The 72,089-nt window shown below is 45.6% G+C and overlaps 2 protein-coding genes across 2 annotated transcripts in view; both read left to right on the forward strand.

Moving 5' to 3' along the window:
- The first annotated feature begins 12,564 nt into the window (after positions 1–12,564).
- LOC144108412 (neprilysin-1-like) lies at positions 12,565–43,735 on the forward strand. The gene is made up of 10 exons (XM_077641654.1): positions 12,565–12,969; positions 15,816–15,953; positions 18,275–18,454; positions 20,971–21,142; positions 24,102–24,200; positions 27,371–27,655; positions 31,198–31,395; positions 35,607–35,842; positions 39,210–39,332; positions 43,313–43,735. Exons 1-10 carry the CDS (start codon positions 12,565–12,567, stop codon positions 43,652–43,654), a joined length of 2,178 nt encoding a protein of 725 aa, XP_077497780.1. The 3' UTR covers positions 43,655–43,735.
- An 8,725-nt stretch (positions 43,736–52,460) lies between these two features.
- LOC144108414 (neprilysin-1-like) overlaps positions 52,461–72,089 on the forward strand; it is a 19,890-nt gene continuing 261 nt past the window's right edge. Inside the window, exons 1-10 of the mRNA XM_077641655.1 lie at positions 52,461–52,535; positions 54,682–54,819; positions 59,068–59,247; positions 60,098–60,269; positions 61,649–61,747; positions 63,622–63,906; positions 66,681–66,878; positions 68,087–68,322; positions 69,615–69,737; positions 72,006–72,089. The exon at positions 72,006–72,089 is cut by the window's right edge and continues 261 nt beyond it. Coding sequence (XP_077497781.1) covers positions 52,461–52,535; positions 54,682–54,819; positions 59,068–59,247; positions 60,098–60,269; positions 61,649–61,747; positions 63,622–63,906; positions 66,681–66,878; positions 68,087–68,322; positions 69,615–69,737; positions 72,006–72,089 — 1,590 coding nt within the window. The remainder of the gene's footprint in view (positions 52,536–54,681; positions 54,820–59,067; positions 59,248–60,097; positions 60,270–61,648; positions 61,748–63,621; positions 63,907–66,680; positions 66,879–68,086; positions 68,323–69,614; positions 69,738–72,005) is intronic.

Raw genomic sequence — 72,089 nt, forward strand, 5'->3', positions numbered from 1 at the left:
GTGTAAACCTCGGCATAATGTCTGTTATTCTATTTGTTGAGTGCTTTGAAAATAAGCCGTCTAATTTCATTGCTATCCACTGTAAGGTAACTTGGGGTGTACTCTGTGTTTTTATGATCGTAACTGTATTTTCACTGCTTTATGGTTTGTCTAAAGTCAAGCTGCCTAGAGAAGTTTTTTGCCTTGAAGCCCTCAAGCCTGCTCTGAAAGTAAAATTGATTGATTGATTGATCGATCGATCGATCGATCTTCGTGTAGCGCATTAATCTGCATCAAATACAAAGTGGCAGGTGCCCCTCAAGGGAGGCCCTCCAGATAAAAACATTGACCGCTTGTCATGACGTCGTCGTTAATCCTCTTGGTGACGCTAACGTGAAATCACAAAACATCTGAAGAATGCCGGAGGAAACTGGACGATAACAGGTGACCAGCTAGTGTATTTAAATACTTATGCAGAAAGAGCGTTGACTCGCAATGGCGGAAAAGGACTAGGAAACTAATCAGTAAGTATGCAGGACACAAGAACGAAGAAAAGAACATTAAAGCGACACTGAGGAGAAATTGAAGTTGGCTTGTATAGATAGAATACCAGCTCCTGATCACAAAAACGCCGCTCTTACTGAAAACAAAGCTCTTGTAAGGTAGAAAATAGCAAGAACCAAAATACACGTATCGCCACCACAGGCCAATCTCGCAAGTACAAGCGTGGTGACGCCATAGGACAAGAGACGCCACATTGGAGGAATTTTCCATCCTTCTTAGTTTCGCGAATTTCTGAGGCTGACAAAGGTAGGTTGCGCAGATCAATATTGAAGTAAGTTTTGTTTTAAAACCAATAGTGCACTTTTATCACACAAGGAAGGCAGGCAAAAGACAACCTGAATGTTGGAAACAAAGAAAACGGATGCTTGGCGGCGCCACAGGCGGCCAGGAGAGTTTCGATTTGTTATGGCGCTTCGCGTCTGTGAGCTTTGCGAGCCCCGTGGTTTTGTTTTTGACGCGCTTCGATTTACAAGTGCCGAACAGCAGAGGAACTCCAAGTGCCGCTTCAAATGCTAGTTAACCTTTGAAGGAGCCTGTTAAGGCTTGTCAGATGATCGCCACGGTCGATGAAAAGCTATGATGGCACGATGGTCGGTGATCGTACAAGGCAGCACTTGTGTATTCGCACGCTTGCCCGGCGAAACATTCCCGGCTGTGCCAGTCAACTTCAAACTACTTAACGGAAATCGTTTATTAGGGACGGGAGACCAGGTACAAGGCAGTTCAGAAAAATTGCTGATGGCTTAGCTCTATTAGGCCAGGATATATCTAGCGAAAGCGCGGAGATTTCTGCATCAGAAGAGTGCATTCACTAGATGCGCCTTTATTGACGGCTGTAACTTGAGCTGTAGTGGCGGAGCGGCAGCGTTTCCGCCTCAAACGCCGAAGGCCCTGGTTCGATTCCGAACCTCGGCACCGGACTTCTTTTCTTCCATTTAGTGAGTGGGCGAGGGGATTCAGTGGCTCCCATTGATGCCGCCGCTGAATACGTTGGTTAGCGGTTAAGCGCAGGCTCTGTTAAGGCGCGTTTATGCTGCGGCGAGGCGCGCGCGCGCGCGCCCTGCACGGCGATGTTACGTCGGTCAAAGCGAGACCCTCTATACTCCAACTGCGCTTGACCGCCGACGCGTTCGGCGGCTTCGGCGCACTCTGACCGCATTGGCGGGGAGATTGAAGCATGTATCTATTTCGCACCGAGTGCGCCTGGCCCCGCCGGCCCGGCCAGACTGTTTTGGCTCCGCGGCGAGGTGCGCGTTATATTCAATAGCTGCGGCAGTTCGGCGGAGCTGTTCTTTTCGAGCTCGGCTATTTTAATCTATTCACACTACATATCTGAAGGTAAATGCAAGTTGGCGAGAGACAGATCCAGTGGACCCGTTGGATCTAGCGGAAGCCGTTGAAGCGTCGTGCGCTGGCTTTGGCTTCAAGCCGCCGACTTTAAACGCGACCGCCCTCGAGAACCCATTTGTTTTTTGTGGAAAAAATAAATAAATAACTTCGCCCTTGCAACCGTGGGAGACCTCGACGCTGCCTGCTGCGCCGTGGAAGCGCTCCGTTCATGGGATCACAATCCGTTGGCCCCAAAGCCCCGGCCGGCATCCGATAGGCGCAACGCACCCCTCGCGACTCCCCGCACTGGGGTTATGATATTTAGTTTGCAAGGGCTGCTCTCTGAGGAAGGGAGAAACCACCCGCCGGCGCCTAACCTAACCGTGCTCCCTCAAATGCAGCGCACGCTCTGTGGGGCTGAGATCCCTGAAATGCAGGCCAGAGTTTTTGCGAGAACTACGTCGTCGGGTTCGGGAACAGGATCCATCGTAACGCTGGCAAGACGCCGGTGCAAACGTAAACGAAGCGACGGTGGCGACCCCCGATAGATGCCTTCAACGTGCGGCGGCGGTAGCTTTCATTTCGGCAGCTGCTAGACCGCACCGCTAACGGCCAGAAATCACGGAGTCTCCGTTTACGTCACGTTTCACGTCACTCCCTTCTGTGTCGTCATAAGAGTTCTCCGTGTCGTCATGAGAGTTCTCGAGTTTGAATCGGAGCGGCGGGAAAACATTTTTCAACTTCGAATCCAAATTTCTTTGAAATAAATGCATCTTTCGCTCCCGGACAAGCGTCAACAAAGCCATGAAATGCCGAACTATCAGATATTGCTAACAAACAAATTTTGATAGGGTTCTCCTCAGTGTCCTTTTAAGCAAAAGCGCGGATGTTAAAAACTGGATTCATTCGTTGAAAGCCATATTGATTGTGGCGGTGAAAAACATTAGTGACCATTAAATGATGGCAGAGAGGTGATTGTATTGGGGCCCTATTGGCTTCTTCCCTTCACAATACTAGTCGGAGACCCAATTTCGGGGCCCCATTGGCAAGCAACGCCGCCCGCGTCCGTTCAACCAAGGCCCTTTGGGTCTTCAGGTCTTGACAGCCCAGCAGGACCGCCTCCCAGTCCTCTCTGGTGGGGACAGACGGGTTAGACTGGCACACCTAAACTATGTGCAAGGTGTCAGCAGCCTTCCCACAGAATTGGCGCGCGCCATCAAAGGATGGGTTAAAATGCTTGAGCACTGCCAGGCACAGTACAGTGTTGGTGAGAATTTTAGTGAGGAGGCACTCGTCAGCACGATCCACTGCCTTACACGGGGCCTCGCTCAGGGAGGAATCGTTCTATGATATCTCAAGAGGCAGTGCCCTGCTCTTTAGGACAAGATCAGGGTGTGTTAGAACGCGCAGTTACACACAGACATTTAGCGAAGATGACACGTGTGGGGTAAATGTGTAGAAATAAGTGAACACCTCAAACTCGATGGTTAATGTATTCACCCGGATGTCGATGCTGGCGCAACCACACTTCCTGAGGCCCTAGGGTTTAGAGACAACAATGGTAATGTGAATAAATCAGTGGTGGAAGTTAGCAAAAACGATTTCAAGATATGCGGCTCAAATGCAGAGAGGCGACATAAGGTTAGAAGTGCAGGGCTGAAAACGGTTTTAAATGAAATGGCTAATTTTAACACCAATTTATAACACAGTTAAATTAAAATAAATGAAAAAACGAGCATGACAGCAACTACATCCACCCAGTTTCAAAGGGGATGCTCCTATCTTCCATTCGTCCATCCGTGCAGTTTGTTTTGGTCTCATCTTCTAGCCTCTGCCATCGCTCTCTTTTTATGATATTGCAGTTACCGTGTTGTACCCATTGAGCTGTTTCTACACTAAGAATTAAAGTGCGTTGCGTGTTATCGTGGACGTGCATCTGTGGTTCACACGTCGTGACCAGAGTAAACAAAAGACTCTGGAGACTTTCGTCGACAAAAACGGCGTCAAATATTTTAGCCGCGCCTCGATAATCTTAAAATAAAATCAAAGAAGAATCAAAGAGCCTTGTCTCCCTCCCACAAGAAGTTGATAACGGGACGCAAACGAGAACAATATGAGAGAAAAGAAATTACGAGCGTGTTCCTGTCATAAATGTTGATTGCAATCATTTTGTTTCTTTCTCATGTTCCGAGTACCGTGATCAAGTGAGTGAGCCAAGCTGCTAATGTCACAATCCCTGCATCCACACTCACTTCCTCTCCTGTGTACATCCAGCATCTTTTTTTTTTTTTACCTGGAGCAACAAACCGAGGTGATGTCCCCAGTCTGAGGTTTCTTTAACGCGGCTGCTTTGAGAGATTGCAGAAGATTTGTAGACGTCTTTGTATCGCAGCAAGCATATATGTACTTCGACAATTTCTTGATCGCACTTCTACCACTAATCAACTAGGCCGTAACAGAATGATGTGTGGATCTGTTGGTTCAAAGTTTCGTCCCTTTAATTTTTGATCACGAAATTATTGAATGAATCCTCGCCTGGTTTTCAAGTGGTAGAAGAAGAGGCAGGCTGCAAACGCAGCGCAGTTCACGAGGTGAGGAAGTAGAAGTCCGCAGCGAGCACGGGCCTAGTAGAAAGAGCTCAAGGGTTCATCGCTGCATACGACATCGACGTCGTCGCAAGTGCCTCGCGGTTCTAGGAACAGAGAACACCAGTCCAGAGTGAGTGAGACGTGTTCATGACGCTCCTCGTGCTACCGTATTGTAGCAGGCTTTTCCCTTAGAGTTTTCACAACGCACTTGTTTTGTCTGTTTCGTGGGTGAAAATAATTTAGAACACGCGCCGATCAAAGAGTGAAGGAAAGGGCTGGTTGTTTGGGGCGCTTGGCGGAAGTAGCGGTGGCCAAGTGGTAGAGCGCGCGTGTGTGAGACTTGTGTGAACTCCGCCGTGGCCATTATGGCAACGCACTCAGAAACAGACACTGGGCGTACTAATCTGGAAAAAACGTTCTTTTGAGGTCATGTAATATCTTGTACCGCCCGTGGCCGCCGTCGTTGGCATGAAACACGCTTAGACACCAATCCTACAAAATTTATTTTATGAAAGTGCTAAGCAGCACAAACGAATTAAAGTGTTTTGAATGCTCGTTGACGCAGTGAGTTGCTAATACTGCACGATTTTTTGAGAGCTTGTTTTCCAGTACATTCAAAAGCACCGGAGGATAAAAGGACAACCTCTTCTTCATTCTTCGTTCTCTTACCGCGAGTGTGGTACACGAAATCGCGCTGGCGGGCAAGGAATGTGTAATGCTAAATATGGATTAGCACGTTTTTCTGAGCCTAGCTGAGAGTACTCATGTAAATCATGTTTTGATAGGACAAAGGTTGTGGGAAAAAGCAAATCCCAAATATGAGGTGAATTAATAAGACTAGCTTCGTGAAAATGCCAGGCAGTAACTCTATACGTGACACTTTGAGACGGCTGTAAGTGGAGAACGCGCACTTGTTTGGTGGGTGACTTCATTTATAATCCCGTTTCGCGCTTCTGAATAGAGAAGTGGGATTTGCCCCTTTCATGTTTCGGGACTGACTTGTCGCTGAAATGCAATTGTTAGCTTTTGTTTTGATACTTGTTTTCTGGCATTTATACAGCTTCAGCCTAGTGTCTTTCGGCATTTAGAAATTGTTACCTGTTATTATACGTGTAATTCGGAATACTGCCCATTTAGTAGCAGTCCTTTTGGGGCATTATTCGGCATCCTCTGCTGTTAGCTGCAGATTGTGCTCGGAGCTCGTTACTTCTTTTTGCATTGCGCTGCGAATATCGGCCGCGAAATGTATAACTTTCCCAACGGCCGTAATTCTCTATGCGATGCACTTCATTTTGAACGCAGTGGCGCAACAGCGTCTAGCGAATACATCCTCACATCCATTTAGTTCACTGACAGTGTCAGTGCTTCAGAAGGGAGAGTTGGTGGGCGTAGGGCTCTGTTTTCATTGCATGTTACACCGCTATGCGAACCGTTTCGCAGTGTTCGGCAAAACTATTGTGATCTTGTATTCCGTGTACCCTGCGCCCTTGTTATCCAATAATTTCCCAACTTTTCCAGGGGCCGAATGAAGTCACCTGAAAGAGGAGCGAAAATGGAGTCTACTACAGAGCTTTTGGCGGTGGATTATAAGGTAAGAATAAAGACATGCAATCTCCTTCAGAAACTGCCCGGTAACGAAAGTTACCAGAATAAGTCAGAGATCAAACGATAACTAAATTTCCGCCATGCTAGGAATTTTTTATGCATGTGCAATATGCGAGGTAAAATTGTGGTGAACGACTTGAGCTGTTTTAAAACAGCAACAAATTATTCTTCAAACATGACTATACTTATAATTTTAAATAACATTTTAACTCTCCGCACTCGCATATATTTCAGCTAATAGTTTCAATGTTCGAAAGCGCCACTATTGTGAAAATATTAGCTCCTTTGGTTTCACATTTCTCTAATAAAACGCATCGCTTGTGTCACGACGCAGCTAACGTACGCGTGGTAAAGCGTGAGGAGGGCCGCCGAAGGGGAGCAGGGGAACGGCCCGAAAAAAAGAGAGGCTCTCAAAACAGCGTCGCGCGCGAGTTTCGGCTGCCTCGGCCTAAGCGAGCGAGGAATGGCTTGTTTTGGGAAGTCGGTCAGTCTGAAACACGAGTCGACGACAGGAAGGCTAGGGTGGACTAGCACTGTGCGTTTTCTTTTTCTTAACCTTCTTGCTGGCTGGCCAGAGTGGCTAGCAGCGACGCGTGTGTTGTAAATTGTGCGTCTCTCCTGTCGTTGTAGCATTTTCTAGTTAGCCACGGCAGCTTGCATCAAGGCGTGTGTTTTATATTGTGTGCTTCTCTTTTGAGTTGTGATATCTTGCGTCTGAAAGGTGGCGGGAAAGTGGTCTATTGGCTGACGATGTAGTTTTGGCGGCAATGGAAGGAGATGAGTGCGCGCGAAGGAGAGCGCGGGAGGTTGGTGGGTGGCAGCCGGACAGATCGGTCGTGTGTAGCCGGTGGTGGTCGCGGGGCCGCGGAGTTGGAGACGCGAGTTCCTTGAGCGGTGGCCGCAAAGGTTGGCCGTGTGGTGGCCGACGCTGGTCTGGGGTCACGGGAGTTTGAAGCTTTGTTTTTTTAGTTAAAGCGGAGAGGACGAAATCTTTCGGCATATGCAAATCAGTTTTGTAAATATTGTAATTAATGACTCTTTGAGGAAAGCCTTTCCAAGTGCCAACGTCAGAAGACCTGCACGCCTGTCTCAAAATCACCAGTCGCGAGGTACGTCCCCCGGCTCACTCACGAGACCCGCCCTCTACCACTTCACGTCAACCTCTGGATTCAACAACATTGACAGAGAGAGGGAAAAATTCGCTCCTGCTTGATTGATTTCATGAAAGATGTTGTATTGCTGCCGATGGCTAGAGGCTCTCCATATAGTAAAATTTAGCACGTCAGTTTATATAAAGATGCCACTCTATATCGTTGTGACTTTATGTAAAATGTTAATGCGCGCTGGAACATCAGTTTCGGCTTCGAATTGCGGTATAGCGCAGTCGAACCTAAGATAGGCGGCCCTCTGCTGTACCGAAATATCGGTTTACCCTGACGACCCATCAGTCAAGCTTTTCTGCACAAAGGAATAACGTGTTTCTTTTCCTCTACGGTCCATAAGCGTAAATTTTCTGGCTTATATGACTGACCACCAGAGCCTGATGTTTTGTAAGCTTCGGACGAGTTTCTTGCGCCGGGCAGTATGTCAAGCGGTTGCCACGAGGAATATTCAAAAAGCTACCCCTCATTTTATGAAGCTTTTATTACTGAATAAAAAAATGCTACATTCCAGTTAAAGTTCATAAATTAGCTTTTAGATGCAATGCGTCACATTTCGCTAAATTTGCGAGCATTTCTTTAATGCTTGTCTGCTGCAAGTTTACTGGTGCCTGTACTGGAATAAATTGAGCAGCATGTTATGGAGACAAGAGCACATAGGGTTCTGACCTGCAATCTGAAATGCAAGCTGAGCGTCAAGATATTTTCGTTCCTGTTTCGAAACAAACCTGGTGGCGAAGTATAAAGTTTAAGGTAAAAACATCTCTCCAATCCTCATCCGACAACTCCTATGATGCCTCCGGTGGCTGAACAGCGGTACTGTAATTATTAAGTGTAAGGAACAAAAAAAATCAACTCCTGAGAAAAGGAATATTGCACTTGCATGTGCATGTAATCTTTACGAATAACTTGTAAAAAACTCGAAAGTTTACGCAAAAATCCTCAATAATTCTTTGCAATTTGTGATCTGACGTGAACCTGGCATCTGCGAGCAGTGGGCATGCAATCCACATGAACCAGTTAGCTGAACCACAGTGTTTATCAAACCTACCTTGGCACAAAATAGCCGCCACCATGCATGCGTGTTCCTGCTAGAGCACAATTCATCCACAGCGGCAATGGTGGGAAGTGATAACTGCAATTCTGGCTTCGCTAGTAAAGGGTCGAAAACCTGGATCCCTTTGCTGAATCATAGATGGGCTGCGATGCTGTCTGCTCAGTGCAGAATACATTTTTTGAAAGGGCTTTCTTTACGTTTCAAGTTATTACGCATAAGTGAATCTTTTTCCGTCCGACCCTCATGAAAATAAGCAAAACATTTTTTAGTAGTGGCTTGTAAACAGCCGTATAGTTACGATTTTATAGGTTTATAGGCGTTTAACGTCCCAAAGCGATTCAGGCTATGAGGGATGCCGTAGTGATGGGCTCCGGAAATTTCGACCACCTGGGGTTCTTTAACGGGCGCTGACATCGCACAGTACACGGGCCTCTAGAATTTCAACTCCATCGAAATTCGACCGCCGCGGCCGGAATTGAACCCGCATCTTTCGGGCCAGCAGCCGAGCGCCGTAGCCACTCAGCCACCGCGGCGGCGATAGTTACGATCGATTAACTTTTTCGGCTCACCAGTCGCTAAGCCATCTACCAAGGTTCCACTATCCGTAATCCCGCTGTGGATGAGCAGCCACGTCAACGTATGTCCCTATAGGTCAGTGTATTAAAACATGATTTGAAAAAACTGGCTGTGGATGAGCAGCCACGTCAAGGTATGTCCCTATAGGTCAGTGTATTAAATCATGATTTGAAAAAACTGGCTATCAAATACTTCAGCACACTGCCTCTTGACCGCGGATTCTTAAATAATGACGGGAGAGCATATCCATCTGGCAACCATTTGTTCTCAAGCGAAAAGCTTCACTACGCTAAGTAAAGGAGTCTTCGGGTAGGCGGCATAACGACCTTGAACAACCTTCAGCTAAAACAAGTTTACCCGTGCATGACGGTATGTGGTACAGTTAAGGTCTTGAACCCTTGACTCCTTATTTGGCTCCTCACCTCTCACATTTGACATTAGCTTACCTTTGAGTTGACCTTTGACCTTCAGAACATTCGATGGGGTGATGTTAAGCCACGTGATGAATAACCATGTGTGCAGAAGCGTTTCGCTGAATTCCAGGGTTAATTAAGTTAAACCACTGCCAATTTTTAATGCCATGGCACAGAAACTTCTGCAGCCAACTCCACAAGGCTTCCATTTGGTCATATACACAGTGCCATTTAATCGGCAGTTTACGTCCGACAAGGGCGCGCTGCATTAGGGTGCAAGGTAGGACACCATGGTCACAAGGCCAGCAGCAATGGCCGTACATCACCGCCTTTAGTCTCCTTTGTTTTTTAATGAAACCGCCGAGTCAGTTGCTTTCTGGCAATCCAGCTTTATGCACGCGTTGGTTGGTTTGATAATTGTACACTCAACGAAGAAAAATTGATTCTGAACATGTAGAGCTCACGTCTGTACTTCATCACATATACTAAAACCCCAAGTCCAAAACGCATTATGTAGTGGTACTTCGCGAATAACAAGGCAAGCGATAACCAGCAGATTTTGTAACAGGACACGTGACCATGCAGCCAGCAGCACATATGCACATTCTGGACTTTGCCTCTTAATTATCCGTCATGCGTTATGTTGGTATTAACAGTCGTCTGAACAGATGTCCATGATCACCGTTCCGCCAAGGGTAGTGAGCCCAAAAAACTTCCCACAGGGCAGCTTATATTTCTAAACAGAATAAAATATTGAAGTCAGCATTTTTTTTTTTCAGGAGGAGTGTACTCTGCCAAGCCAAGCAGCCAACGAATGGTCTACGGGCAAAGGTCAACGAAACGATCAGAAGAAGGTCTTCGGTCGCTTCATGATGTACGTCCTACTCTTCGGAGTAATCGCCATCGTCCTCGTAAGCTCCTCGGTCGCCCTCCTCATGTGGTCCGTTCTAAAGGTAAGCTCGTCCCGCTGTCACACCGGCGTAGAACGGGTACCAATGTCGCGTCAAACCGCAGTTGTGGGCAGGATTGCACGATTGCGTCGATATCAGGTAGCAAAAAAAAAAGGGCCAAGTGGTCATTGACTAGGCACTATAAAAACAGGTTCGAATACAAGGCCAGTATAACATGTCTAGGCGATTTCGAATACGGTCAGTTTTTTTCTTCCTTGCTCTTTATGACAAGCTCATGTGGCGTCACGTCCCACGTTCTGTCTTCACCAATAGCTGCAATGTAGCTATATCGTGAATCAGACGGATAGACAGTAACATAGGCCCTAGGAAGTGGGCTTAACTGCTTTTCTGCATTGAAATCTTGTATGTAGGTGTTACGGTATACTTAGTCCTACCGACATCTTCGAGGTCAACAGTACGTTACAAAAGAGCAACCCGCAGGCAGCCCTTAGTATCGGAAATAACAGCTTACCGCTGAAAATAATTTTTCCCCTTAGGTCGAGGCAAAGTGAGCAGTGCGAAAAGCCTACAGATCTAGTTCCACATATTTCGCATGAAATATTTGCCTGGTATCCGTAATCTCATTCTTGAGAACATGGTGGTACCTGCATTCGGTAACCGGCACGTGTTCTTCGGCGAAGGGGTTCTTGATAAGGTCGAAAAAAACGACAGCCGATTTGCGTAATTAGGCCAAATGCGAATTAGGGGCGCTAAACTTCGATTTTCACTTCTGTTCCGGTGTTTGGATCCACTGTTGGTGTTCGGATCCACTGTACCAATGACTTGTTACTGGCCTTGCCAACTAAAGTGTTCAACATGCTGGAAAGGGGTGCGCGTGAGACTATCAACAACCATGTGCGCTTGCTTATCACACGTTAAGCACGTTATCGTTTTTTTCCGACTTTTTATATTTATCTCACGCTGTAAAGACGACGCGCTATAGCAGTAATGCCGAGAATACAGCTTGGCTCTTACCGTTCTCAGCAACAAGAATTCCTTTTAATTGCGACAGCTACACACGTGACACGGAATTTCTCTGCTGCGGACCTTTTGCTTCTTTTCTGCTGGCGTGGTAGAAGTTACGGAAGCCATGCACACGCAGAACGTTCATATTCACCCCTTCAACATATCATATGTTTCCTGTTCCCGGCGTAATAATTCCCCTGTCTTTTAGTTTTGTACCATGAGATAGCCTACCTGTCTGCATTTCAGCTGGTGAAAAAAAAATGCGCCACTTTTGTGACATTTTGCACTAGCACGGCGTGCCAACGAGCAATTAAATACAGTGAAAGCTCAAATGCACTTTCTGCCTTATAGAAATGATGTTGATGATGATGATTGTTTATTATTTGGGCGACGAGTGCCATAAATAATGTGTTTGTTATACACGAAGGGGAGCGATTCGTGGTATCCTTCCAAATGAGTTGTCGGTAAACGACACATAATAAGGTCGCTTTACACCCACCGAAGTTCATGAAGAGCTCTCGGTGGCCGACTCCCTGTACCATGGTGTGCGCCTTGTTTCTTTCTATTTATACCGCACCTTCTGGGACCAAGCAGGAGCCTTGCTAGCGTCTATTCTTTTCCGAGGCTATGCAAGTTGATTGTACCGAGCCGTAAAGGACGTTCATATTCCGGCACACACTTGTCTAACCTCAGGGTGCGCTATGGTCAATTTCTCAACAAGCAACTTTTTAGGGATTCTCTTTTTTCTTCTCTTTCATTGGGGCGCCAGAAAAAACAACGAAAAGAACATGTGCTATGCCACTTCGAGATGAGGTCGCGAAGCCAGTAGTGGTCGCCTCTCATAGCCGATAGGATTGATCTAAGAATTCATGCCATTTGCGGTGTGTTTAGGCGCCTGGGCAACGCTTTTTGTCCTGTGAAAGAGTAAGAATTCAGCATGTTAATAAAGCATGGCTCGTTCTATACGCTGAGATGCAGCTCCTATTTTCAGTTCCTCTCTCGACATGGAAAGAACGAAGTTCAAGTTTTTGTTTTAAGTAAATTTGAGAAGGGCACTATAATGCGGCATTAAACAGCGGTTTTTAAAACAAGCGCAGGAGAAGTGCTCGCAACAATGGTTGAGGCTAGCAGTCTTTAGGAATTTATTAAAGTATAGTTTAAGAGAGCATGCTGCCGGCCTCATTAGTGCTGCATGATGTGAAAAAGAAAGCGCGAAGTGTTTTGTGTCTTTTTCTTTCGGTTTCTCTTTTAGTTTTCGCGCGCACTCCTTCCCAACCTATTAAATTACAGGCTTGCCCATTGAGAGGACCGCGACAGGGCTGGCCTAAATGTTTCCCAAAGCTTATTTCTGTTCTGAATGTTTTTTCTGCGCAGGTCATGTCAACAAACAGCGACTTCGGCCTTCGGAGTAAAGGCGGTGTCGGTGGCTTTGGCGAGCTTAGGCACTTCGCGGATCCCCACAGTGTCGGTGGCTTGAAGGTCCCGCTTCCACTTGCTCGTCAGGAGCTGACCACAGAGTTCCCGAAGTATGCTGCATCGTTAGCAGGTCCATCCACGACAAACCAGACAGAGAGGAGGATGCCGCCGAGGGCCAGGCGGTTGAAGCGCTCAAGAGTCGGGGTAGCCTCCGCCCAGATCCTCAACCCATGTGCAACAGCCAGCTGTCAAAACCAGAGCGATTATTTGGTGAACCAGCTGAACTCCTCCGCTAATCCGTGTCATGACCTTTACGACTATGTCTGCGGCAAATACCAGGGTCACCCGGACGGCCGTTACGTTCAGGTGATTTTATAATTACTTGTCCTGAAGCAATTAACTTTATGTCCAGGGGAACAGTGCATGCTATACCTGTTTGTCATTGCTATTTTTTTCCTTTCTCAATGCCTGCTCTTGTTTTCGATGGCGTTTTGTTAGGCTTTGTTGGTTACCTTTGCATCTATTATCTGTTCACCGTGCTGCTTAGTGTTCTTGCTTTAGCCATTATAGCAGCCAAATAAGATTTCTTAATGTGTGAAACTTAGCCCCTCGTTTGGAAAGCAACAGTCGCCTAGACGCAGGTCGCACTTCATGCACACTGTTCGCAATTACTCAGAGATTCACCTAAAAAGCTGTCGCTACACCAGAACTTGGCGCGCATTTTGTGGACCAGTTGCTCCGCTAATTAAAGCAATACTGCAGCTTCAGCTAATTCTCAATTCGCTGCCCAGTTTTTCCTAGTAATAACGCACCACTGTGGCATATAGAGCAATAGAAATCCCCCTTCGCGGCAATGTTCGATGATAAATTAGGATAACGGCACGTCTACACGTGGGCATTCGGTTTCAAGCGAGATCGAAATCCGCCTCTGCGGGTCAGATTCCGGCTGAAAACCAGGAAGAACGCGGCTCTCTACGGCCTCAGAATCGTTCCAGATAAAACGTTGCACATCTGCATGCATGCACTTCCTTCGAAGAAAGCGAAAACGTCAACTAAACGAGTGAGGCCTTTAGAATCTAGTATGGCTACACTTCCGAGAGAAGGCAAGCGTAACGGGGAGCGGCAAAAAGCTAGGTGGGCGGATGAGATTAAAAAGTTTGCGGGGGATAAGGTTGCCGCAGCTGGCACAGGACAGGGTTAATTGGAGAGACATGGGAGAGGCATTAGCCCTTCAGGGGGCGTAGTTAGGCTGGTAGTGATAATGGCTACACTGCAGACTACTGGCTGCAAAATGAAAGTATGTGAAAGGCCTCTGTCATATTTCAGACATACTAAATGCGGTGTCATTGGTTAACGGCGGTCTCATATTTAGCACATTAAGACTGGATGGGGGACGGTTAGGGGAGCAATTGTAATTTCACATATTTTTCAACCCAAAAGCCGCTACCTTCCGTCACGGCTGGGCCCCAGAGCGCGCAGTACTCGTCAACGCATGTCCGCAATTTCTCCGCACTGCTTAAAATTGAGTCAGGTTTAACAGTCAACTCAGTGCACTTCCAAGGTGTGTTGAGATACAGGAGGATTACTGCTGGACTACAAAGAGTTACTCACCTACAGGCAAAAACTACACGTGAACCAGAAGGAGCTTACGCAGTTTACTAAAAACACTTATTCTGGCGTACATCATTTCCGGGTTTACAATGCTTACCCAACAGACTGCATTACAGTTCGTCAACTATGGGTCGAAGACCAACGGACCAGGGTTCCTTTTCTGGCCACAAAAATAATTTCGTCGACATATTTCCGATCGATCCCCAATTTAATTGGTTGAACTGCTTGATACATACGTAGATTGGTGTTGGTGCTTTGAAAGGGAAATGTGTTGGCTAGTCTAGTTGGTAAAATCAGTGTTATCTGTAGGATACGTGCGCCAGGCGCAAAGGGAACGGCGCCGCTTGCCTGGGTGACCGAGTCACTTCTTCTGGGCCTTTCGCCATTCAGAAATCGTACACTTAAAATCTTCTGAACCGAATTTATTTTCAACCGTGAAGTGCTTTTAGCCCTCATTTTCCTGATATTGAGGCCAAAGTGTTCATAAAAGCTTGCCGAAACAGAAACCGAACGTAAAGCTGTCATTATCCAAGCACTTCCAAGCTTATCATAGAGATTGCTACGATCGATTTAAAATCGGGGCTTGAACCAATCTAGCGCAAACATTGCTGCTTCATATTTCCGATGCCTTACAGCAGTCTGCAGTTTAGCGCTCTGCATTCTATTCTCACTCGAAGCCTCTCGCGCTATTTGTTGCAAACTGTCTTCCTCGTCATCCTCCATCCGTTCGTTCCGCGCTTTCAAATGCTCGGGGCTATAATCGTTCCCAGCATGGCCGTGTAATTGAGTCGGTTTATCCAAAGGATAGACTCGACTGTGTCGACAATCACCGCTTTACAGAGCCGCACATGAAAGTGAGAAGGCGGCCAAACACGCCGGTAAAGCCAAAGAAGACGAGGTGAGTACTGAGGCACGCAAAACCGGGAAAGCAGCGAGGGACGCTGAGCGCACTGTCCATAACAAAACGCTGACGCTGCTGTACGCGGCGACACCTAATACCCCAGAAGTTGCAGAGGAAACCGAGCACACTATCTGCTAAGAGAGACGGCTGATGGCGGGGCCTCTTCAAACCGCAAGAGAAGTGAGAGAGAATTGACGCTTCGAAGCTCAAAGAACAGACGGAGGCCCTGCTCAGCAGTTGAAAGCCCCTGTCACTCTGGCATACACGGGTGTGGCTGCCACCAACTATGAGCTCTCCTAGAATGTGCAAAACCTTTCCGGCCATGCATTTCAAGCTTACGCCTGCTCTCAACCACAAGATAGATTGCTTTTTTTAGGAGGTTCCCCACCATCCTCGTTATTTTGTGTTGACCCTCACAAGGAGCTTACATACTCCTACGATACATGATTCATGTATGACTTTTGCATAAGAAAACTTCCGACACATTCAGCACGTAAACGCGTATACGTCCTTCAAAGACAACACTCTACGTACGTCACTAACGTCCTCATTTTTAGGAAAAAGGATCTTTAAAAGGTTATTCATTGCTGACAGTCTCCTTATTTTGCCATCTTGGTACTTAGCTTGTAAACCTGCACATCTAAAAGATTTCAAAATGGAGCTCACTTGAAAGTTTCACTTTTGTTATCCATGTACGCAGGCCGAGAATGACCTACGAAGCGCCACAATGGCTGCCCTCGCCGCTGAAGTTGTGCCGGCCAACGGCCAAACTGCCTGGCACAAAGCTGCGGGACTCTTCCAGGTCTGCCTTTTGATGGCTGAGTCATCCAGCGATAAGGTTAGTCGCGGAAAATATAAGAAGGTCGCAGACCTTGGCGGATATATTCGGCGTCTCGCAATGGGCGGTAATGAGCAGGGGTATTTAGGCGAGGCGCTTCTTCATAGAACAAAGTAAAAGATAATCCGGTTTTTCCTTGGAGGACCTCTTTCCCAGAAAAGACTGCCGGCAACTTCAGACCACTCGCCTGTTCTGCTCTTTTCAGCCGTCCAATCGACCACCTGGGGTTCTTTAACGCGCACTGACATCAGCATCACAAAGGAAGCTTTGCGTTTCGCTTCCATAGAAGATGGATTAAATGCCAAAAATGCGGGGATGTAGCACTCGACTAAGAGGCGGGAATTTGGATGCTGATGAAAAAAACTAGAAACCGCGGGACGCTGAAGCTTCGCCTTTAAGAGCAGACCGCGGGAATGCGCCACTGCTCCAGCAGGTGGCTGCGAGAGAGACTTTATAAACAGGAGAGGTCTACCTGGTTGTTGGCCTGACATGCTACTCTAAGCCACCACTGGGGCTAGTGCGATCCAGGTTGCTCTGCCCGCGCTCTGGTAAGGCTCCCTTTCGGTCGGTCTGTGGTGGCAACCTGCCATCTGCCGACCTGGCAGGCGGCACCTGGAATTTGGCACTATTCTTCGTAGGTTTGTCGCTCCCTGCCAATGACGTGGGTTCGAACCCGATCGTGCAGGTCGCCTATAAATGGACGCGAAACGCAAAAGGCGCCCGTGTGATGTGCAATGTTAGTGCTTGTTAAAAATTCCTAGGTGGTCTAAATCATTCCGGAGTCCTTCACTACGGCACCTTTCTTCCGTTCTTCTTTCAGTCTCTCCTTTTTCAGTTTTGCAACCATTTTTTATTCTTGTCTGTGGTGGTCGGAACATTTGTTCTCTGTCGTTACGAAAATTTCGCTGGGGTTTTTGAAAGAAAGAATCATAAATTTGATTTTTAAATCCCTTGACTGAGAAAAATACAAAGTTGGCAGCACTACTCAAGGTGTGCATGCAAACGAGAAACCCGTATCCTAACACCACGAGTCTGTTCAGATCTGATGGCTCCGATCCAAGGCTACAAAACATCAATGAGCTCATGGTAGAGCGTGAAGATAGTTTTTTCCTCACGTATGTGGCTTAAATTGAGTATATAACGATCTAAAAATCAATTATTCCCTTTGTAAAAAGAACCATGTGTAAAACTGGCCGCAAGCCGCTTTCACTATCTCTTTCCACTTGTGCTCGAATCAGTACAGACTCACTTCGATGCAGTCGGACATTCAGCAACGGCTATGCTGGAAGCAACACGCATGATGCACAATAGTGTAGGCGCGAAGGCTGGTCCTCCAAGAGCCACGTTCGGTGCTGCAATACAGAATTTTCTTCAGTCTGTTATCATAGAATGACTCTTTTTTATCTATTTCTCAAGTAATGAGCAAAAGAACAATTCTCTGAAGCATACATATATTCTGACATCTATACGTTTATTCATGTCTAACGATCATTTATAAACGGCAAGAAAATGTTTCAGTGTTTACGTTAATGTAGCAGCTTTGAGGAGCTCTGTCCTGAAATGTGGACACTAAAAATGTCCTACATGGCTTCGCTTCCGCTTGATTTAATGGTTGCGATTTAAGCAAAAAGAAATGTTTCCTCTGGGCTGATCTTTCTGGCTCCTGGAAGAGTTTTAAAAAGAATTTGAATACAAATATAATTGAATTTGATTAAGATTTGAGCAGAATTAGAATTTAATTGAAATATATTTCGCATTGGTTGAACGTATTTTCTTTAAGCGCCTCCACTAATACTTAAATTATCCGCTTATTTGTAAAATACAAAGTATGAACCTTTGAGGGCTAACACTGCGGCAAATTTTCTTCCCACTACTGACGTGCTGCCTGCCGCTGCTGTCATTGCCGCTCTTTTAAGACACATCTGCAGGCATCGGATAACTACAGGATCAGGGCTGATCTAAGCACATACATTTAGCATAGCATGTAGCACACCCCTATCGCTAACAACATGTGTAAGCGCGCAGTCAGTACTCATGCATAAATGCCCTGAAAGCGCCAGATGCCGCCAGAAGCCGGCCATTTGCGGACACAGCTGTCACGCTGGGACATTCTGCGCATGCGCTGTGGGAGCGCGCCACGAGGTAGCGGTGCCGCTGCGTTCTATGCTAAACGTGTGTAGTAAGGCGAACTATCAGCAGGAGCAATTAGCAATGTACAACACGAGGCTCTTAGGTATACTGTGAGTGGTCAGTGCTTCCAAGTATTTACTGTCAAGCTGCTGACTTCCGGGCTAACCATCACACATTCCGAACGTTCGCAGCTTGAAGATTTGAAGTCGTGGATGGTTTCGCTGAACCTGGACCTGCTCAATTTGGATACCGTTCCGTTGGTCGACCCTGTGGACATGATGGTGCGCCTGGCGATCGACATCGGCGTTGCCCCAGTCTTTGACTTCTGGTTCTTCGACGGCACCTTCCACGAAAGAAAACGGGCCATGAAGGTGGGCTTGTAGCCATGGTCTTCATTCAGTCCTATGCGCCTGCCTGTGGAGCACCCCGCCAAGTGCCGTGCAGACAAAGAAGAGCAGTCTACTGGAGCGTCTTTCGGGTCCACTCTGCTTAGATCGCTCAGTTCCCACTGCGAGAGTTTCTTAACAAATTTCCGCACATCAAGGAGAGCAGACGCATGCAATCGTCTGCGACGAATACTTGAACTGGTGTACAGTAAAGTTCTGATCGAACTGCATGAATTTATTATGATGCAAATGTGTATATTAATGACGCAGTCGAACAGAGAGGTAGTACTTCACTCCGCTTGAGGCGCAGTTGCACCGCTCGTCGCTTTCCCTTTCCTCTTCACTTACACGCTACGCATCTCACGCTTGTAAAGCCAATCTGCTCGCATGAGTCGACTAGCGCACCGGCGCACTAGTAGCTCACTCCTCTTTCCGGCCGCTGCGGTCCTCGTAATCTTCTCTCTCTCTCTCTCAGATCTCTGTTGGGTGCTATAGCCCTCCCTTAAAAGGGAGAGCGTTAGAGTCCCCTGTCAAAAAAAATTGTGTGGTGTCGGCTTTGGCGACCGTTTAGACTTCGCGGCCAAATACGGAAATTATTATATTAACGCTATCGCGTCATACACTTAAGGCGGGGCCTAAATTTTCCCTGTATTTTTTATTCTTCCCCTCCCTCCTTAGCTGTAGCCTGAACTTCATCGCGGGAGCAACTGTTTTGGCAATATGAGACTACTACAGCTATCGTAGTAACTCATGATGATATAGTAGAGTGGAGAGCTGGGCGAGTCGGTATATGATTGAACAAGGAAACCAGCGCAAATATATGATATGAACTCACGCGGTTGTACGTGATGCTGCTATTTACCTTGTCTTGTTAATCTGTCATGTGTGCGCAAGCTTGCTTGATAACTGAAGGGTATAAATGTGATCGTTTCTCAAATAAATACAGTCGATAGTCCAGCGGTGTCCTGTGTTCCTTGTTCCTGTGTCTTCGTCTTTGCGCTGGTTTCCTTGTTCAATCATGATGGTATGCTGATGTCTGCTTGTAGACCTGACTCTAATACTGTTTCTTCCGTCAAGGATGTCTAAATATGCCTCGAAGTTAACATTTTTATTTTATTCAGAAGCACCAATGAAAATGCAGTGCCTGTGAAAGCCTTAGTACCTTTCACAGCTTCATGTGCGCTCATGGGTCATTGTACTTGCTGAAATGACCAAAGTGCCCAGAAGAACAGGAATGGAAGCAGTTTCGGCTTGCATATCCCCATCCTGAGCGAATGAAAAAAGAAATAGTTTAGTAACAGCGTTAACTTCAAAGACGACAGGGGAGTGCATATTGCAACCACGCAAAACGACGAGGGACGCAGAGAAGAATGCACAAGATACAACGAGACAGCAAATCAACCGGGTCACATTTTACACGGTGCTCCAGCAATCTGATCGCATGAGCGGCTGCCATCTTGAAATCTCGGACGGACAATAAGCGTTCGACTGCGAGTAGTAAGAGCTAACACTCTTAACAAAAATTCTAATCGGAACTCGATTACCGTTATCAGAACACACCCGTATTTCACAATCATAAACAAAAGGGAAGACGGTAAAACCTCTGAGGCATCCACGATCTGACACTGTTCCGCACCGCACGCGAGCTGTCTGTCGCCGTGCCGGGGGTTTCACATAAGATGCTCTCCAATTTTAGAGCGCTGCTCTTAAGCGCACTTTCCCAGCTCCAGTGGCGTGCCTCGCTGTCACTGACGTAACCGAGAGTGGACCGCAGTGGAGAGCGAGGAGCAAACTCAACGAGGTGGTCGCGTGAAGGCATGTTGCGCGGCGGCGACCCGGCATACCTCATGTTGCGTGAACTACAATTTTATACGACCATATATCGAGCTGCTGTAGCTGAAAATATAAGCAGGATAATTTGTAATTCCCGTACTAATTAACAGATCCTATTCATTTTATAACGTATGCGTCCACCATTGCCACAAAAGCTACGCAACGATCATCTTATTTCAACTGGCCTGTTTTTTTTTTAATATTCTTCTTGTGTTCCCGCAGACAGCCTGTATGTGTACGTACGACAACGTACTCTGCATACAATGACCAAGAACGAATACGACATAGATTCTTCGAATGCAGCTACCTAAGATCCCTTTCAAATATTTCTTTTGACAATCTATAGACTTTCGGTTCACTTCTGTCTATAAAGTTTATTGAGTGTCTATGCATAAATGGTACATAATAGTCTAAGTATGCAATACAAATCCTATAGACAATATAAAGACAATCTATGGAATTATGGCCATACACTTTCAGTGGATGTTTGCCCATAGGCAGTCTATAGAATATGACTACACAAAAATAAATATCTATAGGAATACAGTCTATAATAATTATACTGGCTGTACTTTTTTTAATGGATATAGCTTTAGATCTCTGGTGGATAAGGCGAAGGAACAAGTAGCCAGAGTTTTTTTTTATTCTGCTTCTTATCCTGAGTGTAGTTCAAGATCAGCGACTTCCAGGAAGCGTGGCACAAGAAAAGGGAAGAATTGAAGAAACAGTCGCCCGACAAACTGAGTGAATACTTCTCCGACCAGCTGCGCCTGTACCCTGGCTACGACGCGCAGAACCGTGCCGACTTCGCTACGAAATTACGCACTTTCGACGATGCACGTAAGCGTACATTCCCACTTTCCTTTCCACTGAACGTCCCGCTTCCCGACATGTCATACAGCATCCGAGTTTCGTGGAGGAGCGATTGCAGAACGCATCTTTCACGATAAATTATAATAATTGTAATAATAATAATAATGCATTTATTTTTCATTACAGGGAGGAGGGAGGCAGAGAAAAAAAGCTAGGATGGTAGCTTGACGGAGTTTGTTCAGTAAGCCGCTAGAAAAAACTAAACACACAAAGAACCGAACACAGAGCACAGCTTTGAAATCACAAGTAAATTTTTATTGGATAAATTCAGACGATGCATGAATGCGGAGGGTACCACGTTAAAACAATTGCCGGAACAGCCAGGATCTTAATATTACCAAGCTAACAAAACCATGCTTAGGCGTTAAAAGCGGTAAACAGTTATATGAGACTTGTGATCTCTAATACTTACTAATCAAGTGCAAAAGTTACTTTTTCCTCTGGGTCATGGTTATGACTAGGTCATGGTAATGACCTAGTGAAAGCCCACCGACTACGGCTGTCATCTTTCCTACTGCAAAACTGAAGAAAATAAAGCGGTGCAGTGCCGAATGCTGTCCTCTTGACTGCGATGCAAATGAAACATGAAATTATGTCGTCGTCTGAAACGCTTTTTCAGCATTTCATAAGAACCACGGCGATGTTTCCTTTTGTGACTCAGTGAACATAACTGATACCTCCGATTGCGGTGACTCCAACCTCGATAATACCCCTTTGGCATGCTACCAAGCAAAGAAACGAAGTTAGTTTCACAATCGAATATGCATTTAGTCGTGCAAGAGCGAGTAAAGAAAACAATATTTCAGAATATTTCACACTCCAGAATGAATTTAGTTGTACAAGAGCAAGTAAAGAAAAGAGTATTTTATATTTTGCAGCTGTTAGTCACCTAAGCAGTGGCTTTCTGGTATTCGTTGGCTGCACTGTTTTTTGCTGTATACAGTTTTGACATTGCATCCGGCCTCAGTTCATCATTTCATTTATTTTATTTATTTATTTATTACCTCAAAGACCCGGATATGGAGCATTGCATGAGGGATGGGCATGACAGACAACAAGATGATGGCCTCAGTCTTTTTCTTGAATTTGGTGGGGTGGGTAAGGTGTATGGCATCCGGCGGCAGATCGTTGCAGTCCCTAGATGATTTGACAAAAAAAGATAGAAAATGAGATGCAGTTCTTGCAGGGGGAGGGCACACAGTCTTGCTGTGGTGAATGCGGTTGGACAGACGATGTGCTGCTGATATGATCGATGCTCCTAAAGATGACTGATAAAACTTGCACGTGTTTAGTGATATTTGCCTCGTGTACAAGATTCTAAATAATGTGATGGATCCTTCTGGCATGTAGAATGGCCTGGACACCATTGCAGCTTGGTGTAATAAGCGGAAAATGTCGATGAACGCAACAAGTCAGTACATGTTAGGCATACTCAGAGGCATGTGTACAGAGAGCAAACATTGGTCGATTAAACACCGTTCATGCAATATTTTGATGTTTTAAGGCCTAAGCCTTACTGACCCTTTGAGCGAAAACCCGTGCGTGTGTGTGTGTGCGCGCCTGTCTTTTTCCTTTGTTAAGCAAACTGCCTTTCTCTGTCGCAAACTCTTTGATGGGTGTTGGCTAAAACCGACAGGAAATCAAGTGCAAGACGTGTGGAAGAATTTCTTGCGCCAAAAATTAAACATGCTTTGGAATTTCGTAGATAGATAAAAAATCTCTAAAACCTGCGTGCTTCTTATTCACTGTTATCAAAATATTCGCGGTAAACTGTCTTACACCCCTGTAACATTGCACTCCTCCACAGAAGCATTTCTATCAATGACTCTGATGTGAGGTTCCATAGCGCACAACAAAGAAGGAACACTACACGCTTGTGTTGTGTCCGCCGATATAGAGACAGATACTGCGCCATATGCTTTCCTAAAAAAAAAGACTCCTGTTTTCATCAAAGGAGCAAACGTCAAGAAACAGAAACAGCCCAAAGGGGAAACTGTCGTTAAGCTTTATCACTCGCTGCTGTGCATAAGGTATTTTCAATGAGAGTTTTAAAGTTAAAGTATAGAATTTTATTTATTAGTGCAGCTTGAAAATTTACTTCGTCTTACTTCCTCCGTAAATGAACTTCCAACAAATTCTCTAATCACCTCTACCTGGTTTTGTTTATTGCTAAGCCACCATGGGCACTCGGACTTGCTGGTGCATTTTTACACTCTGGAGATGTCAGCATAAATTATAAACCCTCCTCAAAAAAGGAAAATCGAACACAATTTTTGTATTCATAAGGGTGTTTCAAGCATTGTTAGCTGCTTGGATATTCGCTCCTTTTCGTTTAGTTTCCTGGTCTGAATGGCGCTGCGATCACAGGTTCACGCATGGCCGCTCCTCTGGGCTTAAAACGTATCGCACAGACGCCTTTGCCTCCAAGACCGTTAGCAGCCAAGGCACAACCCTCGCAACCCTTATGAGCTGCGCAACAAGTTCCTTTGAACATAAGGATCTGATTCCCCAAATCCTTTGCGCTGCCCGTGTGACGGGTATTAAAGTTCTAATGACCGCAATGGTATATTTCTCATCCAATCTTCCGTCCGCTCTACGACACATTTCACCACCGATGCGAAAAGCTTGCCGGGAGTTCTCTGTTTTTCTAATAATGCGCGCAGCCAGCAAAGCGTCGTGCATCATGATATATTCACACTAAAATTTCTTGCATGTATTTAATTATCAGGGCAGACATTCTTGAAGACAGCGAGGTGGTAGTTCAAACAACCGCAGTACTTTGAAAGGGTAGGGTTTTATTGCATTCGATAAGTAAGAAAATCCGGCGCGAAAGCCAGAAGTCTTTCAAAGTACCGCGGTAGTCATTCTTAAGGATTTTAGTGCGTGGTTAAATGTATAACTGATTTTGCCTCTTTGGTTTGCACAGTGGTCACCGCTATAAACAAGCACGTGAAGCCGAATACAGTGTTCGTCATTCGAGTTGTCGAAGATATGGGAAAACAGACGGCGCCAAAAATCATGCCAGGTGAGTATACGATCACCTAACGGAGAAAAGATATGTGATTGAAGCTGCCGCTGTCTCCCTCGTTGCAAAGGATACGTTTATCTGTGCCGGTTAAGGCACATGAATTGTCCCCATGCGTAGACCTATAAATATGTTTCCTTCTTTCCCGGAAATAATCGGTTTTCGCATGGATGTAGGTGTCATTGCAACTGGGCGTGCGTGTGCTTAGGTATACACTTTGCAGGACAGGTTATTTGAACCCAATGCTTAGCTGCACCGTGCATCTGAAGCCACGAGCGCTACCCGGGTGGAAGCCCCTTGTTCACAGTCACATGAGTCAGCGCTGAATGCGAAATGGCTTGCACGTGGTGATGGCCTAAAATTTATGCTTGTTCGTATGAAAAAGGTCCTTGCGTATCTAGCAACACTTTTAGAGTCTGCTTATGTAAATTAAAATTGGAGGAAGTTAAGTTGATTGCCCTGCAACATTTTACTTTTATGCAAGATAGTGAAGATAAATTGCCACCCTCAGTATCACTGCTGTACGGGCTCCCCGCATTTATTGCTAGTTATTGTGTCCTTCATAGGAATTAGGTTTATAGAGGCTTCCGCCCAGGGAGCTTCACGTAGCACGCGCTGGAGGATACGTACTCAGCTTGCTTATTCTACATTCTCCAATTTTCCCTCCAGTAGACTTTTCCATCGCCTAATAGCTCCTTCTTTCAATACGATAATTACAACTTATGTCTGCACAAAGTCAGCCAATGATCCCCTGCCACATTTTTCATTTTGTAATTTTGTCCCTCAGGTTGCTAACAGAGACAGGCACTGGAACCATTCAGCATATCTTTATCGCCCCTGTCAGGAACAGCCCATGGTTCCAAAAGGCAACGAGCGAATTAAGCTAGAACTGTGCGGGAGCAGAGCTCCCAGCTGCTCTTCTGTCTCAGCTATAGCTTGAAAGCTTCTGGTGGCCGTGACACGGAGATGCAGGAACAGAAGTTCCTGCACTGCATTGCCAATTCACGTTGTCATGTTACACCTGATGTCTATTTTACCCCAATACTCCTCGATCAACTAGAAGTCATCATAGCCTTAATGTTGAGCCATACTTCGCTCGTACAGGTAACTTCAGTTTTTTTCCTCGGATAATTCAACATTAGAAGTTAATTTCTGGCATAACGTTGTCTCTTCCAATGAACTAATTCTTAAAATCTAATATTGCAACACGATGTGTTATGTGTTTTGTTCATTGCGTATTGTTTCAATTTATTAGTTACAGCGTTTCTATTACACTGTTCGTGCTATACAGGGTGTTACAAGGAAGACTAAGTAACTTTAAAATAAAAGCATTCTTGAGGCAATAATATGGCTTTTGCGGAATGGTATTGCCAGGGCTGGCGGTCGCCAGTAAACCGGTGAGTTATCTTAACTAGTAAGATGGTTAACTAATTTCCAGTAATTAACTTTTTTAACTATTAGAGATAGGCGTCTAGTTGCAATTAGAGATTTGTAGCCTACCATTAGTAAAAAAATGAAATTGTTTTTTGGGGAAAGGAAATGGCGCAGTATCTGTCTCATATATCGGAGGACACCTGAACCGCGCAGTAAGACAAGGGATAAAGGAGGGAGTGAAAGAAGAAAGGAAGAAAGAGGTGCCGTAGTGGAGGGCTGCGGAATAATTTCGACCACCTGCGGATCTTTAACGTGCACTGACATCGCACAGCACACGGGCTTCTTAGCGTTTCGCCTCCATCGAAACGCATCCGCCGCGGTAGGGTTCGAACCCGGGAACATTGAATCAGTAGCCGAGCGCCCTAAACACTGAGCCACCGCGGCGGGTCCACCCGCCAAATCAGTTTTCAGAATATCGAAATTGCGATTACCCTCACCATTGTAGCTCGAAATCGCGCGAGGATACATGCGCTTTCGAAAGCATGCAGGCAAAAAAACACCCTCCAGTGCACGTAACTAGTCCAAAAAGTCAATTCTATTGAGCCACAGCGGAGAGTAATCCCGTTTTAGTAATTCCAAAAACTGATAGGGTGGTTACTAGTGACCGGCTACAAGTCAATAATTGCAACTAGATGCCTAGCTCTAATGGTTAATAAGTTATTTAGATAATTTATCGGTTTTCTGGCGTCCACCAACCCTATCAATACCATGCCGCAAAGCCATATTTTTGGCTCTGCATCCTTTTTTCGAAACTACTTAAATTCTTCCCTGTAACACCCGGTATATGCGACCATATTAATTAATTAATTATTAATAATTGTTCTGGGGGAAAGGAATTGTCATATATCGGCGTACACCTGAACTGCACCGTAAGGGAAGGGATAAAGGAGGCAGTGAAAGAAGAAAGGAATACATAGGTCCCGAATAATTTACACGACCTGGGGATCTTTAACGTGTACTGACATCGCACAGCACACGGGCGCCTTCGCTTTTTGCCTCCATAAAAACGCAGCCGTCGCGGTCGGGTTCGGTCCCGAGAACTCCAGTCGACCATGTTAGATTAAGCTTGTTTTGTGTGTTTTACCTTGCCGTTTTTGTATGAATTTATAGCATCACTCCTGCAATAGCTTTAACAGTGCCTACAGTACGTGTACATCAAAAATAAATAAAAATCAGAAATCACTGCGGCTTCCCGCATTGGAGGAAAGCGAAAGCGTTGACAACTCCTCGGCACTCCTCGCCTTTCAAATTTGGCTCCGTGGTTGCTTTCCTGTCCATTCAATATATACCCGTCGAGACTATTCAACCGCTCATAGGATTTTGTTTCTAATTAAATAATTATTCCATGCCAATCAAACTTTTTGTTCAATTATTATCACAAATCGAACACATTTCAATCCATTTCAAACTTTATTTTCACTTCTTCGCCTATTTTTCCACTATTCCGCTGTCCACGGCTGTTTACCCGTCCACTCACTATATCGACGTCCGCGTTATTTCGACGTCTTTTGACATTGTTGGTTTCATATAACTAATCACCCTATTTACAACAATTTCTTGCGCATAATCCTCACATCGTCCTCTATCGATCAGATCCATTCGTTGTTACCTTTTGTGAGAACATCACAATCGCTGCGGACACGTTTTGGTGGCACGCTTTAGTGACACGACCCCGCTGAATATAGCCTGGGATTTCGCGTTAATATATTAACCTCCGCTCCTATTCGTGTTTGCAGAGAAATGGGCCCACATGGTATCCAACTACACCAAGGGCATGTACGGGGGCGGCGCCTTTATCCACGTCCAGAAGGAGCTGCTCAATGCACTCAAGGAACTCCTAGAGGCCTCCGACTGGGGGGACTGGGGATTCACTACCACACTAGCTTGGCGCCTCTTCGATGCCCTGAGCGAATACGTGCAGCCTGTGAAGCTGGTCGGCGGGAAGGACAAGCAGGAGGTGTGCTACGACCACGTCCAGGAGGTGATGCAGTTCGCTATGGCCAGCCACTACCTGAGACCTCGTGAGTCGCCGCGGCGTTTCCTGGAAGCTCTATTTCCCGCTCTTTGTAACGGAATGGACTGCTAAGGTGGTCGTCTTCACTGCACGAGGTGGCAACACTATTGAATGAAGCGCTTAAAAGGTGGCGAATGATGTCGAAATGAGTGTGAAGTATATTTTTCGGTCGGCTAGTGCGTACGATCTTTGCCAAAGGTAACCAGGCAGCTGGGTTTGCTTCTCACTCGTATTGTAGAGGCCTGCAGCTTCGCTATGCAGGTCAAAAGCGCTTGAAATTTGAGGACTAAGGTTTTCATAACTTTACGGAGATTTAGAAGCTGGGGGATTCAAGTGCTCTGTTATACGACAGAGGAAAATAAAGCTGCCTGCTTACCTCTGGAAAAAATGATACGCAAGAAAAATTGGCTTCAGATGCATATAACGCAATATAACTAATGACGTACTAATTTTCGGACTGCTAGGTATTTAATAAGCTTCTTCGGGAAATGTGTAGGTTTTGAACCAACTATTCAGGGCTGAATTTCTTATAAAGAGCTTTAATGTGACCGTTTTTTTCTATTCTAGAAAGGAAGCATGCAACACAGAGGATAACAACGAATTGTCACACAGTACGGAGCTCAAGTTAGTGACTTGCGGTTATGAACATGCTAATGGCGAAGCGTACAGTGGTGCCAGAGTACATGCATACTTCATACAAGCTTTCAATTTAGGGCTCAAGAAGTTTCTTGCCGGTGCAAAAGTTCGCCGGTTAATTTTAACCTTATCAAATAATTGTTAATAATCGTTCTGAAACTGACATGATATTATTTGATTTTTCTAAAGCCTTTGATTGCGTAAGTCACGCCAAGCTCATCGCAAGACTGGAACAAGCTATTGGGAAGGGACAAGCTTCCGCTTGGATTACAGATTTTTTAACAAACCGCTCTCGGCTTGTTTTGTTCGATCATACGCCATCTGATATTGTACCTGTCATATCTGGAGTACCACAAGGCTCAGTTCTTGGGCCACTGCTATTTGTTATATTTATTAATAATATAACCAATAATATAGGGTGAAAAATTAAACTATTTGCTGATGACTGTGTGATATATAAAGAAATTAACAGCCATGACGACCATCTTGCTCTTTCTGGTTCTCTTAACACGCTAGCCGAGTGGTGCTCCGAGTGGCAAATGTCAATTAATGTAAATAAATCAGTATTAGTGACAATAACAAGAAAAAACAGCCATCTCACTTCACCTATACAGTTCATAACATGCCTCTTTCGAAGGTCGATCAACATAAATACTTAGGCATGACATTTACATCTAACCTCAAATGGGAAACACACATAACTAATATTACAACTACTGCACTGAGTAAGCTATTTTATCTAAAAGACGCCTAAAGCTCGCTCCAATGAATATTAAGCTTCTGGCGTACAAAACATTTGTGAGACCTATTTTAGAATACGCTAACACAGTTTGGTTTCCTTACACAGCAACTAGCATAGCTAAACTTGAAGGCGTACAAAGAAAAGCCGTAAGGTTCATTCACAGCAAATACCGTCCTACTGACTCACCCTCGCGTCTCTTAGCTTGTTCAGGCCTTAACACACTATTGACGAGAGCAAAACAAGCTCGACTTTAGTTACTTTTTCAAATTCTGCATCGTCAGTATAAAATAGATACCACCCAGTACATTTATTATTCGCAAGCTAGAAAAACACGGCATCAACACGAGCATACGCTAACTGTGTATTTTTTCTCTAACGACACATTCAGGTACTCATTTTTTCCTCGCGTGATCAGAGAATGGAATAAACTTAGCTCATCATTAACAACAACAAATTTATTATCCGGGATTGTTTCACAGTTTGAGTTAATCACAAAAGATTATTAAGATCTTATAATGTTTGTTCGCGATTCTATTTTAGGTAGCACTCTCAATAAGTAGAATTGAAATGCAGTTGCTTCTTTAAACTTTCTTGTTTTTGCTTATGACTATGACGTGCACAGTTGTCATTATATACTACGTTGTTTTTTATTGTATGCTTCTATACCTTGTCGCTTGTATTTTGATTAATTATGTTGTTTCTTCGTGATTTGTGTCACTCACACGTATACTTGTACGCATACAAGAAATAATTTTTATGCCCTTCTGCTAGGCTCTCGGCTGAGCGCGGCAGTATTGTAAAATAAATATAAATAAATAACAACAAAACGACCATCTCTTACTGGAGTCGACTATCCACCGTCATTGTCCAGCTCTTTTGGCGTATACATATAAAATGATCCTGAAACCCAATAGATTTCTCAGCTGTATTCCTTACGAATAAAAGAGCACTCGCCTCCATCAGCGTGGTATTTCAAAGCTTCAATTGCTACGTGTGCTTGCTAGCCGGCTGAAATGCTGTGGCAGGACGCTGTCGACAATGAGCCCTATCGGTGTCCGCCCAGGGGCAATAGTCTGAATGGGCCGCGGAGTAAGCAATCTCGTCACGTTAGGGTGAGGCACATACAGTTGTCCCTATTACTACTATGTATTTGAAGATACGCACTTGTTTCGAGGTTACTTGAACCCTTCGTTCTTATTGTGTAAATACGATGTACAAACGATGCTGGCATTACAGAATGGACGGAGACGGAAAATTTCATGCGACCTATGTTTTCAAAGGAGCGCCTGTTTCGTCAAGGGGGACGCAGTGGAGGACTGCAACACCCGCGTTGTGCCGGATTAGAGACAGAACTGGTAGCCATGTATAAAATGGTAATACTTCGTGTCATACATAACATCGCTGAGTGACATTTTTGTCGAATGCAGCATTGCGTGACACTCTCGGCACCACGGTGACTCCCAGAAAATTCTCGGAATGGCCGAGCAGAGGGAGACGCAGAGCAGAGTCTTCCGCATGCGGTCACTGCTGATAGGTCAAGAATTACATAGTAAAGGTTTAATGAGATACCGATTTTCCAGAGGAATTAATGAAGGCACATCAGCTTTGAAAGAAAATGTATTAAATACTTTGTTACAACGTGACAACTAGCTCGACCCTACTCTATCTATCCAGTCATTTATTTATATGCGTGTATGTCGTTTTGTCTCCGTCTGTCCGTGCACCCATTAGTCTGTCTGTTCATCCTTCTGTGACCTTTGTCATCTTGCTTTCCTCACAGTCTGCCTCCCCGTGCGTATGTCGGCATGTATGTCTCCTAGTCTGTCTTATCGGTTTCGTGTCTGTCAGTTTGTCCCGTCTTCCGTCCGTCGGTATGTCTCTTTGCCTTTCTGTCTGCCCGCCTCGTGTGTGTGTATAGGGGGGGGGGGGGTTCTGGAACGCACAGCATTGCGCGTGTTACTGTGTAAGATTTGTGAACAGAAATTTTTTTGTAATAACTAGATTGTTCCAAAACCTCACAAACAAAATACTGCTACCATCACTGCACCACCAAAAACTCGCTTTCGGTGGCTTGATGTGACGTTCCGTTACTTTGACGTGACGCGACGTGAATATGCTATCATCAGTGGCGTTTGTAATTCATGGTGTAATTCTAATTGCACATTCTGCAGGCGTGAGCTTGGATACGATAAGGAAAGCGGAGGAGATGTTTTCGAATGTCCGCGAAGCCTTCATCGCAGCCTTGAAGGGTTCCGGCTGGCTGAAGGGCACCGTGTTCGAATTCGTCCACCGGACCGTGGACAGGATGAAGATCCACGTCGGCAGCCTCGGCAAGATTCTTGACGAGTCCTTCGTGAACGGCCATTATGGTCAGTGGCACACCGCACATTTTCTGCACTAAGCGCGAAGAGTGCCGCTGTTTGCCAATTTAGTCAAGATGCATTCTATATTTAGAGCAAAGAAGCTTTCCGTTTCCTCGCTACCACCGCCCTTTGGAAACCTTAGTGCCTGAGGACCTTCGGATGTTGAACATGTTAATGAAACGGCTGAACGGGTAACGAGGCCGGAACACGAAAGAAGCCATTTGCAAGTGCTCCGCCCTTGAGCCAAGCACGCACAGCGCAAGTAAATTTACCCTCAAATGACTTAACTAAAGACAAAGTCCACGTGCCTTTTATTCCTGCATTAGAGGCGCATTCCGTTATAAAGCACAAGTTTAGTAGTTTTATCAGACCTTATAACGCAGTTTGCCTGTGCATTTTACGAAGACCACACCGAACCACGTACGGAAAGATCAGGAAAGTCATAAGGGTTGGATTCCAAAACTTTCGAGAGCGTGGGGAGAGAGAGGGGTATTGGAGAGTCTTTGCCACACCAAGTTGAGAAGCCGGAAAGAATAAATTTACTGACTGCCTCTACTTAGGAGCGGTTTAAGCACGTAGTGAAGGTTCAGCACGCCGCGCACTTTGGTCGAATACCTGAACTCATGCAAAACTGGCGCTTTCCAACGGGACACGCGCTGTAATTGCTGGCATCCAAAGGCGAGTCCATGGAATCACCACCAACATTGCTTCTTCACCGGACGCAATTGGAGCGAAAGATCTGCCACAACCACCTGTGCGTGGAAGACTCACACTTGGCCGTGCGCCGCCTTCTCGTCAGAACGAATTTCGCCATAAGCTGCTGGCCGCGTATAGAATTACTGTAAAGGCATCTATACAGTAATTTTAGCCGCACGGGGTGCTTCGAGATTGTCTCTCCTAACTCAGAATAGATACATTCTGACAGTAGAGTTCTCTCGGGTACAGATGTAGCTGATTTAAGAGGCGTAAATGGCACAGTTTGCTTTCTTCTATCAACAACGGGAGGCACTGCTGTGAAGAACAGAGGCCACGGTGTGCACTTATTGGTCACATCAGTGCCTGCAGTAACCAGCAGAAGTTGATTTCAGAATGACGCTGTCACTATTGCTATAGCAGGGCGTACCACATACTCTGCAATAAAGTTGCAGCCAGCGTGCACGCATCGCCAGTGGCATTAGCAACCGTTGAATGAGCACCAAGAATGCTTGTATGCTCGGCGGATTGTGCAGAGACAGTCAAAGCCACGCAACTTCGTTGTGACACCGGCGTCAGCGTTAGGCATCTCCAAACCTTTTGCCGCGTAGGGTGCGCTGTCACTGCTCAAATGCTAAAAAGAAAAAAATTGAAAATTAGTTTTTTCGTAAAGAATTGGCGCAGTACTTGTCTCTCATCTCGGCGGACACCTGAACCGCACCCTAAGAGAAAGGGTAAAGGAAGGAATGAAAGAAGGAGGAAAAAGGTGTTGTAGAGGAGGGCTCCGGAATAATTTCGACCACCTCGGGATCTTTAACGTGCACTGACATCGCACAGCACACGGGCGCCTTTTTGCGTTTCGCCTCCATCGAAATAAGACAGCCGCAGTTGAGTTCGAACCCGGGTAGTCCGAATCAATAGCCGAGCGTCCTAACCGCTGAGCCACCACGGCGGGTGCTCAAAAAACGAAACGCGATTGTGTACGAGTCGCACACATATATGGGAGTATGGGCCAAGGGACGCTGATACTCTCAAAGGACCCTGGGGCAGCTGATGCGGCATGGTCAGGCTGCCACCAGATGCGCGAAGCTCTAACAGAACAGTCAGCCTCGTGCATGTATATTTTGACGGACCAAAACCTTCGCAAAGGCAACCGACCCTAGTGACCACTCTTTCAAAAAATGCGAATATTACCGGTGTCAGTTGCATACAAACTAAAGATAGCTCAAGTAATAAACACAGCAATAAGACCTAATGATCCCTTTCCTTTTGCACTGTTTAGATAACTGCTGAGACAAACGAGAGCCGCCACTAATAATAGATTTAATCTACCATCTTGTCAGCACACTTATGGCCAGAGGCTGCTAGAATACCGTATTTACGCGCATTATTTGCGCACTCTTTATTCAGAAATTACGGCTCGAAGAAGGGGGTTCGCAAATTACGCGGGGACTTCGCGAGCGCGACTTGAAAAACTCTACGAAGGTCATAACGTGCAATATAGGTATAGTGTATGTTGCTGTGTATACGTCAGCACCCGGACCCGCACCCCACGCTGGCCGCCCCCCGAAAAAGTTCACTCTAAATGAAAAGCCGCGCACCCTCCCCCCTTCCCCCACCTCCTCCCCACTGCGGGATGGCATGAAGGTGCATGCATGAAGCCGAATAAGACGCTAAAACAGCGTCATCGCTTGCGGCCTAGCCAATTGTTCGGTAGTTCCGGATTCCATAAGTTTGCTTTCGCAACTTAGTCCGGGATAGCAAGCGCGAATCAATAAATCAATTATCACACCGCAAAATTCTTTAACAGTACCGCGCGAGCGTCGACCAAACTGTCTGTCGGCACCTTATCACGGTGTGGAGCTGCGAAGCCAGCGAGAATAGGCACGTGCGCACTAGTTTGCTGACACAACGATTGTCGCCTATGGGCAAACTTGTGCGTACGTGGTTATTCTCGCTGGCTTCGCCGCTCCACTCTATGATAAGGCGCTGACAAGCAGTTTGAAACTTGCTGTATAGTTGTGACATCCCATTGCAAGACACGACCGAACAACCAAACACAAGCCGTCAGAGCCACCAAGAAAAGCGTAGCCGGCAGTCGAGTCACATGCATCAACCAAACAGCGGTGTTGGCTCTTCTATCAGCTGCCGATCCTCCCCGGAAGCGCTGCTGGCAGTTCCGAGTGGCGATGCCGCTGGTGCTGCCGCGATTGTAACAGCGGCCTCTGACACCACCATGAACGCCCAGTGCAGAAAAGATTCAAAAAGCCTTCCGAACAAACACGCGGAATAGCCGAATGCTACTGGGTAGAGCCATAGGGTAGAGACCGCGTGCATTATGGTGGTCTAGCGCTGCGCGGTGCGTAAAATTTGCGACTAAAAAATATTTTTTGTAAACCTGGGTGATAAGTTATGGGTGCGCAAATTATGCGAGGGCACAAATTATGCGAGTAAATACGGTACAATGTTGACCAGATGTAGAATAAAGTTCCCGATGACATCAATATCTATCATAATTTTCGGCGTTATTGAAGAACATATTTCTCTTCTGTCCAGAACTGTGGGTCTAAATTCGTTAGTGTTTGCTTTTGTCCATTTGTAAACTTATTTTTCGTCTTGCCTGTTGCAGTCGCCATTTTTTTTTAAATTTTCGCTGCTTTAAATATTTTCAATGCCCTCATTGGGGTATTTAACATCTTTTTGTTCTTGTTGTTTGAACGTCGGCCATTTCGTCTGTGAATATCTTGTATTTTAGACCTTTAACTAGCCGCGCTGGCTCTGATTCCAATCAACTTTGTATGTATTGGTTTCACAACCTAAAGATGAGAGAGAGAGAGAGGTCACGTTCCAAAAGCACTGCTAATTACGCTCGGAAGCTTACCTCTTCTGCCTTTTGACGAAAAGCCTAATTGCATACAATGTGCAACGCGGATTTTTTTTCGTAACCCGAGGACTCCGTTATATCACGGGTAGTATTGGAAGCCCCAAGTTACATCCTGCTTCGAGACATGTAAAGCACGATTCTAAGAACACTATCTTTCGCCAACAAGTAGACGACTGAGATATAAAAAATACCAGTCTTCGGCAAATCTCGAATTAGGATCTTGACAGAACTTAAAAAAGAGGCCAATGAGATGACTTATTCCAGTAAGTAGTCGGATAAGAAAGTTTGCATAATTTACCGCCATAACGAATCGCTGCGATAGGGTGCACAGAGAAGGCAGCCGCACCAACATGGACAAAATTTTTTAAATGTGGTTCCTAAGTGGTTTTCTTTGAAGTCACTTCCTAACACAGGCTTTAATTATATAGAGGCCACCACCATGCGACACCAGGCGGCGATGATGAGCATGCGTCGAGCAGTTCTTGATTCCACGAAACGCTTTGAGCCCTTGCTATCTGCCCTTCAATCGCCTTCTGCTAAGTTCCTGAATATGTTTTACCGCTCATTCAATAGCACTTGTCCCGCTTCGCTTGTAACAACCGCTTGATCACAGCCTGGTCACCGCTCTCTCTGCCCGCAGCCTCCTTCCCGGACATGGCACCGAGCGGCGTGTTCTTGGTCGAATGGCTCAAAGCCCGATCGGCGAGGGCACAGGAGAAGTGGTCCGACCAGACGCGCATTCACTTCAATATGAGCAGAGCGAGCCCCTACTACGTGGAAGGAAGCCACGCCGTGATCATTCCGGCGGGCGCACTGCTGCCCGCTTTCTTCGACCCTGAGGGCAACGCTGCTTTGAACTACGGGGGCCTAGGCAGTGTGAGTCTACGAAAAAGCGAATATTGAAAAAAGTCTAATAGAGACTAATAGAGTTAAGCGGTGTTTTGGTGCGTAATAGTATACCTGATGATATTAAAGTGACAACAAAATTTTTCCCAATCATTCAAAACACTCCTGATTAATATGTGTAGTTATGGTGTGTTTTTTTTGTTTTTCAGAGGATGTGTGTATTGTGTACGCGTACTATTGTTTATGCCTAAACTGTCGAGAATCTGAATTATTTTATGAACGCAATGTGTCGTCTTCGCGTGACGCATTTATAACGTACAGTATTTTGATGGACCCAAAATTAGCCTTGAGCTATGGGTCTACTAGCATTGTGCGCATTTTACCCTTGCAAATTAATTTCTTTTCAATAAGAAATAAAAATAAAACCTAAAAACGTATTGCAAAGGCGATAAAACCGTTTGAACAAGACCGCTGAGCGCATCACGTTTAGACGATTCATCCTCTCTAGGCGCTTGGGCCTGCGCGATCAATTTAACATTCATATTGTTTATATTGCTTAGAACACAACATTTGTTTACGGTTTGGGATGTCATCAGTAATATATAGTGGTAGCGACTTACTCACAAATGCATTCGCATCCGGTCGCATTTTTCCACAGATATCTTTCGAAAGTGCTCAGCACCAACCGGCACACTAATTAAAAGCAAAAATCTGCACAAACTATGCCACCCAAACGGCAGCGTACAAAATTTCTAGCTTTTTAAAAGGTCATCATGCTGCTCTGAAAAGTATTAAAGCAAGACATTGAAGGCTTTGAAAAAGAACATCACTGTGTAACTGTTGCCACACCAGGCGTAGCCATTCCTTTCATTTTATTCTCTTGTTTCTGTGTGGTTGTTTAACGGCATATAGTTTATGGTTTATGGGGGTTTAACGTCTCACAGTGACTCGGGCTTTAAGAGATGCCGTAGTGAAGGACTTCGGAAATTTCGTCCACCTGAGGATCTTTAACGTGCATTGACTTCGCACAGCACACGAGCCTCTTGGAATTTTGCCTCCATCGCAATTTGACCGCAGCGGCCGGGATCGAACCTACGTCTTCCAGGTCAGCAGCGAGCGCTATAGCCACTAAGCCAACGCGTCGGCTTTAAATGAAGAGTTTCTGTATAAAACTACACTTTACAATGTAGCCACGCATTCTGCATTGGTATTCGTTTGTGTTTTCTACGCTTAATGTCTTGTGCTCATGAATCGGAGCGAGAAGGGGGCAGACTGTCAGCCAGGCATTTATCTGCCTTTTGGTTTGCGCCGTGTAAATAAAATACGTTGACTTTTAGTTAAAAGGTCCATCTGTTCTGCAGCTCCTCTTTGATAATGCCAGCCTCTTGTTCACATTTAAGCTTCCTCTCTGTTTTCTTGATTTCTGGCATCTGCGATCGGTGAAGTTCATCCGCGTGTCTATTGGTGGCGTCTATTTCGCTTAGCGGAAGGTTCAGAGTTTGAGCGCATGCGCAGCACGCGCGGCACGAGCCAGTGCGTAGATAATTATCCAATGAGAGGAATTTTATTTTGCATCAAACAGTGCTCCTAATTGAGGGAGGAGAAATGAGCTTCGCTTTATTTATAACGAGCGTCCAGATTTAAGCCTCACTCAGTACGCTGGAAAGCAAGGATGGGCGAGGAGGTTCTCGGCTAAAAGCTCCATGAAACGGGTGATGTCACTACTTTCTCAGTGCTGAGTTATAGGAGGACATTACGTGAAGAGGGAAGCGCACTCTCTCTGGCGTCAGATTATTTACTCGCGGCATTTGCGTCACGCGATCACATGATCACAAGATCACATGATCACGCAACGGGATAAATTGGCCATCTAATGTCATCACTGCGCTGGGAGCTCTCCTTCATACACGTGTTGTGCCACGATAGGCAAGAGGCGGTCGACAGAGCCTGGGTATTGCTTTTTTTCGAGACACGGGGGGGCTTTTTTTTTCTGGCCATTGCCTCGGCCGTTTTATCTGTTCTGTTCGTCAAGAATGGCTACATGCTCGGAGCCGGGAGGCGTCGGCTGAACGGCGCCTCGGCGGTGCAATGACCGCGACAATCGCCCCGAAGGGCACTGATCACGTTATGAAGATGTGATTTTGTGCGAACGACGCGATATGCACACCATAAAACTTAACAGCTGGCACCACGAAAAGGTTCTGTGACGGGCAATGTCCCGGTAATTTTCTTCGCAGTTTGGCGAACGAAAGCCGGGAAAATCAATTTGGGCCGCGATATTTACAGACTCGAGGCTGTTTATGTTGTTATCAATAAGACTTCAATGCGAAGCCGTGATGAAAATGTTTTTTTTTTCGCAATGCTTGTGATTTTTACAAATGAACCTCTCCTACTTCTTAAGTTTACATAATTTTGAGAAGAAAAACTCGCAAAGCAAGAAACATACAGGGTTAAATCAGAACGTTTAACTTCAAGGAAATAGATTGAACGCACATGCAAATACATCAAAGTGGATGAAGTATACAACCACGTTCTTCTGGAGGCATGAATCTTCCGAATAAACGAAGGACGTCCGGAGGCGAACAGAAATTATGCAGTTAGAACGTGAGAAGATGTGCACGGCACGTGGCTGTAGCCAGAAGGTTGACATATACAAGAGCTGAGCGGAGGCAAAGATCAGAAAGCGTGCAATCCAATAAGTGGGCTAAGTCGGTCTGGTTGCCTTAACATGAGCAAATGAGCCTGACTTTGTCCTCTTATTTTATACAAGCATGCTAGTATAAATGTCGATGAGGTAGCCCGCTTAGTCATGTATGTTGCCACGATTGATCGGTGCGATTGGAGGTTGTCGACTTGCTCATATAATCAAAAATAAATATACGAACGGTAAACGAAACAAATTAAAGGTGAGCCTTACGAGGCGGAAAGCCTGTATAAAGCCGACAGGTGACCGGAAGCACATAGGATCGAACCCCGCTCTTGCCACATACGTGGGAGATGCTGAAACGAGTGGGCTATAAATATATAGGCAGGAAATGAAAATGAGACTGCCTTACACTAACTTTGTGCATCGTTCCTGTGAGCTTTCCTCAGTGCACAGTATTCCGACTTATGCTAAATGATCTGCTGGCGTGTGAACTGTATTGTGAGGAAATCTTCGAAGTGTGTCAGCGTGCTCAGGGCTATGCAATCGAGTCCAGCGAGCTGCTTTTGAAAAAAAAAACGGTGAAAGCGAACAAGCAGCGCCCATTTCAATCCAGGCTGTTCATACGCTCGTTTGTATTGGTCAACGGGGGACAAGAAGTAAACTGCTCCCGACTTGCATTTCGAACAGCCTTTGCTTAAATCTAGTCCGCACTGACCCGTCCTCGTAATGCTTGCGTGCGTCTTACTGCAGGCCTTGGCCCATCAGATTATGACCGGGTTGAACATCTATGGCCCACCCATTTTCTGCTTCCACGAGAATACCCGGACCCCCTTCAACCAGAGGAGTCAGTGCCTACAAGCCTCGCACGCACAGGTATAGCTGATGTGTCAAGTGATTACGCAAAGCTGAGCAAAGAATGTGTGCAGATTTCACGCAGGAAAAACATTTTGCTCGGCAAATGCATTCACCGACGCTGGTTTTAGGAATACACTGTGTTTATAAAATAAAACTCACAAAACAGCAAAGCCCATGATTCAGGAGAGAATCGTGACGAATGCGGATATTGTTTTTGTAAGACCTCGCGCAGCGGCCTGGTCAGGTGGTGGGTGCCACGGCTTCGATAACCAACTTGTGGATCACCTTCGTCCGTAGACCTCCACACCATTTCACCACTTGGCTACATGCGGCGGGTTGAAATTGACTTACGGACAATTGAGTGGGCCTAAAGAGGCTAGAAATCAGAAACCTGCAGGCTCACGATAAGGTTTGAAATGAGGTTGAGTACAGTGCAGCAATTATGGAAATGGCAATGGTTCGTGTGATGTAACGCAACAGGAAGAGGCATAAATGAGTCATCGAAGAATGAAGCGAATTAGTGATTGCTAAATTGAAGTGAACATAGGCAGGACGTGTAGTTGGCACGCAAGGTAACCGATAGTCCCTAAGTGTGTTTCTGGGGTTTCCAAAACGAGGCAAGCGTACGAGGTGGAGGCAAAGAGCCAAGTAGACATGAATAAGAAGTTTCTTAAAGATGGGGTCGCGGCTAGCACAGCATAGGGCTGACAGGATGCATATCGGAGAAGCCGTTGTCCTGTGAGCGATGTGGTTGTTCTGATGAGTATGATGATGATGCTTGCTTCACCTAGACGCCACTCAGAGCAGATGAGTGCTGATGCGGGCATTTCTGGCAGCCATGCTTATCATGTGCGCAAAGGTTGACTTGACGATCCTTACAAGTTGCATCCGCCGGCCAGAAATGCGGGCGGGATTATTCATTCCCACCCATGCCAGCGCAGAAAAACGGCTAAAATCGCAAAGATATGCGGCTTTCATAGAAACTTCAGAGTTCTGGAAAAATTCGTTCTAAAATCAAACCCTGCACCGCAGATTGCCTGAGGCAGTCGCCCTACCAGATAAGCTAACCTGGACGGCTCTGAATTGATCAACAACTCGAAGTGGAATGGTCTTTGTTCAATGTTCTTGAGTAGATGCCACCGAGTAACTAAACCATTACCGCAACCTTACTCGACATTGCAGAATTAAAAGCCGGCTAAAGAATTCACCGAGAATAAAGGGTTTGAATATTAGCGAGGTGGAGGTAAAACATGCGAATTTTTTTGTTTTAATTTGCAATGGTTACGTAACCATCAAATGAAGTCTCGTCGGCCTTCAGGATTATCTATACTTATAGCAACCAGCAGAGTCCGAAGTTATGACGTCATGTACGGCGGCGGTACGTTTCCAGCGTAGAAAAGGTGGTTCCAACGCAAATGAAGGAAAAGCCCACGAAGCATTGTCTGGCGGCATCGGACTACACCCTGCAGCATGTGGGCGAAGGCAGCGGCGTAAATTTTAAATTTTGACAACAATGACGTCGTCACGAGCTTCTCCGCACATCTACAAAGCAATAAGAACAAGCGTGTATGTCGTCATGGTTTTAGCCGCCAATTATGTCACTATCTTAAATGCCACATCAAAAATACTTCTAATGTTTTATTTACCCAAGAAGCCTCATGCATTCGAATTCTTTAGTCAACTCGAATTCTCACGAAGCCATTTCACGTCCCCTTTAAGCACACTGGACCGTCAGACGACTAGTTTATGGCTTTATTGTGCTACTCTATGTTGCGTTGAGTATAGCTTTTTTCATCTGTAGCAGTGTAGCTTTCATAGAAGGGCATGTGTTAAAATAATGCATGCATAAAAGAACAGAAAGCTGGGCATATGTATGTATGTATGTATGTATGTATGTATGTATGTATGTATGTATGTATGTATGTATGTATGTATGTATGTATGTATGTATGTATGTATGTATGTATGTATGTATGTATGTATGTATGTATGTATGTATGTGAGTATGTATGTGTGTATGTATGTGTGTATGCATGTGTGTATGTATGTGTGTATGTATGTGTGTATGTGAGTATGTATGTGTGTATGTATGCATGTTTGTGTATGTGTGTATAAATGTATGCGTGTATGTATGTATGTATGTGTATGTATGTATGTATGTATGTATGTATGTATGTATGTATGTATGTATGTATGTATGTATGTATGTATGTATGTATGTATGTATGTATGTATGTATGTATGTATGTATGTATGTATGTATGTATGTATGTATGTATGTATGTATGTATGTATGTATGTATGTATGTATGTATGTATGCATGGTTCTTTAACCTGCACTGTCAACACACAGTACACAGGCGTCTACAATTTCGCCTCCATCGAAATTCGACTGCCGCGGTCGGGATCGAACCCGCGTCTTTCAGGTCAGCATCCGAGTAGTGTATTAACTAAAGCACCGCAGCGGTGGTACAAAATAACAAGAATCATCATTAATAGAAATGCATTGCGAATAGAGCACAAGGCACTGATATTATAACAATGCATGCAACGAAGTTAAGCAGTAGTTTCGGTAGGCTGTAAAATTGTAAAATTCTAGCTATAGATTGTAAAATTTATCAGGGTCAGTGGCTGCTGCTATTCATGAAGACAGATCATACCTGTCACTTATCGTTCGTGTTATGAATGAATGAACTTACTTGAATGTCTATTTGGTGCAGTGTACACGACTCTGCGAGCCTTCGTGCGCAAATTTTGTAGTGGCACATATGTCGCTGGCACTTGGATGCAGTCCACGTTCGTACTTTTCCCAAACTATTTATTTGAACTGAAAGCAGCTCAATTCTCCTTTGATCAACCAAACAAATTCGCTTGGTTTTGTACGCAGATGCACGACCCTCAGTGGTGACGGCATCAGCATTTCAACGTTGCACTCCAAACTGTGGGCTTCATGTTGGTTGCTGCTAATGCTTCGCTCTAATTCTCCTGTACGTTTAAGCAGTCCTTGTATGTTTGATCCCATGGGGATTGGCTTTCGGTATGACACTGCTCATATTCCCTCTGCTCCTAAAAGAAGGTGACCAACCACGTGACCAACCACGTGATCAGCCATGGCGCCGCGCCGCCGGCAGCTGCTTCGCATCAGGTGATCAACCACGTGACAGTGGGGCAGCGAGCCACAGGGTGAAGCGCAGCCACAGGGTGGCAGCGAAGTCACAGGGTAATAGCGCAGCCACCGCCACGGCGCCGCCACGCAGAAGGCTCGACATGCTACTGTAAAGTAGCTATCGCTAGAATATAGACAGTCTATAGATTTATTGCCATACACTTCTAGTAGACTTTTCCCAGTGGACAGTCTTTAGTCTATGGAAAACTGGCGGTGATTTAGCTGTGGTTAAACCAGGAGTAATGCAATAGCTACAGCTGACCGAGGGGAACTTGCCAGTTGAATTGCAGAGTCAGTCTTTCGCCGCTCTGTTTCGCTCGGCGTTCCTTCTTCACCTTCGTCGCACTTGACACGGCGCATGCGCACAGCTGTTGAAGCTCGAATTCGCAAGCAAGAACTGCTCCGCACCACGTGGCTGGTAACGTGACCAATTACGCGGCGAACCACGTGATCAGCCACAGCACCGCGCCGCTGATAGCTGCTCCGCACCACGTGACCAACCACGTGACAATGTGAAGACACGAAATGCTACCGTAATGTAGCTATCGCTAGAATACAAAAAATATCTATAGGAAGGCAATACAGTCGATCAAAAGTCTATAGATAGTTTATAGACAGCATTTTGTAGCGACCGCTACATATGGTTCGTCACGTGGCTGGTCACGTGACTGTTCCACTCGGCCAGCTGTAGCTGTCGCGTCACTCCAGGTTTAACCAAAGCTAAACCACCGCCAATTTTTAAGAGGTAGGCGCATGCTGTATGGACAGCCAACAAAATGAAAAGCTGAACGCCATATTGCCTACGTTTTCTAACACGATTCCTTCGGTGCAGTCGTGGTTGACAACCAGAACTGGCAAGAATGATCCAGCCGCGGCTAACAACATGGCAGATCTGGTGGGCACAGCGACGGCGGTGGAAGCCTTCAAGAGGCTGCCCAGCGCCCAGCAGACCGAGACCTTGCCGGGCCTCAATCTGAATGCATTGCGGCTGTTCTTTGTGGGCCATTGCATGGCTACCTGCAAGCTGAACAGCCTCACGCAAACGGGGCGCTTTGCGAGCGCGCGAGCCCGCTGCAATGTGCCTGCTATGAACTTGGCCGCCTTCTCGGCGGCCTTCCAGTGCAAGAGCAGAACACGCATGAATCCCGCCCGCAAGTGCTCCTTCTGGAGCTGACCGTCGTTGGATGTGCTGCGCCCCGCTTGCAAGCAATGGCTGTAGGGTCAGCCGTCTGCCTGTCTGCTCCACATCCCTCAAGTGTGCGTTGTCAGCTGAAGCCTCTTTCAAGGCGATGAGAAACCAGTGTTTTAAAAGCTGCACATTCTGTTGCACTGTCTGATAATCGTTTTTGCCGACCGTGATAACTCAACGGCGGAAGCTCTCGAGCTGCTTAACACGACGTTCGCGGGTTGGGGGCGCCATGCTTCGAGTGCCACGTTTCGGGCAGGGCTAGTTAGACAAATACCGGCGTGCCGATTTACTGCACAGGTGTAAAACAGGTGTCGCATGCAACAGTTATGCTGTTTCCAATGTCAGGGCCTTCTTTCTTGTCGCCCAATTAAATTTAAAGGTATATGTCGAAAACGCCATAGTATTCGCACTGGGAGCCGACTGAGGCGGAATATGTTGTTCAACCTCCCAGCGCCACGCGTGGGCTATGAGTCGCCATCTAGCAGGCTCTAGATATTTTTTACCACCTGTGTTTATTATATAAAGCGCAATGACACCGCACAACAAAGGGTTCTTTTTTTGCCTCTCGTCTCCACCGAAATGCAGCCGCATGGCCGAGGTTCACAACCGCGTGAGCAGTCACAGGCCATATTCACTAGGCCCCGAGGTCAGGTGGAGTCGTTTAGGTCTGCATTTGCCGACGATAATATTCATAATTCTAATAAGAACGGCGGCATCTCTATCGTTTTGCCATTGTAGAGCCACCGTTTTTGAGGCAACAACAACGTCATACACTCTGTGAGGTGCTTTATAAGGAGGCTCAGCGGTGTTTTGAGAAATTGAAAGTCTTCAAGAATTTCATCCTGGGCATAGCATAGCAAGTTTTTTTGCGCTTGCCGCAACTTTCTACAGCTGCTCGGTTCAAATCAGTGCTTAATTGCTCTTCAAGATGAGAAACGTAGCTATGAAGAAAAGGTGATTTCATTTTCACCAAAAAACTGCAATAACGTTGCGTTTGCTTGCACTGCTTTAGGCAAGCAGTTGAAGGGATAGATTATTAACGTTTTGTTTGAGCGATGTTTATTTCCACAGCGCATAAAAGGTTATAAAATGATGGATGATGAGAATGCTTAATCAAATTAAAAAACACACATTCGCCAGCTTCCATGCTGCCATCTTCGTTCTCGTCTCATAGAGGTATCTGCTTCTGGTTGTCGCACTTCTGGGTTCACTTACAACCGATTCAGAATTATGGGAATCGCTTGTTAAGGGTTTTAAAATGCATTTCGAACGGCATAAAGCCCGAAAAGAAATATTTCTTTCTTACCAAGGCGCTCATTTTTCACAACTGGCCCCGTTCTTGCTCTCAGTGTCATGGAGTAATTCAACAGTGATTGCGCGTAAGGACAGTGACATAAAACCCGGATGATGTTACGAGGTTTAAATTGAAGTATATAATCTTGTTACAAGGTGTTAAATAACGCAGATGACGAAAAATAAACCTGAAGCCCTAGGTTCTATCTGGGTCATACCGTATTTACTCACGTAATGAACATGCTCGCACATAAACTCGCTTCCTCTTTAAAGAGTGACAGAGGGCATCTCTGTCCAATTATTGTTCTCAGTAAAAATTAATCGACTCGATCCTCGATGAGCAAATTGGATTTAGAAACTTCCCGCCCGTGCACCCATACCCGCGAAATCCTAACCGAAAAGAACGGGTTGCCAATATTTTGAAGAGAATGGTGGTGTAGCGTAGCCTCTGAAAAACGCGCCGGAACTCGGTGTCAACGTACGTACAGTCGGGGTCAAAATTCTTTGGACCGCACGTTCAGTAAACAGAGCCCATTGCTCGGTTAGTAAAGCGCTGACTAGAGGCCACAATAGTGGACATAAAAGAGCAGAAAATTCACTTTCACCTCTACAAGTGTGGTCTACATCCGCTGGCTAATAGTAGAGGTAATAGCTCCGTTTTCGGAACACGTGGTCAAGAGACTTTCGTCACCGACTGTAATTTACTTTCACTTGCAAAATCAGCCGTGGAGGGCGACACGTATGTTTCGTTTTTTGGTCTTTCCTCCCTTATGAAAGCTCCGTGTTCGATGAGAGTGGCCTGTTTGTGATTGTGTTCGTGATTGTGATTATAATTAACACGCGGTACCATATATTTATACAAGCAAACTTCCAATAGTTGTCACTGTCTCTTTAAGCTGCCAGAAAGTACAACATTTTTAGTTTAATTTGGTTTATGTGGTTCAACGTCCCAAAGCGACTCAGGGTATGAGCGGCGCAGTAATGAAGAGCTCAGAAAATTTGCACCCCCTGGGGTTCATTAGCGCGCACTGACAGCGCACAGTACACGGGCCTTTAAAGTTTCGCCTCCATCGAAATTCGACAGCCGCGGCCGGGTTCTAAGCCGTGTTTCGGGTCAGCAGCCGAGCGCCAATGACACTTGTTTAATTTCTTCTATGAACACGCCTCTTTCTTTTTGCACGCAGTCTACTAGAGAAATGATGACAGTGAACGTTATTAGGCACCGTTTCGTGCACACCGAGACAAGTGAGCAATAATATAAAGCACCATATTGTAAGCGCGAACGCTATGTAACTCGCCCTAAGGGACGGACAATAATTAAGACAGTTAAGCGAGTACTCTGAAAACCATTAGGAACAATGGCAGGTTACAAATGTTTTCTGCGTTCGTTGTGCCAAATTAAGGACTTAGCACAATGCTTCGCCTTCACTGCGGTGAGTTGCGCTACAGAGGACTCTAGCTGTGCGCTGTTTGTCCAGCATTATGGGTAGCTATGCAAGTTTTACGTGCTGTTTTAACATAAAGAGGCTATGCACGCAAGCAAGGAAGCCGTACTGAAGATTGCGCTTTGTTTATTTATTTTTGTTTGGAACAAGGATAACAACGTCGCGACGTACAGAATAATGAATTCTGGCCAAGTAACGACACCAATGAGCTAGGCGAGACCTATTTGCTATGAAGGAAGCCTCACCCTAAGCTGTGAGCCTCACCCTAAGCTGGCATTCAATATGAGGAAAGCATTTGACTGCTGCATACACTGCATGCACTCACCAGTAGGAATGAAATTCGAAATCTAACGACAACGCATGGCATTAGGTTCAGGACAGCGTATGGGGAGAAAAAAAATGATGGAGGTAATATTTTGAGGAAAAACGGGCAGTCTAGTTCGTGGAGTGTGCTCCAGTTAGCAAACTACTACTCGAAGAAATTAGAAGAAAAAATAGAGGTTAATGGAAAAAATTGTGGCCAGCGAGATATCCATCCACAAAGCAGTTAACGCGTCTCGAAGTAACCGAAAGGACAATGGAGAGATGAAGTCAGAGAAACTGCGCGGATAGAGTAACCAAAGCTAGAGTAGAAGGCGGCCAAATAAATATAAGTGGGGGGGGGGGGGTGGCTAGTTCACCACAGAGGACGTCATCCGCCGAACAATGACTGTGATATATAATCAAAGGGAATCTCGGCGACCACAAGAACAACAAAGATCTGTTTATTTTCTCAAAGTCAAAAAATGTAAATTTTTCTTCTTTGCCAGTTCTGGTCTTGCCCTATTTCGTTTTACTAGGGAGGGAATTACAGTGGGGCGTGTACAACTCACGATCGAGAATCCCATTGACCTCCGTGTGAGAAAGAGGAAGACTGCGGTGCTAGTCTTCTGACGTTTCCTTCCCCGCGCAAATGCTTCATTGGCATTCTACCCTATACCTTGGCCAATCCCCCCCACGTGGGTATGTGCCATATTACTTGAGGAGAAGAAGAAGAAGAAGAACCAGGCTCGTGGACATTCTACCCTATACCTTGCTTTTCCCGTCAAAAATTTCCTGTATCCAGTAATTAACCGCCTGTGTCTTGGCCACTCCCCCGTAGTGGGTATGTGCCAGCAACGTTTGAGGCCTTCCTTCCTTCCTTCCTTCCTTGGCCAATCCCCCCCACGTGGGTATGTGCCATATTACTTGAGGAGAAGAAGAAGAAGAAGAAGAAGAAGAAGAAGTGGACGGAGCGTAAGGGCTATTTACATTGCTTCCATAATCGACGTGACGTGACTCTCAGGTGAATATCTGCTCTCTCTGCTTCCTGACCACAGCCCCAGCTTTTTCTCGCGACACTGGACCTCAATCTGCTACACCGCTAATATGTCCAAGTCTAATGTCGAAGCGAATCATGTTTACGTCTTAAGGCTTGACTGTGGCGTGTATTTAAATCTTCTTTAACCATTTCTGCGACTGTCCATCCCGGGGAGCTGCAGTTGCCAAATTCTCCACTTTCGGTAGCCAGAGGCACCTCATTTTTAAAGTTATGCGACGTTACAAGTTCGTGATGGCAGTCGATAAGGTTGCTTGCTCCACCAATCAGATCAGGCGCGCATACGTTTTTGTTGATCGGCAAGCCGTCAGCTCTATCGCCGAGGTTTTTTTTAGTGATCGGAGACGACTTTGACATTCGTAATAGAATTGTTGCTTACGTAATCGCGTAAGTGGATGGCCGTATGAGCAATCTCAATGGTTTTTCTCATGATCGAGCTCAGTGCATGTACAGCAATGTTGTAAAGGCTAAGCAAAGTTACTTTAAACCTTCCTTCTTCGTTAAAAAGTGTTAGTGAAAGGGGCAGCTGTGTTTCACCACCCTCCCCTCCCCTCACCCCACCGTCGCAGGTGTGAGTTCACAGACGCGGAAAAGTAGGGGATCCACGATGGAGATAGAGTCGACTGCAACGCGTCTGGTGGCGGGTGGCAAGGTGAGGTGATGCAAGGCACTGCGCTCTTTTTTGGAGGGAGTCCAGGCCAGTAGAGCGGTAGTTGTTTCACGGAAGGAGACCATGGTACTATTAAAATCTCAGCAGTGAGATGCTACAACCTATCGAGACACTTTCATGTTCTTTCAAAGGCGGGAAATTAGGCCGCGTCGAAAGTTTAACGCCAACAATTAATAACATCCACAGAAAACAATGTGAAAAAAAAATTGTAGACCGGCTGTGTCTGATCAGTGAGCTTGCCCATCGATGATATGATTGGTTGTGTAAAAAGTGAAGTGCAGTGTTGGATATGTACTTGTGCGCGTCGCCGCATTGGTGCCTCGTAAGGCCTTTAATGTGAACGGGCAATTTAGCACTGCCGTCTGTTTAATGCCACCACGTGAACCAACTTGTCATTCGGTGTGCAGGTGTTTAGAGCAGCAATGACTTGGCCAAGACTTCAGGCCTCCCAATATGCTTCTGAGCCTTGTTAGGATTGTTTACTAAGCTTCTGAAGCTTGAATTTTTTTTAGGGTGGCCAGGACTGGTATCTTCGTCACACTGCATTTTTATAGCTTCATAGCTGCAGCACGGGTCCCACTACAGGGCTCAAAAGCAGACCTCCTGCCCTGGAGTCTTTTTCACCAACGTTGCGTCTAAAGGTCTGCTTAGAGCTTTTCGTGTCGACAATATTATCATCATCGTCAACCTAACTACGGCCACTCCTGGACAAAGGCCTCTCTCATGTATCTCCAACTGACCCTATCTTTAGCTAGCTGCGGCTACCTTATCCCCGTAAACTTGCTAGTCTCATCTGCCCAGCCGACTTTCTGCCGCCCCTGCTACGCATCCCCTTTCCAGAAATCCAGTGCGTTATCCGTGATGACGATTGGTTATCTTGCCTTCGCATTACATGCCCTACCCCTGCCCCTTTCTATCAGTATTGAGCCAGTTGGAAGATGTGTACTCTAATTAGGATCGAAAGAGTGCTTCCTAAGCTATAATTTAACCTCTAAAGAAGCTAGATATAAATTAGGACGAACGTATCCGAAAGCTTTGTTGGAGTTGTTAACTACCCGCATTATGCAGGTAAACTAATTAAGTTTCTGCGAGATTTCAACACCAAGATACTGAATAGCATTGAGGTTTGACGCACTGGATTCGTTCAGAAGATAACTTGGGATGGGGTAACTGTCATCTGTGCAGACACACAAGCACATTTTTGTTAATGTTTAAGAGCATCAGTTGTTTACAACACGACTCATTCAGCTTTACTATATCAGTAAATCATACGGGACCCAATGTACAAACCAAAAACTAAATAATAATACAAGATATTCTTGTTTCCCACAGAGAGAAGACAAAATACAAGGCCAGACAGTCATCAAAGGCTGTACAGACCAAAGCGAAGTACGACACAGGAAGGAGGACTTTTTCGGTGCAACGACCAAAAACATTTTCCTTTTCGGAGCTCCGGCCATCGTCCTGCTCGGGTGTGCTTTGCTCGGACTGGCAGCGTGGTCTCAAGAGAAGGTAGGAACACATTGCTTAACATTAATTTCAAATCGACTGCTAGTGCGGCACTAACTTCACAAGACACCGCGAAAAAGAGTGTGCGTATGTATTAATACAAAAATAAACAACAGACAACAAAAAAGGGGGCGGAAGACAGGCCTAAGGAAAGCCATTTTAAAGGAGGCAGTGAACGAAGGTGTTAAAATCGAAAAAAAAATCTTTACGGCACAATGTGGTTTTCAAGTGCCAGTCAGACCAGATCGTCAATGACTAGCGCTAAATTAGTATCATGAATACGTTTCTGCAGTAACTGGCATTTTACTGCACGCATTGAAAAGCTAGTTTAGGGCAAAAACGTGCGTGCGTGTGTGTGTGTGTGTGTGTGTGTGTGTGTGTGTGTGTGTGTGTGTGTGTGTGTGTGTGTGTGTGTGTGTGTGTGTGTGTGTGTGTGTGTGTGTGTGTGTGTGTGTGTGTGTGTGTGTGTGTGTGTGTGTGTGTGTGTGTGTGTGTGTGTGTGTGTGTGTGTGTGTGTGTGTGTGTGTGTGTGTGTGTGTGTGTGTGTGTGTGTGTGTGTGTGTGTGTGTGTGTGTGTGTGTGTGTGTGTGTGTGTGTGTGTGTGTGTGTGTGTGTGTGTGTGTGTGTGTGTGTGTGTGTGTGTGTGTGTGTGTGTGTGTGTGTGTGTGTGTGTGTGTAAGCGCGCGCGTCGCCATTTCAGACAATCATATACGTGTTGCTCGTCTGTATATATTCCACACTGGCAACCTCAACGTCGCACGACAACATTCGTACTACAATTGTGACGCAGATATTATAGAAGTTTGGGCAAGTTGGTGTGCCATTGTTTTTCAGCAGCGCAGGGGACAAAGGGTGAGACAAGTGCATAGGCACGGCGCTGACGCGAATGTTTTTCGTATAGCGCTCCGGGTGATGTCATGGGATTGCTCGTTTCATATATCAAGCATGTGCTAGTGAATTTAAAGGTTAGCTTGCGAGAGGGACTCGAACCATCATCATACGCATCTTCAATGTATGTCTTGCCAGACACTAGCATTTCTCTTAAGGCGCGGTCGAGGTGTCCACCGAGATGTGAGACAGTTACTAAGCGATCTCCTTCCCTCAGAAACCAATTTGCATTAAAAAGTGTGATGGAACCGTTCGTCGTACGCCGTTCCAGGTGGCATCAGAGACGTGTGTGTGTGTGGGTGGTGTGTGTTTGGGTGGGTGTCAATGCACAAAGGGAGAGTGATGCTTTCGCATTCTCACATGTAAGCAGCCTGAAGTGTCCGTGCTGAATTTTGTTATATGTACGAAATTTAAAATTATTAATGTGCAAATGTGTGTTCCTTGCAAGATGCGTTAGTTAATAGATATTTTCAGCGCCCTCTAAGATTCTTTCCCTCAAACCCCAAGTTTGCACATATCGAGATTTCGTTCCCAGTTCCGCGTCAGGCTTTGTGCCCGTCTTTAAGTCCTCTTCTCTGCATTGCGTCGTTGCCATGAGGCAATACGGGCAGCACCGCGTCAAAACCACTGCATTTGGGTGAATTGCCTTTGCAGCGCACAATAGCGCCGTTTACTCGTCTAATTCTTTGGCTGTTTGCGATGTAACGTCTTATTAATGTAATGCCACATCATACAACCAACATCCTACTCTTATCGTTAATTTCTGATTTTTATACTTCGATGACGAGACTTACGGGCATTCTTTGATAGCGGCGAGTTAATAACATAAACGCTTGTAGACACCTTAAGCAAGCGGGCTTGAAGAAAAGCTTTCTCCTTCAAGAAATCACCAGAACATGGTGTCATTGCAACGACAACCAGACACTGCCTTCGCAGGCTGGCCGGTTTGCTATCTGGAGCGATACTCGCTGCGACTTCGTACAGCAGAGTATTTGTCCTGGAGGACCTTGTAAGGGGGGGGGGGGGGGGGGGGGGGGGAAGGTTACTTAAAATTTCAGGAACCAGAAATTCTAGCAGAGCTGGCAGAGCTAGCATACAGACAAAAATATTAAGCACAAGATTGTTCCTCACTTGTCATAAACAACTCCTAATGCATTCTCAATTACCAACAATGCAGCGCTATCACACCTTAGACCCCAATACATATATAAGCATGTACGTGGTCATGCCGAAGAATCATGATTGAGATACTAGATACGATGGATATTTGCCTATTCTTGATACTTAAGCAAATATTTTTTTCCGCAGACCATTCCAGCGAAGCCTCACCCGGGTTTTACAGATAGCATCGCTGGCGAATCCGGATATTTTGGCTTTTCCGGCGGTTACGGCGACGTGAAGTTTCCGCTGACAGCGAGGAGCGTTCAAAAGGCGACAGTTTCAACGAGGAACGCTTCATTGTTAAAGCGTTTAGCGATAGTACGCCGGTCAGTAAGGACGAAGCCCCAGATATCCAGCGCCTTGAAAGTTGCCAAAATCAGCGCGTTCGTAGCGCAGAACTCAAACCCGTGCACCACAGATGATTGCCGCCGCCAAAGTGATTACCTGAAGCAGACCATAAATTTCGCGATGGACCCTTGCCACGACCTTTACGACTTCGTGTGCGGCAACTACTGGGGTCACCCGGACGGCCTCTACACACAGGTAAGCGGAAACATTTTGCTCACCTCTCACTGCAGTGAATTGAGTACGTAAACTGTTTATGGCGTTTATGAGTTTACTCAGCTCAATCTAAGCTTTTATTCCTACGACTTTGGTTTCTAGCGGTCTCTCTTGTGCTCCACCTTTGCCCTTGGGGTGCTTAAGTGAATAGCATAGCATATGGGCAGTTTAAGGATCTAAGCCGCTCATATTAAACGTTATTTGCTACCTCAATAACTGTTCCACTCCTAGAGGAGAGTTCGCCAGACATCTGCATTCGAATGAGTGCTTCACGGGAACGTGCGCCAGGCCCTTCACTTACGGCCGCTTGCAGGTGTTCGCTTAGAGCGCTATGCTTCAGAAAGCGAGGATGGAAACAATTCTCATTTTTTAATGACGCTGTACGCCAGCACAGGTAGGATTCATAGAGGGTTAAGCACCGTTACGTATAGATGGAGTGGAGAAATCGTTTAGTCTGTAATTATAATTTCGTTATAATCACAGCTGACGTCATGATATATATATATATATATATATATATATATATATATATATATATATATATATATATATATATATATATTAGCAGACAAGTTAAATGAAATGAGGGGCCCGTTTGACAAATTTATGAAGGGAGCCAACAGTCGACGAAACCAAGGTGCATACGGGAACGTTAATTTTTTTTTCTTTTTTTTTTAATGTTATGCTTATCAGTGGGATAATAATACTTAGATTAATAAATAGCTTAAAGAAAATTACTTATAAAGCAGCAGAAAAAACAACCATGCCGCCGGTGGGATCCGAACCCACGACCTCCGAATATCGCGTCCGGTGCTCTTACCACCGGACGCGATAAGAGCACCGGACGCGATATTCGGAGGTCGTGGGTTCGGATCCCACCGGCGGCATGGTTGTTTTTTCTGCTGCTTTATAAGTAATTTTCTTTAAGCTATTTATTAATCTAAGTATTATTATCCCACTGATAAGCATAACATCAAAAAAAAAGAAAAAAAAATTAACGTTCCCGTATGCACCTTGGTTTCGTCGACTGTTGGCTCCCTTCATAAATATATATATATATATATATATATATATATATATATATATTGGTAAGGAAACGCATACATTAGGTTTACCTTTATTCGATCAGAAGTAAGCGGTTTTGTGGCCTATGGGTTGCGTGCTCATCTCGCAATCTGAGGCTCCTTTTTTCCATTCCCCGGACATTGAGATTTTTTTTGTTGTTGTTGTTTGCTGATGATGTCTTTGAGGGTCTTCGGGACCACTTTTCTTGGACGCCAACAACGACGCCGGGTTTCGTTGGTAATGTGTCATATATAGGGCTTTCGCCTTAAAAAAGCGGCATTTGTAGGAAAAGTCTGAACAAGAGAAAGCAGACATTTAGCTTATCGAATTGGCTCCTTTTTAACGGAGGCAGTCAACCTTAAAGAAGACTTCAAGTTGGTCCCGAAACGTCGAGTTTCCTTTCAAGGCATCTTTGGTCCGAATTCTGAAATATTCATGCTATTAATTGCCCACATTCCCGCTTGGATCAACGCCACTATAAAAACAAAAACATTCCCAAATGCTCTCTTTGGTTTCAGTGACTGTTGGTTTTTTCATATCTCACAGTACTGCAATCACTTACTTCCAGTTATTTCCGATGTCACCTTAATAGGTTATAATGACTTCATTATTTGCCGCCCTGTTACTAATAGCACATACGACAATATTTTCCATAAAAACCCTAATTTACCATCAACTTGCTTCAAATTTAGTTTAAAATCACTGAGTATTATCAAAAGATGTTTGATTTGGTTTCTTCAAAGTGCAGTTTTCATTTATTTCAACAAGTATCAGCAAATTATGCATGCGAAATTATGCGGTGTACAGTGCTTGCATCAGGGAGCAAAAGTACAATGATCGCTGAACAAATGTATCACGCGGCTCCTCGATTTCATGAAATCAGCTCAAATATTAGAAATTTTAGCAACAAATTTATCCTCGTTTGGTTCATATCCGTGTGGCCTTAATGTGATCTCTTATAAGGGACTGGCAGCGAAGCCGTGCTATAAACCGCCGAGAACGAACGCTTCTGCGGAGTTGCAGGCTCAGCATTTCCGATACGCTGGGCCGAATTAATTCGCAGGCTGAGAAAGACATCCGCAACACCTCGATCTCTGCCCTCCACGCTGAAACGGTGCCGGCCAGGATGCAGAGCGCCTGGCAGAAAGCCGCCGGACTCTTCCAGGCCTGCTATGGGTTCGTCACTACGTATCGGAACGAGGTCAGTTCGAGAAATATCCACTTGACAAGTTCCCGTAGGCTATGTCGGACATTGCTTATTTTCCACGTGTGTATGAGAACTGACTATAAACCTTATAAGTGGTCCACCCAAATCTTAACTCTTTGCTTATCGTGAGAAAAATGCCCGCATTTTGTGGGTATTCTTTAAATTTATTGGTCCAAGGAGTATGTGGCTTAAAATTTAAAGCCACACGTCGAAACGAATTAAGCCAGTTAAACCCATTTTTAGGCACATGATCTTAGTGCTTACAGCGCAGCCCACTTATAACGAACGTGATGGTGACGCAGATTGCGTTCGTTATATCCGATGTTCGTAGCAAGTGTACGCCCCAATTCGTAAAACTCGCTTCAAGTGTGCCTACAGCAGGTACGTAGATGCACCGCGGCGCTTTACAGGCACTGCAGGGCGGTCACGTTCTCCTTGGTGAGATCCTTACAGTAAAAAATCTGCAGCCTTCAGGGGTGGGTTATAACTGGCCAGTTCGTCGCCAGTTCGTGCAACTCGGCTACTACACTTCAGATACTGTTCCGGTCCTTTCCGGTGTTCCACAGGGCTCTGTTTTAGCCCAAATTCTCTTCCTTCTCTTCATAAACGACATTGCTGACCAGGTGGAAGCGGGACTGAGGTTGTTCGCAGATGATTGCGTACTATATAGAGAAATAAAAAGCAAAGATCAAATAAGCTTAAACAATGATTTCGGCAATATAGCAGAATGGTGTTCGAAGGGGCAAATGGCTCTTAACTTAGACAAAACAGTTTCAATGACTATAACGAAAAAGAAGTCCAAACTTAGCTTCCCTTATGGCTATAGCAGCACTGCACTCAAGACAGTCACCGAGCACAAATACTTAGGCATCATTATATCAGCCAATCTGGGGTGGACAGCTCACGTAGATCATGTAACAAGCAAAGCGATGCGTAAGCTCATGTTTTTAAAAAGATCCCTGCGGTATTGTACGAAAGAAGCCAAGCTTCTGGCGTATACTACTATCATTCGCCCAATACTAGAATACGCAAATGTCGCTTGGTTCCCGTACATGCAAGCTCTAACAAAACTACGATTGAGGCTGTCCAGCGAAAAAGTGCGCGCTTTATCTGCAACAGATATAGGTGCACCTATTCTCCGACGCTGATGCTATCTGAGACTGGGCTTGACACGCTAGCTTGTCGTGCGACGCTTCACCGGCTGAAGTTTCTGTACATGATTTTACATGACAAACATAAAGTTGATTCTGCTAAATAAGTTACTCTGAACACTTCCAGAGAAACGCGTCACAAAAATGAACTTACCATACAAGAATATTTCTGTGCAAATAATACCTTTATGTTCTCCTTTTTTCCGCGAGCTGTGCGCGAGTGGAACTGCCTTGATGAATCAGTGATTATACAACCAAGTACTAAGAAATTTTTGGCGCTAGCTGGCAAAAGTGTATTGTCAGGAAAGAAACTGTGATTTTTATTACCTTTTTCTAACATTTTTGGTGTTTTCCGTGCATTTGCTTTTCGATGCATTTGTATTTCCATGTATTTGTATATTCCATGAATTTACTTGTACTTCTCGTGATCATGTAAGAAAGGAAAAGGTGATGATTACTTATGGGTTATCTTTGTTTTTGCTTTTTCCAGTGCCTATTCTTATTGTCCCCCATAATCTTCACTGTACTTTTTGCTTGCTGGAAAATAGTGTTTATGACTGGTCGACAGTTTGCCTACGACCAGAACCCAGTCCTGTAAAAATCTCTGAGACAAGGATTGGCGGTATTGACAAATAAATAAATAACCTTGCTTTAAGCATCCAAATCAGCTGGTGGCCGGTCAGCCACATTATTAAGATTCAACGGCTTCACCAGGGCACGGCTACGCAATTTTTTCTGTGCGGGAACGTAGTCATCCGAGTCAGCATCTTTCCAGCTATGTATCAACGACTCGTCGCCACAAATCTACTCAGTGGTTAGAGCGCTCGGCTTCTGACCCGGAGTACCCCGGTTCGAACCCGGCGTAGGCGGGAGCGTTTCAATGGAGGCGAAACACAAAAAAAAGACGTCCGTGTGCTGTGCGATGTCAGTGCACGTTAAAGATCCCCACGTGGTAGAAATTATTCCGAAGACCTCAATTACGGCACCTCTTTCTTCCTTCTCTCAGTCCCTTTTTATGCCTTCCTATAAAGCGCGGTTCAGGTGTCCGCTGAGATATGTGAGACAGTTACTGCGTCATTTCTTTTAATAATAATTAATAACGCAAATACGTTTTCCAATAGAGCCACTAAATCAACCACAACGGTCCAAATAAGAAAGTAACGGTTGCGTCGCCTCCGATGATCTATGCCGGTGCATCGGGTCTTCTTCGCCCTCTGAACTAAAGTCGGATCATGTGCCAGCACCTTCAGAGTGACTGCTGCCTGGATCAACGACAAGGCATCGACAAGGAAGTGCAAAAATTGATGGCCTAGCTCTGTTAGGCCAGGATATACGTAGAGAAAGTGCGGTTCGGAAGAGTTAGCAGTATATGAAAGGAACGCATTCACTGCATGGCAGAGTAGCAGAGTGGTAGCGTCTCCGCCTCAAACGCCAAAGGCCCTGGTTCGGTTCCCAGCCTCGAAACAGGGTTTTTTATTATTGCGTGAATGTGCGGGGGTTCCAGTGGCTCCCGCCCCCGACCATCTGGTTGGCCACGTGGTACGGAGCAGCTGCCGGCTGCGCGGCGCCGTTGCTGGTCACGTGGAGCGGCGCGAGCACGGCGAAACTGCGAGTTCGTGGCCAGTGTAGCCTTCGCTACAAAACAGCCAGTTCCTTGTCGATGGCCTTATCAAAACTGGCACTTCAAGGCTGCCACTTGACGCTAGCTCTTCTGTTTCCTGCGCAGTCTTAAAAACCTAGGGCAGTGTACTTGGTTGTTTCGCCAGAAATTTTTACGCTTGGTGTCCGCCACTGAGCACTGTGGATGCTAGCGAATTTTGAAGGCCCACAGGTCATCAAACACTCTCCCAACAGTAGGGACGAAATGCTGCCCATTCTACGTGAACTGTGAAATACTGGCACGTTCCTGTGTCATACTTGCCTCTCAAGCTCTTTTCCTATGCTACGCCCTGACAACCATTGCTTCACTTGGTGCGTTGGCAATGACGAATGCTTTGATTACGTGGAATACCTTGGAATCGAATAACTAGAGAGACGCCGCGGTGGCCGAGTGGTTATGGCGCTCGGCTGCCGGCCCGAAAGACGCGGGTTCGATCCCGGCCGTGGTGGTCGAATTTCGATGGAGGCGAAATTCTAGAGGCCCGTGTACTGTGCGATGTCAGTGCACGTTAAAGAACCCCAGGTGGTCGAAAGTTCCGGAGCCCTTCACTACGGCGTCTCTTATAGCCTGAGTTGCTTTGGGACGTTAAACCCTTATAAACCAAACCAAACCGAATAGCTAGATGACAAATTACAGAAGCATTCTGGTCAACTTTGAAAATTTTGTCATGATATTAGGGGCCGCTTTGGCGGCGTTTAATGCACAGAGCGCTCTCGCTTGACCGAAGAGTTTCGGCATCCTGATGTGTTTTGAGCGAAAGATGGCGCTTTCTTCTCACTGATGTTAAGAATTCGACACTCTAAAAAGAAAGGAGTAATAAGGGAGTAACCTCTTCTCTAGCGCACGTCCTTTTATAAAATACAGTGCGAAAGAGGACAGTTTATTTCTATTTACTCCCATATATCCTTATTCCTGCTAAGAATGCTAACCAGCTGTGAGTGGACAGTCTCATGAATGTGTTATCTGTGGCCATATTATCTAGGTACAAGCATCAATGGATGGTCTTGTCGGGCTTACGACGAAGCTGACATTATTATTTCGACAGCTCTGAAAAGTACAAATTGTTTTAGCATTTCCTCTTAAATACTGCTCTCGGCTTGTCGCCATGACCCGTTCTACTCCTCGAATATACTTTCAGGTATCTCGACCTTCTTCGGTAGTCAGAATGATCTTAAGACAAAATTTTGTTCCCGTTTTTTTTTTTACATTGTCGGCGTATTTGAAGGCATGAGTTGGCATGCGCTACACAAAGGAAAGCTGGAAGCGCCTGCTAAGTTCGCCATTTTATCACTAACAGTAGCAGCGATTATTCAACGACAAGATAGAACTTTTAATTCGGTAGACGGGGCTCTTTCACGTTTTCCCATTTAATTCCTAAAATCAAGCCCTTTCAGATTTCAACAAATTACAACCTGAACGGAACGTTCGCAGCTTGAAGAACTAAAGTCATTGATGGTTTCGCTCAAACTGGACCTGCTGAACTTGCGGGCTTCACGGACAGTCGACCCTGCGGACATGGTGGTGCGCCTGGCACTGGACATCGGCGCTCCTGCAGTCTTCGACTTGAAGATATATGAGGACACATTCATCGACGAAAAGCGGCTTATACAAGTGAGTGCTTGTTCATGTTCTCACGTTCGTAGTGCTATCCAAGAGTCTAGAGAGCCTGCCTGGATATAGGAACAACTCAAAAACCAATCTAGCTAAGCGCTCACTCTTTCTAGAATGCTTCTGGTCTCCGGCGCAAGAGCTCTGTGGGTAAGAGGTTGTGGAATCAGAAATCCTTTACTGTATTAATGAATTTAAGTACGCATGGAAAATTAATCTTATCACAGCGCTTTATGATGTTACGCCTCATCACCACATGATCGCGTACAGCGCAAATGGCGGAAGCCAGAAGTTGTAACCTTTAATAAATATAAAATCTTGGAAGTAAGTATATTCTGCAGTCAAATACCTATACTGAAGGTACAGCCTTCGCTAGTAATCGGAAAGCCGTACGCATACCTTAGCCCTCTTCAAAGACATTGAGTTTTTGTTTCAGTCAAAACTATTCAAAGGAGCGATTGCAGTGTTTCGGTTCCCACGAGGAAAGAGATCAAAGGAGGACGAAAAGAAAATATCGACATCCCACAAGGGGTTAAATGTAGTGGCCCTTTAGTAAAAACTAAAAACTATATACACTGAAATAAATAAAAAGTGGCCCCACACTAGAAAACCAATAAGGAACGCATTTGAGAACAGCAAGAGCGTTAATAGCAAAACAATGCAATCCTGCCGACGGGAGACTTGCGCCCACATTCATAGTTATAGTGAAATTGTATGATACATGAAAAAATTGCGCTCACAAACTATTTCCCGTTCCAAACTGCTTTTGTCCAGTATTGTGGGGTGCGGTACTTTCGGAGTTTCGCCGAAGTATACGCGATTTCATCCTCTATGTTGATCACTCTGTGTGCAGTTCAAGATCAGCGACTCTCAAGCAGCATGGCACGCGAAACGAGCCGAACTGAAGCACAGATCGTCAAACAAGATAGAGGAATACATACACGACCGGCTGCTCTTGTACCACGGCTTCGAACCCGACAGAGATAAGAGCTTGGTGGATACAATATACCGTTTTGACGAAACTCGTGAGTTCATTTCATTTTCCTCCAATCCTGAAACCCCGATTTCCAACCTGCAATACGCCTGACAGCTTCCACTCGTTTGACGAGAAATGCACCCGGGATCGGAAGAATGGCCCTTCACTGTTTATTTTTTTTAATTGGCCAAGGAGGAATGAAATTTTGCAAGCTTCTTCTGGTGAGCTGATGCCTGTCACGCAAGGAAATGTGTAATTTGGACGTCCGCTGGAATACTTGCTCGACGTTGTGCAGACACTGGGGCGCCTGTCGTTCCGCTGTAGCCATTGGCATTCGCACTTGAAATTCCTTATGGATGTGAAGGCGGTGGCTCGGCACGGGTTGCGCACCCCTTGGCATCTTTCATGGCGGAGAAAATAGGCATATTGTTCTTCTGGCCAATGCCTCTAGTTATGGTCACCTATATAAATCACCTGTTTCAAAATATGTTTTTCAAATAACAAGGCGTTTTCATGGCTAAGTTATAGTCACCGGGGGCGAATATGAAGCAACTTTTGCTGCCTTTGTTCATCCTGTATTTTACACATCAAATCTCTCTAAAAAAACACATTAAGAACTAACCCAAACCTGCACTATGCTAAAACACGAAAAGAACCAAGACGTATTCACCGCCAGATTCTTGAAATTTACGTGAGGCCCCTTGTGGCCATCGCAGGTTTTTAACCTCTCATGTGAACGTTCCTTATAGGCAACCCATTTCGCTGTACTGGTCGCTGTACTCGGACAACGCACGTATTGGAAAGGCAGGAACTGACCGTTCTTCCGTAGAAGTTATGCATTTCACTTGAAAAAACTCTAAGCTCTGACCCATGGGAACTCGCAGGAACTCCACCATCGTTTCAGTGCAATAAGTTTCTCACTGCAATAAAGAAAGTGAATTTTAAGGTGCACTGTATCCAGAGGACCATTTATCTGTTCCAGCCTTCTCCATTTGGCAGGACGGGCTGCAGGAGATAGACGCATCAGTTATTGGTGCTTTATGTTCTTGTTAATTCGCGGTCAACTTAATACAATTCAAAGCATTACGTCCAGCCTGATCATATCCTGGGGGCTGCCATCTGTAGCCACCAACTGATTCTCAAGGAGGGAAAAATGATGACTCGCTCGGATTATATCATTCGATCAAATGGCTACAACTCCACGGATATTGCATTTTCAGAGAACATCTACTGCTAAAGGGAAGTGAAAGCCATATTTATTGTCAAAGGTATGGCTGTTACTTCACGACAAAATACTGAGAGCTGTAATTGTTATTTCCGTCGCGAAAGGAGTTGAGAACTATTGCGCGTGCATTTTTGTTGAGAAAAGAAACGTTTATTGTCAAATTAGACAGTACCGGCGATTATTTGGTAATGTTTTTTTTTCAGTTACTTCAACCCTGACCAGGCACGTGAAGTCGCACACCGAGTTCACCATTCGAGCCATTCAAAATATGGGAGAACGCATGGCTCCACTGGTAACGCCAGGTGTGTGTTGGTTTGTCCGAGAGAAGCCAAACCTGCGCTCTAATCCAGTACTATTGCCCTCTTTGAGCAACTTATGAGCGTGTTGTTTGCCAGTTTCTCTGATATTGTCAAGACGTGTGATGACAGTGATTAAGCAATCATACAGGAAACGTCGATGCTTCTATTTCCTGTCATGTTTATCTTTTTCTTTTTTCAAGGGTATTGTATAAGGAGTACGCATGGTTACAAGTGGTGAGCTAAGTTGTTCGTAATGTCTTGGTAGTAAACTGCTTTCAGGCATGCTGATACTATTTATGTAAGAGCCGCCGCGGTGGCTAAATGGTTATGGCGCTCGGCTGCTGGCCCGAAAGACGCGGGTTCAATCCCGGCCGCGGCGGTCGAATTTCGATGGAGGCGAATTGTAGAGGCCCGTGTACTGTGCGATGTCAGCGCACGTTAAAGAACCCCAGTTGGTAGAAATTTCTGAAGACCTTCACTACGGCGTCCCTCACAGCCTGAGTCGCTTTGGGACGTTAAACACCCATAAACCAAACCAAATTATTTATGTAAGCGTATACTGCCGCGAAACTTCCTAGTATTCGTTAGTTTACGCTCAAGCCCACCGGCACTCGACTCTGTCATTTTGTTTGCGCCGCGAGATGCGACCAGATTTATCTGGAGCGATCGCAGTGACATCCAAGTGCTTCTACATTGTTACAGGCTATTGCAGTGTTTCTTGGTGCATTTGCCTTATATAGAAGGTTCCTTCCCCGCTTAAATTGAACAAGACCGAGAGTGGCAGTGATTCAGTTCCTCGACAACTGCCGAGCACGCTTGTTGCTATATTTGCGTTTTCTTTTAGGACACTATTGAGCCCTATAAACAGTTTCTTTAGAAAGCCCTCTTCGTGCCATCCTGACTGCCGGAGGGTCGTCACCGCAATGTGAGAGATGGTAAGTTGAGGTTATCGAAGAACCTCGCCGCACCACTGCTGTATCGCGGCCACCACCATGTGACAGCAGAAAAGATGAAAAATCCAGTGCCGCAGTTCTAAAGCAAATGTGCAACTCTAGTGAAATTAGCTTGATGTGAAGTTTAGGTAAGCCTCGTGCGCAGTGCATCCCCGTTTTATTGGAACGCCTCACAACACCGCAGAATACTGGATGAGCTAACCAGTGATTTGTCTATCTAGGCGCGCTCGCGCGCTTTACTACCATCAGCTTCTGTATGTAAATCATCCTTCCCTAGCCACATTTGCTTTCGCATACAAGGCCAGATACCAATCCATTTTTTAATTTGAGAATCGTTCATTCAAACGAAATTAAATTTCGCAAGTACACAAATCTTGTCAGGTTCCCCCTGTTGTTTTCCTCACGCCTGCCACGTGTGCTTTAACATGGTTGTTGTCTGGATTGAGAAACTCACTGTAATAGCGCCTTTTGTTTGTTTCCTGAATTAGAGATTCGAATAAGGCCCTTCCCGACAGAAACCTAGAGCTACATGTTGAGTGTACGGGTTGATGCTGCCTACAGCAATCTGCTGTCGCCTTATTTCCTGCAATCTCTGTTGGTGTCTAGTTGTCGTTCCTTCACTTTGGCGTAGCGGTAACGGCTTCCAAAATATATGGCTTCGCGTTAGCAGTTGCTCGGTCCATCCGTCATTATGTATTCAAGCGCTTGCTTAGCCCACTTGAAAAGGCAATGACTAGAAGAACGGAAAGACATGCAAACTGGTGCTCTTTGAAAAGCACATCGCGAAAAGAACGCCCGCGCCAAACAGATAAAAAATAACTCTTGTACTGTCTCTTTTGCATGTGTCTCTGAAGCTGTTCAGGCTCTATGATGAAAAGGTACTTTGCGAAACAGTGCAAGAACTTCCATGTTGTCTTTTTGCAGGCCAGTGGACCAACTTATTGGCCAAGTACACCAACGACGTGTACAATGGAGGCGACATGATTCAGTTCCAGACGCAGCTGCTTGAAGGACTAATGGAGCTGCTGCAGGTGTCCTATTGGGGAAGAGAAGGTTTCCGCACCATGTTGGCTTGGGGCCTCTTCGACGCTCAGGTCGATTACGCAATGCCACAGCAACTGGTAGGCAGAAAGGACAAGAAAGTGGCTTGCTACGACCTCGTTCTACAGGTTATGGAGATATCCGTGACAAGCCGGTACTTGAGATCCAGTGAGTCCTTGTGGTCATTACTAGAGGAAAGCGAATGAAGGGTTGCAGAAATTCTATAATGTAAAAAATGGCAAACTCCTAAGCTATAGTTGATGAAAGAAATATACCAACAAAAGCAAAAACATTACGAAAAATTTATGTGACACTAAAAAATTTTCTTACTTCCCGAATCGAGAGGTAAGTACGCAGGCCGGTCAGCATATTTCAGGTCTCTTGAAGGCCAGTGTTCGCGCAACAAAAAGACGAAGATGCACTAAGCGCAGCCGTACCATAATTACCGTAAAAAATGGGAACGTCCATCTTAAAAACAATTTTCTGAGTTTATTTTTCGTGCGTGGCTTCAGATAGCTGATTGTGGCTTGTCGCAAGGGATTCCTTATATAAGATCGAGCCATTTGCGGCACATAACTTCCCCAGCCGTTGTAGAAATATGCGCAAAACATGCCTCGTGCACAATGACTCCATCTTTCCTGAAGGAGATATTGTCAGACGTTGCTCCAGTTTTCACCAGTGCTCCAGTTTTCATATATACGCTGGTTTGTTGCTCAGATAGCGCCTGTCATCGCGCGATTACTTCTTTGTCCAGGATGAAAACGAGTGTGGAAAATTGTGTACGCTGTTTATCTTCGCCGCTTAGACAATACATCTTTTTTATCATCACTCACTAAACCTGCATAGATAACAGTGCCCTGTTTGTTTAACGCTGCTTTCAAAGTTTGTTTTTCATTACGAATTAGAAGACGTCAAATGCGGCAACTCTAACCATGAAACAAAATGCGACAAATAAAGCGCATCCAGCAACAATTCAGTGCTAGACGAAACGACCGTTGACTTCTGTATGACACCAAGATTAAAGTGAAATAGTGACTTAATCACAACTCGAAATGCAGGTATGTGTCTATCGACACTCTGCATTTCTGCTTGAGCACAGAATGCAACAGCCTAATTTAAGGAGGCCTAAATCATACTCGCTGTTGCATGAATTGATGACTGCTAGAATTCTCGCCTCACGGAAATTTCTACAAGGACGTTAACCCAAAAATTGGCGCATCTCTTTAGATTTTCCTAAAGCATTTGTCCAGGATGCACATTTTCATCTGTTCTTGAAATTACCCGCACTTATGATCACGTGGTCATACTACCATAGCTTGGGCCGTACCACCACGTAATTAAGTTCGGTTTAAATTTGCCAGGCACTGAAGGTCATTGCTGAAGTGGTGCCCGTTGTCTCAAATCAAATATCAAGGCTAAGATCAGGATTCAATGACAAAGGCCAAGGTCAGGTACACAAACATTCATATAATAACGTGGTCATGGTACCATTTATCTGGCCATACCTCCACGCAGTTAAGTTCGGTTTGACCTTGTAAGGCGTTGAAGGTCAATGTCTCATCCACATCAAGATCGGAAGACGAACCGCGAGGAGCAGAGCTCCCGCTCTAAAAGCTGATGCGGACGCACCCATCTCACTTGCCATATCTGCCGGGATTTATTTATTTCGTTTTTTATCTTCCCTGCCTTATGAAAGCTCCTTTTACGGGGTGAGTAGTCTCTTTGTGATCATAACGTTGTACCCTATCGATGCAAGCCAACTTCGATTGGACCTCAGTCTTCCTTTAATAGAGTAATGCAGTTGCTACCACAATTACTGCGCAGAAGATTTCACTTTCCTCTTCGCGAGAGAGAGCTGTGCAAAACCAAGAAGATTTTCAAGCGAAGCCGATAAATAGATAAGCGCGGAGACGTGGAGGCCTCGTTCTAAAAACTAAACTTCTCCCAGTCGCTCAACTGCGCGGCGAATCCGAATCATGCCTCCTGAAAGTTGACTCGCAGTGATGGTTCAGTGGAAGGGCGCTCGGCTACTGATCCGAAGTACCCGGATTCGAACCCGACCGCGGCGGCTGCATTTCGATGGAGGCGAAACGCAAAAGGCGCCCGTGTGCTTTGCAATGTCAGTGCACGTTAAAGATCCCCAGTTGGTCAAAATTATTCCGGAGCCCTCCACTAACGGCACCTGTTTTCCTTCTATGAGTCCCTTTTTTATCCCATCCCTTAACGGCGTGGTTCAGGTCCACCGAGGTCTGAGACAGATACTGCGCCATTCCCTTTCGCCAAAAACTAGTAATTTGAGCCGCAGTACCCGGGTTCGAACCCGACCGCGGCGGCCGCGTTTCAATGGTGGTGGTGGTGTAAAACTTTTATTTGTACTATTTACAAAGAGGGATTCCTTGGACCGGGCCGGAATACTAATAGCCATATAAGTTTTTAGAATTTTTAAAACGCGATTACCCTCGCCAGAGTAGCTGGAAAAAATTTCGCTACATCGTGCCAAAATGCATGCGCTATCGAAAGCATGCAGGCAAAGCGACGTTTCCAGTGCACGTAAATAGTCTAAAAAAATTGTCAAGCCAGAGCGCCAAGGATAAACACATTTTCGAAATTCTAAAAACTGATATGGCAATTACTAACGACCAGCTACAAATATCTACTTGCAACTAGGAGCCTAACTGTTATAATTAAAAAGATAATTATTGAAAATTAGTTAACCAGCTACCACTTAAATCGATCCGCCGGTTTTCTGGTGTCCTCAAACACAAGTAATTCTATGCCGCAAAAACCATATTTTTAACTCAGAAAACGTTTTAACTCAGAAAACAACTGGTTTACATCCTTCAAATATAGTAAATTTGCATAACACTCGCTGCCTCGAAAACATTTCAACCAGCGCGCTGTCTGGCGCTGCTGATGCGCCTCTTCCTTGGTGCGCCATGCAGAAATCTACGCGGATACGCTGAGCATAGCAAAGGACATGTTTTCCAAAGTACAAGATGCATTCGAAGCAACTCTGCGCGGCTCCAGCTGGCTGAAAGGAAACGGACTGGACTTAGTTTTACGGAGGCTGCAGATGATGAAGGTCCTCGTTGGCGGTCCTGGTCCGAGTCTCGACGAATCCTTCGTCAACAACCACTACGGTCAGTACCACGCGCTGGAGTTTGCTACTGTGCGTGAAAGCGGGTAGTGCCTACAGTTTAAAGAGAAAGGAGTAAACTGTCCTCTATATAACACCCTTTTTAGAAGGGGGTGTGCTAAGGCACAGCTTATTCCCTTTTTGCTCCCACATAGGCGTGTTCTTGCTGAGTGTGCCCGCGGACCGAGTAACATTTGAATTTAATGAAGAAGAATGGATGCACGTTGCCGCGTCCTTAATAAAACAACAAAATTGAACCTGGCAACCGTTAACGCCGCAACCTTGTCCAGTGGGGCTAGTCTAGCGACTATAGACTAGCTTCACCTGTATAGTGAACTTTAGTATCCTTCTTTAGGCAGACATTTGGCCTTTACGGAGCAGAATAAGAGTATCTAAAATGATTTTTGCATATATTGAAATCCATTGAGTGAATGAAGTGGTTTTTGTTTACCTCTTTACTGTGCCATACGGTGGGCAACGAAAACTGTGGACCAATTTTTCTTTTGTCGCGCTTCATTTACCGGCAAAGAGCAAAAGCGCGGCTGCGCGTTTCACCGTAGTGAAATTCTGCCACCCGTCACCGTCACAACCGAAATGACATCCGCTTCCGTCGTTTCGCGCAATCAGGTGAGGCCTAAAATGACGGTTTCGGAAATGACGGAACCTCGGACTGCGGGCCCAGATGTTAAGGACGTTAAGGAGAAACAAACTTGTGCACAGCATTTGGACATCCCGCCGGTAAAGACAGAGGAAGTGAAGAAAGCCTTAGGATCTTTTCAGTGAGGGAATGCAGCTGGTGACGATCAGACGACATTATGAAGGACAGTGGGGAGATCGTGATAGAAAAACCAGATACTTTGTATGCGCAATTTCTTATTTCCCCGAGCCTACCGGAGTCTTGGAGGGACGCTAACATCATCTTAATCTACAAGAAAGGGGTCGTCAAGTACTTGAAAAATTGCACACCGTTCAGATTACTGTTCGTTCTAACTAGCTAGACAAGTTACTTGGTGAGCTAATCGATATAATAAGACAACTTACGCGTTTGTGAACCATATGACCAGGCAGACTTTTGCAACGGCTACTCGAGAAGCATTCGCCATGTTCCTTGGTTTCGATGTCTACTGACTTCCTTCATACGTATGCATGCCTGTAGTTCGGCGTCGAACGTCCGCTTGCAGACAATGCGACCGCCATTCTCTGCGCGCGCAGCTGCCTTTCCGGACATGGCACCGAACGGCCGCTTCCTCGACTCGTGGTTCCAAGCCCTGTCGGCGAGGGCCAACCAGAAGTGGGCGGACCAGACGCACGTCTTCTTTAATACGAGCATGGCCAGTCCAGCCTACATTAAGGGCAGCAACGCCGTTGTCATCCCTGTAGGCGCACTGTTGCCCATCCTCTTCTATGGTGACGGAAACACGGCATTGAACTACGGCACTCTTGGCGATGTGAGTGCCAGGCTGTTGAACCTACTTTATGTCAGGCAATGACAAATGATTTTGAAACACTTCCTCCTAGAGTACGCGTGAATTACAATGCACATATGTATTTTGCGCTGTCTACTTTTTAATGCATCATTTCTGTAGACTAAGCACCACTGCATTGGAGAGAACTAAGGAGTCTCTTTTCAGAATTCAATTTCCCTGTTATGTTGAATACGTAGCTAAGGACATACACTACGCAAGATTACCTCGAAGGTATTATTTTTGATCCGCATGAATAGGAAAGGAAACATGTTCAGATTAACCAAGAAATATCTTTAAGCCATTTTGTAGTATCAGTCATATTGAAACAGCGAAGGAAATATGCCATCGCTGGGCGCGGGAAAGGATACGTTCACATATATGATAAGGAAGTAATTAGTCATTAGCATCAAACCAAGCTTATCGATACAGCTACAAAGAAAAGCTACACAGCTTCAGCAGAAACTTCGTAGTCGAAAGAAATTCTTCCCCGGCCGAGGTGCCAAGCCTGCACCACCACCTCACCGGGGCAGTCACTCTACCAATTCGTCACATATCTGGATACCGTAAAAGCGTCTCATTGATTAGCGCGTCCGAACCTAAGAGTTTCGCCATAAGCCTTCGCGGTTTCAGATTTTCAGACTACATCATTCCCTATACTATTTTCAATCTACTACGGAGCTCCACCCTTCCAGGCCCGTAAAATCCGCAGATCTTGCAGCCCGTGTCAGATACCACTCGAAGAGAGCGGGCAACATTGTAACGACCCCGTGGACTAAATAAATACACAATACGTTTTCTGGAGAAAAAAGATACTTCAATCGCTATTCTGCTGTGAATCTGGCCTCATTCTCTGCACATTGTTTCGGAATTAGCGCTGAGCTGCTTTTAACGGCTACAGAATGTAGAGACCAATCCTTCATTTGAAGAATAATTTCCCATCTCAAATTCACAGCCTCTCTCGTGAGGTCCCCAGAAGCGTCCGTTTAATGACCTGATATGGTACCTAGTGGCCGGTGAACAAATATGCTTCTCAATAAGCTCTCCTTTTTGCCAGAATCGTTATCACTGATTGCCATTTCTAGACAAAACAACACTAAATGTATCACGGAAAACAACCGTTCATTGCGGTCATGTGCGGTGGCAATGAAGTGCTTTCGAACTGCGATAAAAAGATCTGAACGAGATGCTGAAAGGAGCACATCCTGCGCTGATCTGATCTTTGCCAGGCAGCACGTTCCCGTAATGTCGTCGTGTTTTTTGTTGTTTTTTTGCAGGCCTTGGGCCAGCAGATTATGAACGCCTTCGACTTGAAAGCAGGCGCCAGGTACTGCTTATCTCTGGAGGCTAATGAGCGCTTCTCCAACAAGAAGCTCTGCGTTCGCCAGTCACACGGACAGGTAAATCTTAACCATGCCGCATATATCGGGCCCGACACGAGCTGCATTCAGATTACAACCGAACCGACTACGTGTTGTGCATCACCAAAAGCCAATTCTGTCATCAACTAATGCAACCACAGTGCTCGACGAACCTGGTGTTTGCAAGCGAGGCCTTCTACGAAATTATTCCCGCCTTCCCTATGGCGCCTCTTCCTTTTCAGCGCGACGGCGTCAAGGATCCCTACGTCACAGAAAATGCCGCGTCTTCGTCGGCATAGACATCGTTGGCGAAAAGCGAAACGATAAAAAACTTCAGAGAAGCAACCTGTCGGTGGATAATGGGCTACCTAGATCACGTGACCTTGATACGTCACCACAACCTGCCCACCGTGACAGGTGGCAGCTAAATTTAATGATTGGCCGGGAGAGATTGCTCGGGAAGAGCAACTTTGGTCTTATAACCTCACCCCCCCCCCCCCCCCTTGTGTCCACAAAAAAGAAAAGCAAAGATAAAGCTACATCAAACAACGAAAAATCTGCAGCAGTTCTCAAGCGCTACTATCCGTAAAGATTCAGATAAGGATGTCTTCCTTTCCTGTCTCACATGCGCGGCTTTCATTTTCCCTTGATTATGCCCTGCGGTTATAAACTTGACTTCTCTACCTGTTTCATGCTGGGTACATTTTAAGATGTTTAGGCAGTCCTCTGGTAGTTTTTTTTCTAACAGTTCAAGGTGTAAACACAGCGTTTTGTCTGGAGTTTTATTTCCCTCATACCCACCGTTTCGAAAGAGACAGCAGGTAAAATTTATTTTCACCACAAAATCTTTTTCTGCATGCTGATACAAAGTACCGTTACTTTACAGTAAACTTTAACGCTGATTCGCGCGATCATATTTCGAATTCATGAGGAAAATTTGGTTCAATGTTGCAAGCTATAAGATCCGTATCGTGCCACAAATATTTCACTAGAGATATCTCCCGAGACGACGGTGCAGTGACCACCATTCAACGATTTTGAACATGGCTTACTCTAGCATGCTGTAGTGTAACGGAACGGGCGCAGAAAGATGATCGCGGCTCATTCATAAACCCACAACGCACAAGGTTATCCAGCGCCTGCAAACTTCAAGTCCGACTTAACATCGCGATTCTATTGTGTATAGGAACGAGATCTACATATTTTATTGACGCTATTCAGGTCATGTGGCGCGTGAACTTTTGGAACACACACTATCAAAGGCCCCCATTTCAATAACACTAACTGCCGAGACTGGAGCTAAATGTAAAAAACTTCCTCGCCGGCTGGACGAATTTCGTCTAGCCACCTATAATATTATACCCCCATGAGGTTGCCACATCCCCATCCCCGCTTACTTTCGCTGATGTTACCGGCGTTACTGTCCTCTCACTTGCTGCGTCACACGTTAACCCCCTCACCCGCCGGCGCAAATTTCGGAGGTGGGCCGGGCCAAATTTTGCCAATGACCCGGGTCAAATTTCGGGGTTGCATCGTATCGGGCACGCTAAGTTATGGTTGGACAAAAATTTTCGGCCAAATCAGCCAAGATAAAATTTCGGGGGCGGCCCTGCCCAAAGGCTGTTTCCTAAGCGGTTTTGCAAGGTCACACCAAAGTCAAACTTATGCACATCTCGGAGGTAGACTTTTGCATCAAGTAGAGCCATCGCTCTAAAAAATGGCTGACAATTACGAGTCACTGTAAGGCGATTTCTGAGAGCATCTGTGGCGGTACTCTAACCGTAGGCGACCGCCTATGTACATCCATAAGTCGCCGCATACAGTCAAATCAATGTCGCGGGGAGAGGAAGACCAGAGCCGTGAGCTGAGACACGTTAGCGAGAGCCCGAACGCGCGAGCGTGCTTCAGAACAATGTTTTCCTGCTTTTTTGCCGCGCCACCTGCTTTCACACTATCTCTGTCCTCCTCGCGCTCTCTTCCCTAAGGCCGTTTTTCATCCTCTAATGCGCTCTTTCGCCCCGTTGCGCAAAAAGGTCGACGCCAAGACACTCCACTCAACGCAGGAACGGCCGCCTACAATCTGTGCTTTGAAGCAATAAGCAATATAAACACACTGTGCATTCCTTTGGGGAGTGTTAAAAATAATTATTGCTGCAAAATAAACAATCTAATGCTCTCGCGAGCAAATCCGAGGTGTTTCTTATATTTTCAGAGAGCTACTGCACACACAATCACAAATATCTTCAAGGCGATAAGATGTCCCGCCTATGTGTTGTGAAAACGGTAGCGTTCTTTGCGTTCATGTAGGCGGGCTATCCGGGATCGCAATCAGCGGAGAACCCACGGGCCAGGCCGGCGGACGTGAGCGACCTGGTGGGCATCGCGATGGCG

This window comes from Amblyomma americanum, chromosome 10 (genome assembly GCF_052857255.1).
Source record: "Amblyomma americanum isolate KBUSLIRL-KWMA chromosome 10, ASM5285725v1, whole genome shotgun sequence".
NCBI classification, from domain to species: Eukaryota; Metazoa; Arthropoda; class Arachnida; order Ixodida; family Ixodidae; genus Amblyomma; species Amblyomma americanum.

Coding starts and splice junctions, on each gene's coding strand:
- LOC144108412 (XM_077641654.1), top strand. CDS start 12,565: ATGTCAACAAACAGCGACTTCGGCCTTCGGAGTAAAGGCGGTGTCGGT. Junction 24,201..27,370: donor GGCGCCAAAAATCATGCCAG/GTGAGTATACGA, acceptor TCGTGTTTGCAG/AGAAATGGGCCCACATGGTA. Junction 35,843..39,209: donor ACTACGGGGGCCTAGGCAGT/GTGAGTCTACGA, acceptor GTCTTACTGCAG/GCCTTGGCCCATCAGATTAT.